The following is a 72,089-nucleotide window of genomic DNA, read 5'->3' on the forward strand; positions in this document are numbered from 1 at the left end:
AACATTAAAAATAGTTGAGTCATTATTCTTACAAACTTTCCCCTCAACACACAACTTAAGTGTTGTGTGCGAAGAAAATTTGTCATAGCCATGGCCACATCGTCGCAGGCTTTACTCTACTTCTTAGCCCTGACCATGTTGCCATCGAACCACAATCACGGTGTCGTGGCCTCTACTGCATGATTGTGGCTATGGCCTCCTTTGCGCCTCTATCATTTTAGCCATAGACACTACTCCATGGCCTCCACTGCCTCATCCATGATCACGGTATCATGGCCATGGCCGTAGTTGCCTCGACATCTCCGAGTATCAGTTTACTCATAGTAACAATGTGGTTCATTCTTAGATTCACTAAATATGAGTCATTTAGATAATCAGTGTCACTCTACTGAGATGTGACACTAGTCAGCCTATTATGCGCTGACACTTGGTTAAAGCACATCATAACCGTGGCTTGACCAAGACAAGAGGTAGTCCATGACTCCACTAATTCTTAAGAAACATAAAAATGTGTCACATGAAGGGATTCTTCATGGGGTGTTAATCTGGTGGTTTATAGAAATATGCGACGTAGCAACATCCCATGTGAGAAAGTGACAAGTAATGGTGACCGTTAAGAGTAGTCGAAGAGGTGACGAAGTGTTGGTACAGAAGTTTCCAGAGAATTCCCTAACAAGTGAGCGTGACTTTACCATTGCCTCAACGATCTCTATCTCTTCACGACCTCCAATACTTACGAGGAAAACAGTGTGTCCATAACAACTACAAATAGACTCCTTCATCTATTTAGAAATCATAACAGAACAATCTCATCATTCTGAAACTCTTATTTTCCGTAGTTCTACAACCTTACACACACAATGCATCACTATTGATTTTCTCAACTTTCTCTGCTTCCCTCCTCTAAGATCAACCCATCTTCTCTCTTTATGATCGAAGCAGGATGTGAACGGTCGTTGTCTTGGTTTAGGATCGTCCTATATGATTTTGATTTTCGAACCTAAAGAAAGTACCTCGACGGTGCATTGTTTTACATATAATAAATTTTTAGGTAACATTTGTTGATTCATGGACGGAATTCGAAATTATAACCACATGTAGTTATGTAACAAACCCTTCGAATGTCACGCATCCATTCAAGCTAAAACACCTTCAAAATCGAAAGGGCAAAGAAAAGGGTTGGGAGTGACAAAAAGAGGAAGTGAAAGTGATATACCCAGAATATGGAAACTGGGTTTTTGTATCGGTCAAAGTTGACCTTGACCATACGGAAAGTCAACTTCCTTATTTTACTGTTTGAAAGGAACTCAATTTACATCTATTTAGGCCAAGCGAAACTTGGACGTTGCAGTGGTTGCAATGTACCTCTCGTTTTGCTTGGATATAATCAAGTTATAGCCAAACAAAATATCCAATCATAGTGCTTGGCCTAAGGGAAATTCTACGATGATAAACAGAATTAGAATTTAACCAAGCCATGTGGATGGACAATCCCTTTTTTGACCATGCTAAAAGGCGTTGAGCGACGACTGTTAGACACGTTACATAAATTTGTCAGGCGACACAAGATCTGTCGCTCAGCTACACAACATATGTCGCCAGCAACAGATGTTGGTCACGCGACCAAACTTCTGTTGCCGACAGCTCTTTTTTGAATTTCCTATAATTTCAATTCATTTCAACATTTCATCACCTTTCCACTTTCTACTACCTTAAAATCTTCTTCGCGATTTTTTCAATTTCTTCTAGTTTACAAAAATAAGGAGAATACGTAAATGAGATTTTTTTTCAATTTCTTCTAGTTTACGAAAATAAGGAGAATATGTAAATGACAAAGAATAAAGTAAATCAAAAGGGTGAAGAATTGGTGCTTCCTGCTCCAGTACAAAATTGAAAAACAAGATCGTGTTTATAAAAGCCTCACGCTAGGGAGGCAAAAAAAAAATCTCTAATCCAAGAAAGAGAGATATCTTTCGATTTGAAAATTTAATGTCTCTTTAGTCTAACTAGTTTGAACTTCAAGGTTCAAACATCTGTTTCTGGGGAAAAAACAAGGAAAAACTAGTTTCAACTTCAAGGAAAAAAATCCTGACATTTTTAGGGGTCACTGAAAAGAATTTAGGGGCCAACAATAAAACAAAAAAGGTCACTCAAACGAAAAATGTAGCCAGCCCTTATCTCACATAATTCGTAATGGCGGAATTACCCTTACACATTCGGACGATAAAGTAACATTTTTATCTTCCGAATTCATTCGGTAGAAAATAAAATGTCTAAAACCTCTGATTATTGTCGGTGCAGTATTAGAATGTTTTTTATCTCTCTTTTTTTTTCATTTTTTTTTTCATTTTTGAGTTATAAGAGTGATAGAGAAAAAGGTGAGGGAAAAAAGGGAAAAACCATTTTTTTTCATTACAAAGATGGATGGATACGAAGAAGAAAGTGAGAATCATGGGGAAGAACATAATGTTGAAGGTTCACGTCCGTTTAGAGAAGACGATTTGGGGTATATGTTGAACGATCCAAACTTTTGTGGAGAGGAAACCCTAGACGACGCTTTCATGGAAGATAACGGAGAAGCTCAAATACCCAACGATGCATCTAACTCACAGGTACTGTGTTAAGAAACTCAAATACCCACTTTGTATGCGTTTGTATGCGTTTCGAAACAAAAAAAGAACGATTTTTGCATGCATTGAATGCCATGAACTACCCAGATTCGGGAGATAATGTCTATAAATATCTACCGAATATAGCTTCCTGTGTAAAATGTATGTACATTCGGTGGTTTTGTAGAGTACATTTACTTCCGAATGTTAGAAAACCCCCAAATTGGTTTTCCAAAATTGAGGGCCATTCGGTAGTTATGTAGAGTATATTTACTTCTGAATGGCCCCGAAAACGAATTCCTCCAAAATTACAAAACTCAGTATTTTCTTCTTTCACATTCGGTAGTATTGCATATTAAAATATCTACCGTATATATCCTTGGCCCCAAAATAGAATTTCCTCATCTTTGACAATCGGAGGTATGTTAATTATGTTAATTTCCGTATCTTTGTATTCAGAACAAATTTATATAATTTGGCTTCCGATTATGTTGTATTTTTTACTCAATAAACTGTGTAAATTCATTCGCATAAATCGGTTGTTTAATGGAAACAAATATCATCCGAATGTTGTGCATTCGGGCATTAAGGTTAGTCAACATCGTCTGATTATTGTAAAATAAGTTGTTGCTTTCATTTGCAGGCCGTTGTAGATATTGTTGATGATTTCTATTTGAGGCCTGATACTTCCCTATACTACGTAAACGATTTGGTATACTCATTACTACTCTTTTTTCTTTTTTTTCCTTTTTTGTATTTTAAATCCTTATGTTTATTAGATATTGTTTTGCTTTATTCAAGTTTAGACATTTGGAAGTAAGAAGGAGACAAAGGAATGGCTTTTCAAGAAGGCAAAAGATAACATGTGCGTGGTAGTTCAAAACAATCATGTGAGTGACACTCGATTTAAAATGATTTGTGAGCGGGGCGGGACGCGAAAGAGTCATGAGGGAAAGAATAGTAAGTACGTGTGGAAGACGAATAGGAAATACCGAAGCAATGCAAAGAAGATAGGATGCCCATTTAAGATTGTCTTCTATAAGCCCGATGGTAGTGAAGGGAAAGAGTATAAAAAGTATAAAGTTGATAATGGTTGTGTTGCGGCTGTAACAATAAAAAACACTCAAAGAAGATGTGAAGATGTTAGAATTAAAATTTATGGAAGGTAAATAAACACTCAAATGGACAGCAAACAGAAGACAGAGTCACGTGTTCAACACGATGTCCTTAAAACAATAGTTGACCGGTACGCCTCAAGAATGAGTGATGCTTATACCCTGTGGTCAAATTGTATCCAGGATAAAACTGCCTGATACAAGTATTGTTAGCACTACAATACTTTCCCACTCATACGAACTTAACAGCAAAGCACGGAAGAAAAGAAAAGACCACACAGAGGGAGAGAGACGAAAAGAAGAGGATAGTAGCTCTTCGGGACATAAAGAGAAATGAAGAAGAAGAGTTCTTTTTATAGGTGAAAAGAGGAGGTGAAATCAATGCACATTAATGTGAGAAATAATTCTGCATGTGAAATAATGCTGTCAAGATGTCGACATAATTCTGTCATCAATCAGTCAAAAAACGGTAAGAAATGTCGACATCCATGCAGATAAATTCGTTAGAAAATTTGTTTTCATTAAGATAATAAATTCGCCCAGGTCACACGCCCCCCACATTTAAGAAATAATTTATTTTGATTTTCAAAACGTTTTAGGAAATAATTCAAATTAATTATGTCCAAAAATGATAAGTCTTGGTTGACCAGTCAGTGACGGAGGCCCGAGCTCGAGCCATACGCCCAGGCCTTAGTGGCGACAAAAATATTTCTCCACACCCGTTCCACCCACATTGTTTTACTAACTATCCATAATGGAATAGCTATATAGTGGACTAACTATCTAATTATACCCAATATGGGACTTTCATTCACTCATATGAAAATGAGTAAGTGCCCTTAGAGACCCAAGGTCCTAAGTTCCATTCCCACCAAGACTATAAAACAAAACAATAAACTCATTTTCTCCAACAATCCCCCACATGAATGAAATACCGACAAAATCAGAAAACGGAAAGCGAGAAATACCACTTAGGCAAGAGGTGTCCATGAGGTCTTGAACCTTTCCTTAGTGAGAAATTGCCGGAACTACTTGATGGACAGTGAACGCGATGTCTTGAACTGCCATCGTTTGGTGTAGTCCGCGATAATAACCACGCGTGATATCTCCCTAGGTACTGTCAAGTTCGTGCCGTTGTGTCCTTTTTGGCCCTGGACAAATCCCGTTTCTCAGAATGCTCTAGAGAATCAGCTCTATTCTCATAGGAAGCGACCCACTTCCACATTCAGATAGGTGAGTTCCATCAAGAGTGTTTACTGCTACACCCCACTTCAATCTTAAATTGAAACTATAGAACTCATTAAGACTTAGTTTAAAGGCATCCTTCTCATGCAGTCACACTATCACGTCTACACCATAGGGAAGGGGCAGAGAATGAAATTCTCTGATAGTGTTTACCTTGAACCACCACAAATTAGTTTCTCATTCAAAACCTTGATCTTGGGATCTCCAGTCATCATGGTTGAGTATCCTTCATGGCAAGTTTATTTAATGAGCCTAAGCCCTATCCTGTTAGATGCATTATTAACTATCTTCTTGGAAAAACCTTTCGTCAAAGGGTCCGCGATATTCTCCTTGGACTTGACCCAATCAATGGAAATAACGCCTTTTGAGATTAGTTGTTTTAGGGTATCGTGTCTTCTTTTTATATGTATAGAATTCCCATTATAGTAGCTGTTTTTAGCTTTAGCTATGGCATATTGATTATCACAATGCATAGATATAGCTGGCACGGGCCTATGCCAGAGAGGAATGTCTTCTAAAAAGCATCTTAGCCATGCGGCTTCCTCTCCTGCTTTATCTAACGCAATCTCAGATTCCATAGTGGATCGAGCTATGCAGGTCTGTTTGGAACTCTTCCAAGAAACAGCCCCACCTGCTAGAGTGAAAACATATCCACTCGTAGACTTGGACTCCTCTGAATCTGATATCCAGTTTGCATCACAAAATCCCTCAAGGACGGCAGGATACCTTTTATAATTCAAACAAAAGGTCAAAGTTATTTCAAATACCTCAACACTCTAAAAAGTGCATCCCAATGTTCCTGCCCTGGATTACAAGTATACCTACTTAACCTACTCACAGCATAAGCAATGCCTAGCCTAGTACAGTTCATCAAATACATCATACTCCTATAACTCGAGAGTATTCAAGTTGTGATACTCCATTACCCCTATTCTTTTTGAGTTTACAACAAGGATCATACGGAGTATAAGCAGGTTTACAATCAAAATGATTGAATTTTCTAAGCACAGATTCAACATAATGAGATTGACTAAGACTATAACCGTTGGAATTTCTTCTAATTTTCATCCCTAAGATTACATCTGCGGGGCCTAAGTCTTTCAAGTCAAAGTTCTCATTCAGCATGCTCTTAGTGGAATTAATTACATCCATGTTTGTACCAAGTATAAGCATATCGTCAACATACAAGCATACAATCACACAGGCATCATTCACAAGTTTAGTACAGACACACTTATCAGATTCATTGATTTTAAAACCATTAGAAAACATTACATGATCAAAATTTTCATGCCATTTTTTAGGTGCTTGTTTCAATCCATACAAAGATTTTTCAGTTTACAAACTTTGTTTTCACAACCTTTCACTACAAAGCCCTCAGGTTGTTCCATGTAAATTTCTTCATCTAATTCACCATGTAGAAAAGCTGTTTTTACATCCATTTGATGTATCTCTAGGTTATGAACCACAGCTATAGCAATTAACATCCTAATGGAAGTAATTCTCGTAACGGGTGAGTAAGTATCAAAGAAATCTACACCTTCCTTTTGTTTGTAGCCTTTAACGACTAACCTAGCCTTGTATTTTTGAATAGTTCCATCTATGTTACGCTTCCTCCTGAAGATCCATTTACATCCTATGTCCTTACACCCTGGAGGTAAATCTACTATCTCACATGTATCATTCTCTTTGATGGATTCCATTTCACTAATACTGGACTCTTTCCACCATGGAGCTTCCGGGGAAGTCATGGCTTCTCTATAAGTATGAGGATCAGACTCTGCTAGTGTTACAAAGTCAGGTCCAAAGCAGGTTTTGGTTCTAGCCCTTTTACTTCCCCTAGGATCAGTTTCTACTTCATCTTCCTCTATAGATAAAGTCTGACTAGTTGAAGGGACATCTAGGGGATCAACACCTCTCTTGCGAGAGTCAGTTTTTAAAGGAAAAACATTTTCAAAAAACACAGCATCCCTAGACTCCATAATAGTATTCACACCAATTTCAGAAATATCAGAACTCACAACCATGAACCTATATGAAGGTGTATGCTCAGGATACCCTATGAAGACACAATCAACAGTTTTAGGTCCTATCTTGGTTGCTTTAGGTTTAGGGATCTGAACCTTAGCCAAACACCCCCACAGTTTGAAGTGTGCTAAAGAAGGTTGTCTACCTTTCCACAATTCATATGGAGTTTTATCTGATCCTTTAAAAGGTACTCTGTTCAGGATGTAGCAGGCTGAGAGGACAGCTTCCCCCCACAAGTTCGAAGGTAATCCTGAACTAATTAACATGGCATTCATCATCTCCTTAAGGGTACGGTTCTTACGTTCAGCTACACCATTTGACTGAGGTGAATAAGGAGGGGTAACCTCGTGTATTATGCCATGTTCTACACAGAAATCTCATATAGGAGATATGTACTCACCGCCACGGTCAGACCTAATGGTTTTAATGGTAGTATTCAATTGGTTTTCAACTTCTAATTTATACCTCTTAAAGGCTTCTAAGGCATCATCCTTACCTCTAAGCAAATAAATATGACAGTACCTAGTACAGTCGTCTATAAAGGTAACAAACCATTTCTTACCACATCTACTTTGAACCGATTTCATGTCAACTAGGTCTGAGTGAATTAATTCTAAGGGTTTAGAATTTCTGTGAACATTTTTGCTAAAAGGTTTTCTAGCATACTTTGATTCTACGTATATTTCACATTTGTGTTCCTTTTCCAAATTAAATTTGGGTATGCAGCCTGCATCAGCTAGTTTAAGCATTGACTTATAATTAACATGTCCAAGTCTACCATGCCAAATATTCAAAGACTCACAAACATAAGCAGAAGGATCATTCTTATTCATAAAAGCAGAGTTTACATTAATCTTATACAGACCCTCAGTCTTATAACCCTGCCCCACATAATCCTTACCCTTAGTTACAACACATTTCCAAGATTCTATTACAATTTTAAAGCCCTTATCATCTAAAACAGCACAAGAAACAAGATTTTTGCAGATGTCCGGAACATGAAGAACTTCATTCAATGTGAGAGTCTTTCCAGAAGTGAGTTTGAGCCCAACTTTGCCTTCTCCTACAACCGCAGCTGCAGATGAGTTACCCATATAGAGTTTTTCTCCTTCCCCTACCTTATTATAGGAGGTGAACATATCTCTGTTTCCACAGACATTTTTGGTAGCACCAGAGTCTACCCACCAGTCTCTCACATTTGTTACCAAATTGACTTCAGACACCGTGCCAGAAAATTCATCTTTGTTGTTTTCAACCAAATTAGCATTATTTTTCTTTTTAAGGTCCTTACGGTTTCTACAGTGAACCGCCATATGGCCAGGATTACCACAAGCATAACAATCACCCTTAACTTTATTAATGCTAGATTTGGGTTTCTGAAACATACCTTTCTTGCCGGGAGGTTTCTTGGAGTTGTTTCGGTTCTTATCAGCATTGGAACCTTTGTGTTCAGTCACATGAGCTTTGTTAGACATGTCCTTTGCAGAAGAAACATTTTTGTCCTTGGCGCACAACAATTCTTCTAATTGAATCTTCTTACATAAATCAACCATAGTAAACTCAGCAGTTTCATGTCTCAGTTTCTTCTTGTAGTCGGACCAGGAAGAAGGCAATTTCTCGATGACAGTAGACACTTGAAAAGTTTCATCAATCACCATACCTTCCGCAATAATTTCATTCATAATTTGTTGGAGTTCAAGGAATTGATCAACCACAGATTTGTCATTCACCATTTTATACTCATAAAGCCTAGCTACCAAGAATTTCTTACTTCCAGCAGTTTCAGCTTGGTATTTTGCCTCCAAAGCAGCCCATAAATCAAAAGCATTAAAGTTCTCTTTTGCAATGTAGAAGTCATACAGAGCATCTTCCAAACAGTTCAGAATATGATTTTTGGCCATATAGTTCTGCCTAACCCAATCCTCCAACTCAAGTTCACGTCCCATATCCTTCAAACCCTCATCATAAGGAACCAAAACATAATGATCTAGCTCATGATAACTCAGAAAAACTAACATCTTCGATTGCCATCTTTTGAAATCTTTCCCAGAAAATTTTGCTGGCCTTTCAACATCGTTCTTACCCATTGTTACAGACAGAAATAAACTATTGTGTTAAGATTGTTGCGGTTGTAACAATAAAAAACGCTCAAAGAAGATGTGAAGATGTTAGAATTAAAATTTCTGGAAGGTAAATAAACACTCAAATGGACAGCAAACAGAAGACAGAGTCACGTGTTCAACACGCTGTCCTTAACACAATAGTTGACTGGTACGCCTCAAGAATGAGTGATGCTTATACCCTGTGGTCAAGTTGTATCCAGGATAAAACTGCCTGATACAAGTATTGTTAGCACTACAATACTTTCCCACTGATACGAACTTAACAACAAAGCACGGAAGAAAAGAAAAGACCACACAGAGGGAGAGAGACGAAAAGAAGAGGATAGTAGCTCTTCTGGACACAAAGAGAAATGAAGAAGAAGAGTTCTTTTTATAGGCGAACAGAGGAGGTGAAATCAATGCATATTAATGTGCGAAATCATTCTGCATGCGAAATAATGCTGTCAAGATGTCGACATAATTCTGTCATCAATCAGTCAAAAAACGGTAAGAAATGTCGACATTCATGCAAATAAATTCGTTAGAAAATTTGTTTTCATTAAGAGAATAAATTCGCCCAGGTCACACGCCCCTCATATTTAAGAAATAATTTATTTTGATTTTCAAAACGTTTTAGGAAATAATTCAAATTAATTATGTCCAAAAATGATAAGTCTTGGTTGACCAGTCAGTGACGGAGGCCCGAGCCCGAGCCATACGCCCAGGCCTTAGTGGCGACAAAAATATTTCGCCCCACCCGTTCCACCCACATTGTTTTACTAACTATCCATAATGGAATAACTATATATTGGAATAACTATCTAGTTATACCCAATGTGGGACTTTCATTCACTCATATGAAAATGAGTAAGTGCCCTTAGAGACCCAAGGTCCTAAGTTCCATTCCCACCAAGACTATAAAACAAAACAATAAACTCATTTTCTCCAACAGGTTGTCACAACCATGATGATCTGGACACTCTAATTGGACATGTAATGGTTGCCAAGTTAAAACCACATCAAATGGAGACGGTGAGGTCTATGCGGATTCAAAAAGCGAGTGCGATATCAAGTAAAATAAAGGAGGACGACCCCGACAACTTGTCTTCTTTGTCTACAATTAAATCGTCCCTAGATACGATCAAAAGGACGGAATGGGATGGTAGAATGGTCATGCAACAATCAGAGTGGTTAGAGGAGTTACACGACTACACCTTGAGAAGGGAAGAAAAGGATGGTAAAGTGGTTTGTATTTTCTTGGCACATCCCGAAATGATCCAATTGGCTCAATGCTTTCATCAAATTTTGTTGATAGATGCTACTTATAACACAGACAAGTATAACATGCCGTTGTTGAACATTGCTTGCCACACTTCCGACAAAAACACGTTTACGGTTGCATGGGGTTTAATGGATCATGAAAACAATGTGAGTTTCATTTGTATGTTGGAGACGTTGAGGTCAATTTATAACGGATATAATTATCCACGGGTTAGTGTAACGGATAACGATCAAGCCCTAATGCATGCAATAGCGGTAGTGTTTCCGTGTAATATCCCGATATTCGGCAGTGGTTGGTCGAATAGAATATAAGTAATGATTTGTCTTTTCCTAACACCGAGGCCTGATGAGGACACGTGATTGAGTTGTGGGAAAAACTTCTCAGTTAAGCGTGCTCGGACGGGAGTAGTCACGAGATGGGTGACCTCTCGGGAAGCTGTTGCTGGATATCCGCAGTAGTGTCGTTAAAAATCTCACACTGCTGGATAACCGCAGTGGGTAAGTGGGAACAATATCAGTGTTAGTTGGGATACAACTAGGGTTCGTTCGCTTGTGCTCGGGTGGGGAGTATGCTAAGTGGGGACATTATCGGTGGAGGGAAGGGTCATTACAAATGGTATCAGAGCCGACGACGGGTCACCTGTCGAGGGTGGGAAGGTACGCTGGACGGGATTGTTGATCCAGATGCTTGTCTCATGAGGGGCATGGGAACGTCGGAGATCTGGGCTTGGATATATTCCGGAGTCGAAGACGACTCCAATTTAAGGTGGTGGTATTGTAATACCCAGATATTCGATAGTGTTTGGTCGAATGGAATATAAGTAATGGTTTGTCCTTTCCTATCACCGAGACCTGATGGGTTCACTTGACTGAGTTGTGGGAAAAAACTTCTCAGTTAAGCGTGCTCGGCCAGGAGTAGTCACAGGATGGGTGACCTCTCGGGAAGCTGCTGCTGGATAACCGCAGTAGTGCCGTTAAAAATCCCGCACTGCTGGATAACCGCAGTGGGTAAGTGGGAACAATATCAGTGTTAGTTGGGATACAACTAGGGATGGTTTGCTTGTGCTAGGATGGGAGAGTATGCTAGACCGTTGATCTAGATACTTCTCTCACAAGAGACAAGGAACGTCTACATTATACCTAGGCCTTTTCAGCACAATTGGCTCCAGAGTTGGCAGAAAACTCTGCAGTTAAGCGTGCTCGGGCGGAAGCAATCTAGGGATGGGTGACCATACGGAAGTTGTTGCTGGATGACCACAGCGATACTCGTTGAAAAACCCCGCACTGCCGGATAACCCTAGTGGCTAAGTGGGGACAATATCGGTGGAGGGACGGGTCATTACATTCCGGAAGCCCAAAACTTAGAATGTACGTGGCACATTCAATGCAACCTCAAACTCAATTGCCATCGTTATTTCCAAGCTAAGAAGCCAAGGAAGGGTACCAAGAGGTCGAAGAAAGAGGATGAGCGCATTAGTAAATTAACCGTGGAAGAGCGAGAGGAAGAGAAAAGGTTATTTGAAGAAAAATGGAAGGAGGATGGAATGATTTGGAAAATATTCATGAAAGCATGGGATAAGATCGTTTGGTCGAAAACGGAGGAAATTTATGACTATAACTTGAAGAAATTTGAGGATGAATAAGTTTCCGCCGCAGAAGTAGTCTTTGATTTAAGTTCACGGATAACAAAGAGATGGGATACCGACGATACCAAGGCATATATCCAGGAGTATCTTCATCACCTGTAGTGACAACTCTTAGACCAGGATTGATAATGTAATTGGTCCTCTTATCCCAGTGCTCTGGTACGGATGGTGGACCTGAGTAAACTATCGTCAAAGTGTCACCACTAGAAGAGCATTCTTCCAACTCCAATCGGAATTCATCATCCTTGGAAGCTTCCATTGGTATTTGTTGGACATAACTGTTTTGTCGCATCACCCTTGATGGGTTGTACATCACATACCCTGTGGGGTGCCACAACGGTCCAAAATAAAGGGACAAGTCCGACCGACCGTTTATATGTCCATTAACCCGGTCTTCCTTGCATGGATCAAAGCATACATCTGAGGCCTTGATTTGGTCCAAAACCTCCCTCATGCGAACTAACTGCGCCTCTTTTGACCTAGAACGATTGTTTAAAAATCCACTTTGTTCCCCTAGGAGCACCGTTGCGCCACTGAGAGTTCTCGCTGGCCAACTTTAGGATAGCGAAGTGGTCATAGATCCATGTCTGTGTACATAAAAAGCCAAGTATTAGGAAAGTGAATCTAACAATGTTGGAAATAATCGGACGAAAAAGTATACAAACTGCTTCTGAATACTCACATTTGAAGGAAAATGCAACTAATAATACTAATGAATATGCACTATTCGTAGGAATATCATATGTAATGTCTACCGAATATGCATCAATTGTTGTTCAGGAAACTATATTTTGAACACCATATAATCGGAAATAAATTTAAATACTACTGTTCTGAATATAACAAATTCGAAGATAAAATAAAACATTTATCTACCGAATAAGCAACATTTGGACACAGGGGAGTCTGATTTTTTCACCCTTCGTATTCGGAAGAAAATTGTAAACACTTACTTCTGAATAGTAAATATTCGGGAGAAAAGTAAAAACTAAAACTACCGAATGTACAACATTTAGACACAGAAGAGTCTGAGTTGTACACCCTGAATAACCGAACGACAAATTAAAATATGTATTCCCGAATACATCACATTCGTAAGAATAAAAGAAACTTTGCTTCGGAATAGTAACATTCGGAAGACAAAAACTTGTGATTTCTACCGAATATGAATTATTTGTATTTCAAAAAAATCTAAGTTGTTAATCGCATTTCCTACCAAATAAGCATAATTATTAATAGAGTAGTAAAGATGATAAGAACCTAAAATAGAGCCACGTTTCCTCCAACTTGGCTGGTTGCTCGCCTAGACGCCTTTCTCAACTCATCCATCAAGTATGCATGGCATGCCGTGTCCCAAGAGTAGTCACCGACTTCATGGAGAGGATCAAGAAGCTGTAAAAGGTTGGCATCGATCCGGTTTCCAGTAATATTGGGAAAAATGACATATCCCAATACACAAAGGAGATAGGCGGTGGCCGCATGATTAACCTCCTCATCAGTTAACGTTCCCTTCTTTTCTTTATCCAAGGTGCCTCAGTACATAGCCATCAATTTGGAAATGTTGATCTGTCTTGTTTTGTAAGATGCATGCCTCATGAACTCAGTTGTTGATGTCTCATCATCCCAACCTAAACACTTTTTGGTTAGACTATAAAGTTGCGTCCAGCTTAACTGCTTTGTGTAGTTTAACTTTACAAATGTGCCTTGGACAGGGAGGTTAAGAATCTGCACATTATCATCCGGGGAAATTTCCCCAAAAGGCATGTGGAACGTGTCGGTCTCAGGATACAATCTCTCCACAAACGCATATATAGCCACACGGTCATGTTCCAACAATGAGTTATCGACAACAGTAGACAACCCCGAGTTGGCTATAATGGTCTGAAACCTTTCACATTCACCGGATAAAGGCCATTCCAACTTTTTTTTTTGTTGGGGCGGTGTGTTTGAGCAGAACAACAGCATCTTGACGATACTATTAAACACACGACAAATGTTTAGAGTAAATATTACGATGCAACACATGGACAATACGTTAAGAAAGGGGATACGGTTATTATTATTACCTCGGTTTCGTATATATCTCTAGCCCAGGAGTCTTTGTATCCAAATAACAATTTTCCTCCATCCTCCGGTAGCCCAAGGATTACGCCTTGTGGAATATCCTTCACCTTCACGTGCTCAGGGACAAGATGTGATGATTTCTTAGCAATATCCTTCTTTTCACCTTCTCCACCTTTTTTTCCTTTCTTGGTACCACTTGTTTCTCCTCCTTCTTGGGTGCTACTTGGTTGTCCTCCTTCTTGTAGTCTTGGAGCTGAAACAATTTCATCAGGTGGTTGTGGAGCACTTGATTCTTGAGTGTCTTGTGGATTACTTGCTTCTTGAGTGCCTTGTGGAGCACTTGTATTTTGACCTTGTAATGTGACATGTGGAGCACTTGTTTCTTGACCTTCTTGAGTGCCTTGTGTTGCACTTGGTTCCACAACTTGTTGAGTGTCTTGATGAGCTCTTGGTTCTACACCTTCATCTCGAGCACTTGCACTTCCCTTAGCACTCCTTTCTCTCCTACCACTAGCCGACACTTTCTTACTTCCTTTTACACGAGCCCCTAGGTCAGGTTTGTTAGCTCGACTTTTCCTAAACAACAAATAAAGAACATTAGTTTTACAAACTACACAATCGGAAGCTAAAGTAAAACTACAATATTCGAATGTAAACATTCGGAAGTCAAAACCAAATTATTGTCTCCGAATACAAATCATTCGAACGATAAGACATAATATTATTTACCGAATATGCATCAAGTGAAGTTCAGGAAACTCTTAAGTTTATAGCCTATATAATCGGGAGTAAATAAGTATATTTTCAACTGAATACACTATGGCCCCAAAATGTTTTCAGTGTGAAGAGTTTGTATTCGAAAGTATATCACATACGATAAACTTCCGAATATACACCGGCCCCAAAATGGGATTTTTCCAAAATCAACATTTATGACTATTTATCAAAGGATACATTCGGTAGTAAGCTAATCTACGAATACTAGGCCTCTACATCAATACATTTGGGTGTAAATAAATAAACATAATTTCCGAATGTAACAATCTAAAGTTACAGGAAGAAATGATTCATTACAATCGGGAGTAAACCTATAAAACTATATCCCGAATACTCTCGATGTTCTTCAGAATTGAAGAACACAAACTCATTCAGAAGTTAACATAACATGCATAACTCCCGAATCTGGTTAAAATCAGAAAAACCTATATTTTTTAAGCGATTCGTCGAATTGAAGCGAAATAAACCCAAAAATTGATAGAAGCTTACCTAATTGGAGCCATCTGAAGTTGCCGGAGTGTTTGACTTTCAGATTCTCCATCACCAACTACTCCAGGCGCTGCAACTCCTTCGCCGTCGTCGTCTTCATGGTGTTCTTCGAGTTCTTCACGACCAATCTCTTTGTTTCGATCTTTTTTGCCTTTTTTGGGTTTGTTAGTTAAAACCATCGTTATATAGAAGAATCGACGATGGTTTTTTCGGCGATTCACGACGACGATGAATCCAAACGAAGAACGAGGAAGAAAATTTTTTTCTTCCCACAATCGGAAGTGAAGAAGAGGAAGAGGTGCGGATGAATGTAATGAGTGAAAATGAAATTTTGATTTTGGATTTTAGTTTTTATTACTGCAGCGACATTTTGGTAACTTCGGACTTCTACAGGATATCCCTTAACTAGTGCCCTTGGATGGGTATAACCTGATGGCCCCTAAATCCTTTTCAGTGGCACCTAAAAATGCCAGGAAAAAAAATGATCTTCATCAATTTTATTGAGCCATAAAGAATTACTTGGTTAACTTGAGGCACCCTTTTTTAGACTCACAATCCCCTCTTATATCCATATACCCGTCGCCCCTTACCCCTAATTATGGGATACTAGTAAAACCGTTACCACGGTGGAAGGGCCGACCGAAGAAGAATCTGAAGATTGGGTTTGTCTACGACTATTTTCACATTTCGTTTCAGGAAAAATGATCATTTCTCCCCGTTTCGGAAAAAGTGATACTTTCATCCCGTTTCAGAAAAAGTGATACTTTCATCCCGTTTCAGAAAAAGTGATACTTTTGCCTTGTCTTTGAAAAAGTGGTACTTTTGCTCCGTTTCAGAAAAAATGATGCTCTCGCTCTGATCCACAAAAGTATCAATTTTTCTGGAACAGAGCGAAAGTATCACTTTTCCCAAAACGGAGCGAAAGTATCACTTTTCCGTAAATGGGGCGAAAGTATCACTTTTACCGAAAACGGGGCGAAGGGATCACTTTTCCTGAAACAAAATGTGAAAGTATTACTTTATTCTGAAACGGAAAATTAGTCGATCCATAAACCAAAATATGGTTGTATGGTGTGTTATGCATTCTTTGTGGTGGTTTGCATAATGACTATGCATTCAATTTTCGAGAATTGTGCCTAAAATAAAAGTATCATTTTTCTTGAAACAGAGGGAGTACGTCGTTTTATTAGTTGCAACGGAAGATTAGTTGATGCATAAACTAAAATATGGCTACATAAAATATTATGTATCCTTTATGGTGGTTTGCATAATGAATATATAAATTTAATTTTCTAAAATTGTGCCTAAAATGATAAATACCTCCGATTTTTTTCGTAAAAACTCAAAATTTGATATTGTTGTTTGTACTCATTACATAGTTTTTTTTTATTACCTTTCTAACGAGATAAAATTTGTAAAATTCCAAGGCACGGATTTATACATATGTTATATTAAAGTTTGCTTTCTAATTATAGCCCTAAAAAATATGATATATAAGGAGTTACAGCAATTGGACTAAAAGGAAGGGATAATTGTGTCAAGTGAAAAAGACCAACCATGGACACTAAATCCAATCTTTTTGTGTCAATTGATGACTTAGGATTTACAAAAAAGTGACCATATAAAGGTCCTCGCTCGGTCGGCCCAACAACTCTAAAGCACAAAGGCCTAGAGTCTCAAGCATTTGTTTAGGAACGGTTTTTTGGGGACCATGGTTATTTTGGGGGGACCATGTTTTTATTTTGGGTAAAGACATTAGAAGTAAATCTAGGTCACCCCTTATCTAGATATTTATATTAATACCTAAATTACCCTTTTGATTAATTTTTAGTAATGATTAGTTAGTGTTAATAATAGTTAGCGTAGTGATTAGTAAAATGATTAAGTTAAAGATAATTAATGAGATTAAAAAATCAGATGGCTCTTTTTTAAAAAAGAAGCAGAATTATTGAGAGAGTAAAGTTGGAGAAGATGAAGAAGGAAAACATGAAAAACAAAGGATTTTACCAACCACAACCGAATGAAGAGTATTTGGGTACCCAGGTATATTTCAAACTTAGATAATGTTGGTTGAATTGCTCCAAATTTTCAAAAAACTGTAAATTTTTAGGGTAGATTTGGGTTGGTTCGGTTACCTTATGTGAAGAACAGGTTACCGATCATCTGAAAGTGTAGTTCGGTTACCTTTTCCATATACGCAGGTTACCGAACTCGTTCTTTAATGGAGGTTTTTAATTGTTCGGTTACCTTTTCCATACACGCAGGTTACCGAACTTTGTTTATAGGACTTACAGAGTAATGTTCGGTTGGTTCGCAAACTCTAACCCAACAACATATCTAACCGAACTCCACATGTATGCAATTAGTGAAGAGTTCGGTTTGTCAAGATTTTTTGCAAACAAACCGAACATAGTGGAACAAGTTCGGTTAAATTGAAACTCAACAGAGTAGGAAAAAAAATAACACAGTTCGGTTACATTGGAAAAAAAAAAATTTCTTTTTGGAATATAAGTAGAGTTCGGTTACTAGATAGTTTTAGAAATTTTTGCGAACCAACCGAACAAGGTAGGTAAAGTTCGGCTATATCATAACTCAACATAGTGGAAAAATAACACAGTTCGGTTACATTTTTTTTTTGTATTATGGGTAGAGTTCGGTTACTAACTAGTTTTAGAATTTTTTGCGAACCAACTGAAATCGGAGTTCGGTTAAGAAAAATTAAATTCGTGATAACCGAAGTGTTCTTCGTGTTCTTGGTTTCAGAATGTTCGGTTACAAAACTAGTTTTTTTAAAATTATTCCTAACCGAACATGCCACTTTAACATCCATTTAAACCATATTTTGATGATTTTTACTCAATTTTCCTATCCAAAAACGAATTAAAAAGATTGATGGGTTTTTCAATCGAACGAAGAACGTCAAGGAAAGAGAGAAGAAGAAGAGAATAAACTTTTTTTCAAAACTAAAAATTTTCGATTATTCTTTTGATTTTGATTTGATTTTGGTTAATAAATTCATTTAGATTAGATGTATATGATTAGATTTATATAGTTATTAAGTTAATTTTAATTTAAATTAACGTAAAGGGTAAATGAGTATTTATCTAACTTTGAGACACCCCTTATAAGTATAGGGAGGTTGGCCTAATAAGACCATGGTCCCCAAAAAAAAATCATGGTCCCTAAAAAATCGTTCTTGTTTAGGCTTTTCGCCGTTTTCAAAGAGGACTCCAGTTATGATGGAATTTCGGGATTCAAGTAAACTGAGGCAAAACTTCAAACACTTGATCATCTTCATTCCCATTAAAATCACACGTTGTACTATTTTGACACAAAACAAATTTAACGGTGAATCTTACAGGGACACACACTGATTATTTATTTTTATTTTTCTTCTTTTAGTTCTTCTATAGAGCACAACAAGGTATAACGAAATTCTACTTGGTGTACACAAGATACTTCAGAGAGATAACTTTCTCCACCACCATACTGAACATACCCATCTACCACCAGTCTCCACCACACCATTCCAGAGGTCTCTTTTACTTGGAAGGGACACTGCATCACAAAATCACAGGCTCAATAGTTGACAAAAAAAAGTGAAGTTCAGGAAAACTGCAGGTTTTAGTAAAGAAAGTGTCTTGTTTCTTCTTTTCAAAAAAAAAAAAAAGTGTCTTGTTTCTGGAATATTACCCTTTTTTGCCATCTCTCTCTTGCTCCATATGCCAAAAAAGGCTACCATCGTAAGCAGCTCGAACAGTTTCCTTATGAAGTAACCCATTCTCGTCCTTGCCGAGTACGTAGAGAATTTTCCATTCTGAATAGGCTGCTACCCTGCAACCATATAAAACTATTTTTTTTGTTAATGCCATATGATGTAATCGAGAAGCGTAATAAACTAAGACAGATGGTTTAAAAAAATTACCATCCTCCATAGTCTTTAGGAACTCGGTTGGCTTTCAGAAGTTCCGATAACTCATCTTCTGTTAAAGCATTTGTATTAGTTTTTGAATGCTTCTGAAAAAGCTCTTCAAATCTCGACGCGACAAACCTACAAAGAAAGGAAGAAAAATTTGAATGATGGGAAAAGCAAAGTCAAGCAAGGTGTACCACACTATTGTGAAAAAAGATTAACGTCATAAGTTTTTAGATCTCGAGAATAATGATGACCAAAACAGTGGGACCAATTGAGTAAATAATATTCCAATTCTTAGCTCAAATCTAATTCCAGGACTCTAAAGGTAAGAACAAAACCTGGAAATTGAGTTCAGGCTCCAGATGGCCCTGATATTTCAGCTACTAAATTTCGTGTAATAGAAATCAGCGTACCGAAAAGAAAAGAAACATGTTTGTTTTACGGCAATAGAAATGGTAAGGAAACATGTTTGTGCTGGCCATCATTCCAAGCAATAGAAATCAGCATACCGAAACTGTAACTCAGTCAAATTTACGGCATTTACCTTCCCTCGGTGTCATATACTCCAGAGTCGCTGGTATGTTTACTTTTGGCAATGTTTTGTACCACAATTGGGAAAAGGGGATTAGGAAATTTACCCTGCAATATTAAGAATCAACCAATAAGATTAACAATGGACAGATTGAACTTATCAATGCATTCATAAGAAACTTAACAAGCTTATCATTCCAAAGGCATTCCATCTGAAGTGCATAATTAGCACTAGACAAAAAAAAATATAGAAATTTGGTAGCTTATGCATCCTATGCATCCTAAAAGCCTCTTCTGTCAACCCAGTAACCCACCACTAAATGGGCCTTGACCAAGTGATCTATGAGGGGAGAAAACCTAATAGAATGACAAAGTTGCAAATATCAATAATTTCAAACAGACTAGTAGTCGCTCTGTTCTGATCACCAATCAAATGGTTAAATGCATGATCCGAGATAAATCTGATAATCTGAAATAAGCGTGTATATTTATCTTCAGCTGATAATCATACATAAGGTACAAGGCAAAAGAGACACATTCTTGTACTCATTCAGTATCAATTTTTCCAATGAAAGAAGACAACTATGCTTGTTGGTGTGTGAATATACAATCAACAATAAATTCTTCACATGGAAACGGCACGACAATACAAATGTCTATTGAGCAAATGTCTTAATTCCGTGTTGATTGGTAGTACTTGTGCATCTAAATCTCACTATTATGAAACTGACTTTCCTCAACAAGTATAAATGGGAGTAACCCATCCAGACAATCCATTTACCTAGTGTGCCAATATGACAAAAGACCAATATTCTCTGCGCTGGCTCATTTGAAGCCACTAATTTCTTTCCATTTTATCCTCGAAATAAAGTCCACAGAATTCCTCAGTGTGAATAGAATCGATCTCAAATTACAGGAGTTTTCTGATATTTTATCTCTAAAGTTTACATCTAGAATAATACTCTACTTTCAAAAGGAATTCGAAACCAAAAAACTTTCTCAAAGAAACAACAGAAGAAGTTTAACTACTTAGAGTGCTTCTCAAGCATAAATCTCATACCACAAGCACAAACACTGGTCTAATCATTATTTAAGGATATAAACAAATATTAAGCTCGGCAATATAATATTGTGACGACCCTAACAACATTTGTCTTACGTAAAACATGAATCGAGTGATAGGCCTTCAGAGATGCTAATAAACTTTCATGTCTAGTACACTGTTGTTCTCAGCATGTCATAAACTGCATATCATTCTAGTCATAAAAATCATTTTCTTTTTATCAGGCATAAGGTTGCCTTGAAGGGGATAGTAAAGAGTTTAACCCTCTATTCACAGTCTAGTAAAACTACAACAACATTTAATCTAGTTAAGGTGCGCTAAACCCGTAACTTAGACAAGCTTCAATTTATTTTATTTTTGATCCAGAACTTAGATGAGCTTCGGTACACTCTAACTATGAGGGATTTCTGAATTAGTTTCGTCTCTACAGATTTCACACAAAGGCCTGCTAAATCAATGGCAAAATCAAGGTTTTAGAATTACAAACTTATACAGTCCAACAATTTATACTACAAACAAGATAAACTGTATGAATGTATTAAAACTCTTATCAAGCATGCACAAACCAAAAATGAGAATAGGAAGCAAAAAATTCTAAAAAGAAAACAAAAAAACTGATTGATTTTTAAGGTTGAAAGAACTTGCCGGACGAGTTTTTCCACTGAGACCCATATTGATGAAAATAGATGCAAGAGTTGATAAGCCTAAACCACATCCAATTGCACGAAACCCTAATAATCCATCATCGAAAACAATCATTTCAGTATTACATTACCTGATTACAATCAAATAATTAAAAAAATTATCAAACAAAATGTAAAATAAATAAAAAATAAACCTTGAAATGTTTCCCATGGATAAATGACACCATCTTTGTTCCTATCGAAAAACGCTACATGCTTCTGAAGAACACTCTGGTTATTATCGTTCATAATGGATTCTTCTTTACTCTGGCCATTAGAAGCAATTGCAGAAGAGACAGCCATTGAAGCAATTAATGAGAAAAACAACAAAGAAATTAATATTTTTCTGCTAGTCTGAGTAAACATTTTATACCCAGAAAAAAAGTTACACCCAGAAAGAATATGTTGTTTGCTTTCTTTCTTGAGTGTAGCTTATTCCAACCAATCTTGTGTTTACACAAATGATTTACTGTAGGGTATTACTTATAATCTCTGAGATCCTGAGTTAATTCTTTGAGGTTTTTCTGGAACAGATAACAACAGAATATGAGGAGGCCACGTTAATTGTGGCTTTACGCAACTAATGCTTATGCTGTCCGTCAACAATTGGCATATTTTACCACCGCTTTTAAGAAGACAATCTTGCCCCACGTATACATATGTATCGCATACTTGCCAACAAAGAAGCATCACTTTTCCTTTTGTAGGAGTTGCGACATGCAAATTTAGAGATCGGGTTTCATTCAGGTATCTAACTTGATGCATTGCGTTAGTTTAGGATCGCTCTAACAACAATTATTGCTCCAGAATCGTGTGCTCTTGCCAACAATTATTGCTTTGCATTGATTTGATCTAATAGCGTGTGCTCTCCATACCATTTTTGATTTTGAATATATCTTAACAATAATTACTGCTCCATAGTCGTGTGCTCTTGCCTTCTGGAATATTTTTGTGTTGCCAAATTGCTCCATAGGCGTGTGCTCTTGCCGAATTTATGTCAGATGACAGTATCCTATGCTAAACCCGGGGCACCCTTAGAAATGCATGGCCGGAGCTTTGTAAAGCAGGTATAATACTACTTTCTGCAAAAATGCACTTTTTTCATTTTAGCATCACGTAGCAAACTCACAAGCTCCAGAGTTGTCTTCTCTACCTCTGTAGTTTACCTCCACTCTGATAATTCTTTTGACAATGACAAGTCCTCTATCGGTTTTAAATGCACTCAATTACTTATTTCATGAATGCAAGTTAAAGTGAGATGATTACACAAAACTTACCTGTTACAAAAGGAAAAAAGAAAGAAAAGAAAATAGACAAAAAAAGAAAAGAAAATAGACAACCGCGCGAAACAGAATAGGTTGAAGCGGTCTACTTTCAAACTTTTTCTTTATAACAATTCAGTTTGAAGTTGCAGGAAATGAGATTTGGATTTATGAGTACAAAGCATCATCTAATTAACGAAAAGCGTGTGTTGGATTACCAACAAAGAGTATAAAATAAGGCAACAATTCTAGAGTTATACAATCCCTTGTGAAGCCAGGAATGGACCAAGGTCAGGCAGTTGATACAGACACGTAAAAGAAACTGAAAATAGACTAGGAAGACTTTTGCTTTAGCAGTTGTTTTACATAATTAATACAGGATTTATTATAACCTTCGGGGGTAAATGATATAAATATATTTGCAACTATACATATTACAGGTTCTTAATTACTTACTCTTTCGTCTAAAACTACTCAGAGAATGGAACACCTCAACACTAGGCCTTTTTGATCCGCCCTTCCTTCTTCATTCCCTGCACAGACGAGATACACAGCATTATAGATATCTCCCAATCTTCAATACATAGAATGAGTTTCCATTAGAACTACAGTAGTATGAGTTGATCTCCAAAAATAAAATAAAATAAAGTAATAATAAAGGTTACAGACCCTGGGTTAGAGATTGCTCATTATTTTGACTAACCAGACCACTGGGTTATTGCAAGAAAGGATATTAACGGTCTCTTGGAGCTTATAGACAAACTTCTAACAAATTAATGTACACTTTACCTTCAAGAGGTTGTGAAAGCTTACGGTTCTGAGGAGACGCCATTTCTTTCTTCAACTGGGTCAGTACATTTTCCATGGTGCACTCTCTCTGCCAATCCGACAGCATGGGGAACAACCTAGGCTCCACCTGGTGTGGAGAAATTGTAATAAATTAATGAGTAAGTAACAAACAACCTCAGGCAAAGACTTAAGATTTCAAAGGTTGAAAAAATGAGATATGTATTTGCCCAGATTACATACCATTCCAGTTTCTTGGTTCACACAGTTCATGTTTATCCTCGATTGAAACCTAACGGTTGGTGGATTATCTGGATAGTCTTTGTCACAGAATAATTTCAACTGGTAGATACGCCCCTCGTGAACAGTCTGGAAAAAGGCACCAGAAGCAAGTAAGATAAATAGTTTATAAGGTTTAAATATGCGAAGATCCACGAGACACGAAAGAAATAATTTTCGAAGGACTGCAGTACATTCTGTGAGTAGATATCATGTGCGCTGTCTTGTATACTTAGGAAGTCTGACATGAGACGGTAGAACATAGAATAACTGTTCCCAACTATTTGCAAGAGTGGGAGTAAAATGTCAAAAGAGAATGTACAAGTTATTATTGCTACTTGTGACTTACTGACTTATTATATGCCACAAGTGATAAAATAAGAAAAATATTTTATCAGGGTTAAATATGTGAAGATCCATGAGACATGAAAGAAACAATCCTCAAAGGACTGCAGTACATTCTGCTAGTAGATATCGTGTGCGCTGTCCTGTATACTTAGGAAGTCTGACATGAGACAGTAGTATATAAAATAACTGCTCGTAACTATTTGTGAGAGTGGGACTAAAATGTCAAAAGAGAATGCACAGGTTATTATGGCTACTTGTGACTTACTGAATTAGTATATGCCACTAAGTACTACCAGTTAAAATAACTTGACATCATAAAGAGAATGTTGAAATTAGTTTTGAACACATTGTTTAATCATTTCTCTGAATTGAAAATGTAGAAGTTTGCTAGAAGGAGTCTTCACAACAATTTTCAATATTTGGCACTAAATATATATTTTTAATTAGGCACGTAATAAAGCCACACTACACACAATATGCTGCAAAACTGGATGTTAACATTCTGCCATTAGACTGCTCGTAGGTGCCGGTGTAATAGCTACAAAGATGTACTTTAAGGTGGTTTTTTCTGCCTAAATTCAGCAAAAGAATATTCCCCTCTTATAGAAAAAATAAAATGTAAGAAAAGCCTACACCGGGAGGACCAATGATGGTCCCAGTCCACGAACGCATGAGTACATCATCAGCATCATCCATTCCATAGCTGACGGTTCCATCTCCAATTCCTTTCTCTCCTCTCTCTAGTTCCTCCAACAACCTAAAGTTTCTAGGCACTGAAACATGACCACCGGAAGAGTAAAGTTAGTCCGAACCCGTCTTTGAAGGACATCAAAATGCAGATAAAGGGAACTGATTTAACAAGTGGTATAGATACATCGTTTCACAATGCATGAAAAACACTTAATAAAGTTTAGCATCCTTGTGAAATAAACTATCGAGTGAATAGAAACTTTAGTTTATCAGCCTTCTTTTTGAACCAACAAGCAATAGATGTTTGCTTTGTTAGAAGTCCTATGATGCTATCAGTTTGACACAACTAAAATTGATACAATAGGCAACTACAGCTTCAAGTTAAGGTGTTGCTTAATTTTTTTAGTTGAAAGTCTTGCGCACAGATACCATATGCACATCCATCATTACTACTAGCACAACGGACAATATGCCATAGGAGGGTTGAACAAAGAATGATGCACCTCAGTATACAAAAGAAAAAGTTTATAAGGTGAAATACTGAAATCCTTAACAGCTTTTCCATATAATTGCATTTTTATAGCTAAGTTCACCCATTCCTTGCATTTACCATATTTAGCAGCGCGGGTCATAAGAAACCAGTCCACTACAGATGAGTACCTTACCCAGTTCTGAAAATAGTACTCAACCTTAACTACTAAGCCAGAATTCATATGTTTCTTCAAAATAAACTGCCAAACCCTTGGACGTCCCGAAGAATGACATGGAACAATGTTTCATCATGCACGTTATTTCTAGCCAGTTATCGAATCACTCCCACTATCCACGTAATACAGTTCCTTAATCCTTGTATACGAAACAAGTGAGCGAACAAACTGTGACACCACAAAGAGAGCGCAAGTTCCACAACATCGAGCTAACACACAACACCTCTATCATTCTAATTGCATGTCACATTATTGTACACAGAAAAATCAAGCTAAGTTCTTGATAACAATCATATGCAACCCGATTCTATTTTCGACACACATCACTTCACTTACCTAGAAAAGTTAGTAAACCTAAGAAATTGAAGCAAGGTTCAGTAAACCCAAGATAGTAATCAATATTAACAAACAAAACATCCCCAAAGAAACAAAATTTTAACCTCTCATTTCAAGATGAATTAAATCCCCCAAACCCTAAAAAATTACAAAATTCCCTAAAAATGATAACAAAATAGCAAAATTCGAGCATGCGATAAACAAAATAAACATTTAGTAGTAGATCAAATAAATGACTAAAATAGATGGAACAATATAAGAGATTTCATCTGATCTTAACAACTGATACTGATCATGAACTGTAAACACTTACCAACAACCTTAGCAGCTTCAGAGCCCATGTTTTTAGTAATTAATGTACAGAGTTACACCAACTTTAAGGTTTCTTTGTCCGGACAAAATGAAGAAATGGAGAATTTCAAAGGGGGGAGAAGGAGCGTTGAGGAGCAGTTGAGAAGTGCTGAAGTGGGGAGGATGGATTAAGAAGTACTGAGAGAAGAAGAGAAGAATGCCTTTGATAAAAGCAGTGTGTATAAGAAGTACTAGCTTTTTCCACTTTATGTGTAACTTCAACATCAAACTTTGATGTGTCAAGTATTAAGATGATGCCACGTATATGCTAAGTGAGTGTTAAAGTTGCTTCTTTCCATTATCTTTCGGTCAATTTTTCTTTTTTTACATTCTTTGTCATTACCGGGAATTTTTGTTCCGGTGTAAAGAGATGAATGTCGCTTGACAGTTGGCTCTGATTGATTTTATTAATCTTGATTTGATAATTTCTGTTACATAGTATTAAAAAGAATTACAGGTACTTAAATCTTTACAAATCGCCTCAATCGGTAATTTTTTTACTGGAACTACCACCTGTTACTATACACACATACATTACACAAATACATACTCCACAGATACTGTGTACGGTTACAATGATTCTCTTACACCCCCTGCAAGTGTAATGTCTATGGAGGAGCATAGACACTAAGCTTGAATATGTGAATAACAAATTTTGAAGTAGACAACCTCTTGGTAGAAATATCATCAATCTTATCCTGAGTAGATAAAAATCTGACATGCTACAACTTGGCAACAACTAATTCCCTGATTGAATGGAAAGCAATTTCTATGTGATTTTCATTATGTTATGAAAAATGGGATCGGCAATCAGGTAGGTGGTCCCCATATCGTCACACCATAACCCTGGAGCTCTATGTGAGTGAAACTAAAGTTCAAACAAAAGTGATTGAATCCATACCACCTCAGATGTGGCATTAGCCAGAGAACGATACTCAGCCTATGTGCATCTTGAGACAGTCTTCTGTTTTCTAGAGCACCAAGAGATTAAGTTAGGACCCAGAAAAACGGACATACCACCAGTCAAATCTCCAGCCCGATCTGCATCTGAAAATGCTTGAATTTGCAGAGGACTAGTATGTTTAAATTGAAGACTATAACCTAAAGTACCTTGCAAATACCGTAGTATTCTCTTGACTGCAGTCCAATGAATCTTTGTAGTAGCTTGCATATGTTGAAATGCTTTATTGACAGCAAAAGCAACATCAGGCCTGATGATGGTTGCATACAGAAGAGCACCAACAACACTTCTGTACAAAATAGGATCTTCAAATGGTGTAGATACATCCCCATTGTTACTTGTGTCAATAGGAGTTGAACATGGCTTAGCAAATGTCATATTAGTTTTGTGCAGCAAGTTTGAAATGTATTGCTTGATAGACAAATTTATTTGTCTATTTTAATCTCAATTTATTTGTAGGTTTTTTTCGGCAATACACATTTTTGGAAAAAATCGGCTCGAAAAATTGTTAAAGTCATCCGGAGAAATTGCTAAAGGTACCACTGAGTTAGATAAGGGCACCCCAGTGTTAACAACACCCAACTTATGGATAGGTTCACCCCTGTATTCTTCACCAGCTGAAATATTTTCGGCGGTGAAAATGCAGTTTTCATGCGTGGTTTTTAGGAGAGAAATTGAAGAGATTTACTCGGAGATTTTCTCTGGCTTGGGTTGACATTGAGTTGTTATGTTTTTTCGAATCAGAAAAAAAAACAGGAAGATTCCTTATTTATCTCGATAAAAACAGGGAAGTTAGTTATTGGCATTTTGTAGTATATATAGAAGTTCCATGATAAATAGGAGAATGTATTCTTCTCCGATTAATAAACTATCCTGAGATACGGACTCCGTCTAATCAAGGAAGCTTTAACAACTCATAAGAAACGTACGTAGCAGAGACGAAAATAAAATAAGAAGTTTGATAATTTGGTGGGAGTAAAAGGGATATATTCTCGAGATTTTTAGGGTATATGGATAGTAAGAGGAAGGGTAGAATTCAGAGTGAGGGATATCAGGAGTTGGGGAGCCAAACAGGTAGCTCAGAATCGAAGAAACAGAAGCTACAGAAAGTTTTCTACTGCTACAGGAAAGGGAAGAACACGAAGAACATTGTACTTACAGAATCAGTTGCAGAAATAAACAACATATAAGACAGACGTTCCTGCAACAGTCTTATTTCTTATGCTTCCTTCGTAACAGTCAGTCTGCAACACTTATAAGCATTGCAATTGAGTTGTTTTATTTTTATTTTCATATATTTTATTGTAAACACTTTTGAGCCATGAACAATTATTTTGAGTGTGTTTTCGACATGAGGAGCTAAACTCCAACACTGGGATGACGGAGGAAGCCATATTTCATGCTTGTGGTAATTATATTTAATTTTTTTATGACTTTTGCACTTATTTTAATTAATTTGTGATTTCCACTAATTAGTTGCGATCTTGTTTGATAATGTATGCTTAGACATAAGAGATTTTGATGCATCATGCTTATAATTTTAAATTAATATTTTTGAAAATCTACTTTTGGCAAAGAATCAGAGTCCATATTTTTATTATTATTGTCTACAGTAAATATATGAATCGCATGCATGAGTTATATGGTGGAATCTTGAGTCCCAGTCTCTCGTAACATTGTTATCACCTTTTAACATATTTTCTAACTTAATTAGAATTTAAGTCTAGAATCGAATCTTTAGAAGTCCGAGTGAACGATAGTTTATTTTACCACTTCTATAACCACATCATTGCTCTTGAGAAAGAAGGATACCTGCAGAATTCTAGATGCTTGAATACCCTAGAAAAATGAAGCTCCTCCCAAATCTTTGATTATAATTCTCTGTTTAACTCAGTTCGAAGTTGATCAATGGCTAAAGTTGAACTTCCAGTTACTAGAATGGCATCCACATAGATTAAAACATATAGTGCAGTAGAAGTAGTAACTTTGAAGAAAAGAGAAGCATCAGTTTTAGAGGACTGAAAACCACATTGCAGTAAGAACTGACTGAGTCTAGCAAATCAGGCCCTTGGAGCCTATTTCAGGCCATAAAATGACTTTTGCAATTTGCAGACATGACTGGGTAGTAATTTGTCTACGTGACCAGGTAGTTGAACCATAAACACTTCCTATGACAAATTGTCATGTAAGAAAGCATTTTTAAAATTAAATTGCCTGATTTTCTAACCTTTATAGAGTGAAATTGAAATGATCATTCTGATTGTTGTGGGTTTGACAACCAGACTGAATGTATCTTGATAATCAATACCTTCAACCTGGTTATACCCCTTAGAAACCAATATGGCCTTGTATCTCTCAATAGTTCCATATGTAACCAATAACATTTTCACCTGAAACTGCAAGAACCAACTTCCAAGTGTTGTTCTGCAATAAATAGTTGCTCTCCACTTTGGATCTTTACAAGCTTCAGAATAACATGTTGGAACAGTAATATCTTCAAGAACAGTCTGAACCTTGGAAGCATAAACTTTGGGAGAAGTATTGAAAGGTAAAATTTTCATAGCATGTATGATTGCATTTATAGACTGGAAGAGCTGAGCATATATAAAATCTGTCTCATCAAACTTCATATCTATGGAAATGATTATCTTGTTTTTTAAAGGGTTAAAGCATATGTATCCTTTGTGCATGTGACTATACCCAAAAAATATCCATTTCACAGACCTTGATTCTAATCTATGAGTATTAAAAGGTCTAACACAAGGATAACAAGCACAACCAAAAGTGTGCAGAAACTTGTAATCAGGCTTTAGTTGCAACAGAGTCTCTAAAGGAGAAAGTTGATGTAATGTTGGTGTTGGTAGCCTGTTGATAAGAAAATTTGCAGTTTCAAATGCATATAACCAATGAGATAATGGTAAGGAAGCATGAGAAAGTAAAGATAAACCAGTTTCCACTAAATGTCCATGCTTTCCTCTCAAATGTTCTATTTTGAGCATGAGCGTGAGGACAGGATACCATGTGACCAATTCCACAACTGTCTAAATATGTAGATACGTTCTTATATTCACCTCCACAGTCAGACTACACAAACTTAATTTTCCTACTACTGATTTTCAACATGACAAACGTGTCAAGAACTTTTGATTTATATGTTATAGGACAGATCTATATAAATCTGATATATGTCAATAAATGACACATAATACTTGAATCTATTGATAGAACAAAGTGGGGAAACCCATACATTTGAGTGAGTCAAGTCCAAAGGGCCATACACATTATTAGAACTGGATGGAAAAGGTAATGCATGACTTTTGGCTAGTTGACATGCAGAACAAAGTGTAGAAGACAAGTGAGAGTCAATGACGTCATTCACTAAAGATAAAACATGCTTCGAAGTGTTATAAGTATGATGACCTAACTTATTATGCCATGAAGTAGAAGAGAAGCAGTGGAAAAAAGACCCTACTTCAATTCTGCAGTTATGAACTCCATATGACATCTTTAACAGGGCCAGTTAGCAGAACCTTGTGAGTAGCCATGTCTTTCACATAAAAAATCCCATGATGAAATTCAAAGAATCAGTTATTCTCCTTAGTAAAATTGATGCACATAAATAAGATTCTTAGTAATTTATGGTACATGTAGAACATTTGAGAGAGTAAATTTGCAATTATCATGTTGAATAACAGAAGAACCAACATGAATAATGTGCAAACCTGAGCCATTCCAACTCGAACATGATCATTCCCCTGATATTCAGAATAAAGATTCACATTGGATAAGTTAGAAGTAATGTGTGTGTGTTGATCATGAGTCAGGTACCCAACCAGAACTAATTGAAGCAGAATTATCATTATAAACAACAAAGGCTTCGGGTTCCGGACACCAAAATTCATCATAATCATCTCCATAATACTCATAAGTAGTGTTGTGAGCTTGTCCATTGAATTTTCGTTAGAAGCATATATGTATCTGCATTCAGAAGCGGAATGACATGGTTTCCTACAAATTTGATATTCAATATAACAGTTATACTTGATAGGATGTGGTGGTGGGAAAAGTTGTTAGATCCACCAGATTTGTTATTCCATCCTCCATAGTCAAATATGGCACCATGGAAACCACTTCTAAAGCCTCCACCAGATCTATTGCCACAAAATCCAGGAGATCTATTGAATGTGCCTTTTTGAGAAAACGAGTTCCATTGAGGTGATGAAGGATAATGTGGTGCATTTGAAAATTGTTGATAATAAGCTTGAGTATTATAAATCAAATGAAAAAGATGGAGCAGTAGAATGTGATTGTTGAGTAGAGATGTATACTGAAGCGGGGGTGAGATCTACTTTAGATTCATAAGTAACTCGTGCTTCTTCAGATAATAATAGTCCTAACAACTCAAAAGAGGTGATCAAGTTATCATTCTTCAATTTTTGTGTTTTGATCGAAGTTTTGAAAGCATTGAATTCACTTGGTAATCCTTGTAGAATGTAGAAGACTAATCATCAGAAATTGCTCTATCAATTTGCATTAATTGGTGAGAGATAGATCTAGTTTTGTTAAAGTATGTCAACATAGAATCATTAGTCTTGTTCAAATGAATTAATCAGTCTTTAGTTGCATCAAACGAGATTTTGTAGTAGTATTGTAGTTGTGCTCTAGACGAATCCAAATTTCTTGAGAGAATGTATTATCAATTACATGTGAGTGAGTTTCTTCAGTACATGCAGAGAATAGCCAAGACAGAATTGTTTGATCACGATTTACCCAATAGTTATAAATTGGATTTAGAACAAATTCATTGTATGGATCTAAATATACAAATGATGTATCTTCAAAAATTCTATACCAGTAGGAGATGTTTTTCTGTAAAACTTGACAGGACATTGAAATGATCCATCAACGAAACGAAGAGATTATAACTGCGTAGAATAGGTACGATTTTTGATTTCCATAGAGAGTAATTTGTGAGTATTAATTTTGATGGTAAGATGAATGTGTTTGTCGATTTCTTCCATCGTTGATATTTAAAGAAGGATCAATTTTGAATTAGGTATATGATACCATGTAAATAACCCATAGTCCAGTGGTTAATCATGGTCTCACTAATCAAAATGATTCGTTATCTGTTTGGGAAAAGAAACTTGTCGCTTCGAGGTTGTCAAAATGTTGTGTTGTTCGAAAATGTACTAAGATGATGAATTCTTGTTTCCGATCACCATTCTCTCCCTGTATCCATATATGTTTAACTGGCATTTCTATTTTATTTTATTTTTGAAGCGATTTATAATTTCGATTTATAAAGAAAATGGCATTTCTATGCTGAGAAGTTTCAAAGAAATTTTCCAAAAACATTACCTGTTAGAGCATTGCTCGGTCGAACTCACAAGTGTTGTTATCTCAAGATTGTTGTCAAATTTAGTTGTCAAAGCTATATCTTGATTTCTTGTCTACAACTAGTTAAGTCTCGGAGTAGGATTGAAATGTAGTTGAGAAACAGAAGATCACGTCAGTCATCATTGTGTTCTACCATTTGAAGGCGAAGATCAACCGAAGCTTTTGTAGAACTTCGTCAACAAAAGGTAAGTAAAGACTGAACCACCTATATCTCAAGTTATGTTCACTTTTTTATAATCTGAGACGATGTCGCATAACTAATTAGACTAGCATGCATAGACAAGAATTTCGAGTCAAGTTTATCTTGATAATTTCTCTAAATATAATGACTAAGCTTAATGAACATTTGTTCATGCTTGATGAATTTCGGTAAAGGAAAATTTATTGTTCGGAATCAAAATCATGATTCAAGTTTTATCATTCGAAAATAACCTGGAATAGTGATATGTGCCATTGATGTTATTCGGGAATGTTTCGAATCGATTTATAGAAATATATAACTAATATAGATTCGGGTACAAGACAGTGGTATCAGTCTTACAAACTGGGAACACTGTTATATGTATGGACCCGTATTACACGTACTCGTACACGTAGCCGAGTAGCTATATATATATATATCGACTTACAAATTTGTGATACGCATATTCTTATGCACATCATATGAAAAATCTGTTTAACTCATGAACCGGATTGGTATGCATACTCATATGCAAACCATTCTTGAACTGTGGTTACAGAACCGGGGTGAGTATCCAAACCGATACGCGAACTAAAACAGTTCTGTGTTCCAGGACACCGTAGCGTTTCCAAACCGGTAGGCAAATCGATTTAGTTTTGTGAACTCTGGAACCGACGACAGTCTTAAGGTTTCCAAACCGGTACACAAACCTAAAAAATTCTGTGAACTCCGGAACTTAGAGTTGGTTTCAGAACATATTTTATTATGCTGGTAAATGATGTAATTTGGAAATTATGTGGAATAGAGGAAAGAATATTCTCCTAAGATTTGGTTCTAACGAGTTTTGACAGCGTTTGAAAAGTTTTGAACACTTCAGCCACATAGAGAAGATAAGGAAAGAAGAAAAATACGAGACTTTGGGAGAAAGAAAAAAAAATTCTAAGTGATAATCGGCATGCGGCATATATATAAGAAGGTTCGAGTCCCAGAATGGGGTATAGAGAGATTGGGGGAAGTTTTGAGCTCAGAGGTTGCAGCAAAAACTAAATAACTCGAAGAACATTTGACTCCCAAGGTCTGTCGTAGAAACTGTGGTTTATTCAACAACACAGAAAACCGTCGTTTATGTTACAGTCTTATTGTCTGTTTCTTGTGTCGTAGTCGATCTGTAAAGCCAGTACAACGTTGCAATCTCGCTCTTTTATTTTTTTTCTTCTTATATTTTCATCTTCTAAACACTTTTTGAGATATGAATTATTATTCCGAGAGTGCTTTGAGCATGATGAGATAAATCCTATCATTGGGACAACGGAGGAAGTCATATTTCACAATTGAATGTAACTATATTTGATTCTTTTGACTTTTTGCACGATTTTTAATTGATTTGTGATTTTCATCAATTCGTTGTGATTTTGTGTGATGGTGTATGCTTAGACTTAGTGCTTTTGATGTATCACGCTTATAATTATAATTAATATTTTAGAAATCTACTTTTGGCAAAGAAATAGAGTCAAAATAAAGAGTGATAATTACTAAGAATCATTATATGAACCAATTGAATTTGATTAATGGTGGAATCCTGAGTTCCAGTTTCTCCCAATATTGTTATCATCTTTACATACTTTCTGGTTTAAATTAGAATTAAGTCTAAGATCGACTCACAAGTCTGAGTGAAGGATACTTCTTTTTACCATATTACATCACATCAACTATAAATCAGAATATAGTTTTAATCAACTAAATATGACACCAAGCTTGATATATCAAACTTGTGAGTTTGACCGAGCGACACTTTAACAATTCTCGAGGGAAAAATTGCCTAGCCATACTTTGTTTTTCTTCCAAGAACCCCTTGATTGTTGTCAATTAAATAAAGTAAAGACGAAGAAAAAATCGGGAAAGAAAGAGAAGAATCATACAAGCATGCGGAGAACACAAAGATCAAATCCTTTATTTATATATGCTATAAAGACTTGTTACTGTGTACATAATAATCAAACTCGTTCAACCTATACTCATATTGTGCAGCTTGTACCCCTAAATAAGGATTAGTTCAATTGATACCCTAAGAAGTAATTGGAACATAATAGCCTCTCTTCTTGGGTATGTAGTATATACATCCCAAAAAAATGGTATCATAGCTGACGATGAAACTCTTTGACTACCAGCATACGAAAAAGATGGGGGGAATTAATGATGGAGGTTAGGAGGGAAGACAAGCATCACCAAGTAGAATCCTATATAAATCTGGCCAATCCATCCCTCCTAAATTTTGTGGGTACATAAAATATTTGGCTTGTAAAACTTATTAAACCATTTAAGGCAATAAATGTCATTGCGAGGCACCTTAATCAAATCTCCAGCTTATTCATAGAGTCAATCATTTATAAATTTATAGCGTGTTTGGATACAGAAGCATAAGCAAGAAGTGCTTCTGGACTTCTCAGAAGTACTTCTCAGAAGCTAAAAAGTGGATAAGTTAGTTTGACAACTACTTGACTTATAAGTTAAAAAGTCAAGAAACAAGTTTGGCAAATCACAAGGATAGAAGTAAAAAAATGTTCATTATTATATAATGATTATATTATAAGCTCATGGAAATTTAAAACAAAATACATCAAACATCCAAATTTAACGATAACAAGGGAAAATGATTGTGTTGTGTCCTTTGTGAAAATCTTGTGGTAAAACGACCTCTTTCTCGCAGGCCTTGCTGCCCTTGTGCCGTTCAATGGCACTGTTCGAAAGGCTCTTCTCCAATTCATTAGAATTAGCTGATGTGATCGGCCAACCAAATTCCATGCACCTTTGAAAAGGATGATGACCCCAGTTGATCATTTGGACGCTATGGATTGCATTACATACGTGCAACAATCATGACTTTCAAAGTACCTATAGCTTGATTTCTCAGAGAAACAATATACTCAATAAGAAATAACAAACTATTGAGTTGTGAATGTGCAATGTCATACAAAGAAGCTAAGGTCATGGTATAAAGAAAGGAAAATATAAGGACGTAATCAATACGGACACAACAAACCTCGTTGAATTTAGTACGAGATGTGACCACCCGATTCAGATGCAGTGCCGCGCTCCTCGGAAACTGACCAACTGTTCCTCTAGGATTTCATTTGGATAAATTCATTAATTGTTGGAGCTTACCAATAGAATAGTTGTTGAGCTTGCCTCTTGCAACCACCGTACCTAACACGCAATATACAAGCTCGCACCATAAGAGAAACATCCCTTGATTAATTACAGAGAACAACAAGGAATACAAAGTATATATGCCTCTTAGGAAGAACAATAATCAATGATTCTCATTGCTTCAAAAGGCTTACACAAGCAACAATTATAAACAGATTAATAAGCACCAGTACATACATAAAGCATCCAGATTAGCATTATAATTACCCTTCATCCCACAAAGTATGCCAGAATTAACAGCATCAGTACTATGAAATTTGACCTTGCTGTTTTTTTTGGGCAAATTAAGAAAGTGACCAGCTTCCGGACCTATATTTAATAAACCGGCCATTTTTATGGGTCTTTTATAAAATAGCCTTTATGTTAGTTTTCACTCCCGGACCCACCAAATTAGTCAAAGGCATTGATTACGTCTATCAGTCCCATTAAAATTACTATCATAACCTTACTCAAACAAATACACGATTAGGTATTCATCTCTTCACATTTCTTTCGGTTTCTCGTTGTCTCTCAAATTTTTTCATTATTTCCATCGAAACTAAGGTTAGAGATTGAAGTGATTTCGAAGAGATTTTATGAAGGTTTTGGGTGGCTAATCGTAAGGGTTTTCTTAAACAAATTCAAGTTCGCAACAAGAATGGATGAGATCAAGGCTTGCAGCAAATGGGCGATTTGCATTTGACCACCAACAAAACCTTTTTATCTCAACTGTTGTTGGTATGGTATTAATTAAACCAAATGTTAATTTGGAGATGTTTCTAAATTAAGGATTAGGGTTCTTGAGAATATATGGAAGATGAAATGTTAATTTGGGGTTTTTTTCTGTTCTTGGGAAATGGCGCAAGTACGAAAATACTCCAGTTTTGAGTTTTTTACAGTGATTCAATGGAGAATAACACTTGAGATTTTTTTGGTTTGATTTTGTTTCATCTTGTTAATTTCACATAATTAATGTTCTTCATGGTGGTTTTGTATTGATAAATCTATTCAATTTCAGTACGAGTTAATTTGTGTATTTGGTCGATTAGGGTTCTTGATAATGGTTTTTATTGGATTCAATTTGGGGAAGAATGATTTTTATTGGATTCAATTTGGGGAAGAACACGTTACAGTTTGGTGAGGAAGAGGATCAACTGGTCATGGGTTAACTAGGTAGTGACTCAGTCTCTTGGTATGCTTTTGACTAGGTCGAGTTAGATCATGAGAGGAGTAAAACGTCTTTTACCAAGGAGGCTAACTGACACGTACACATTTAACTGTCGTTACCCGTTTTTTGAAAAAAACGGGATGGAAAATGTCAATCTCGGTCACTTTACATAAACATTTAAAAAAACGGTCATTTTCTGAATTATATTATAAAAACATGGACACTTTATTAAAAAGCCCTTTTTTTTTCCTTCTTTTTAATGAACTTTGTTAACATCCACAAATTGAGGTATGTAGTTTTGTCCAGTGAAACAACAACAATAACCAAGATGAAACTTTCCAACAAGCAACGTGGCGAGTATGCTTTGATTTGAGGAAACAATTTATAGTTTGATAGATGTATGGTAGGATTTCTTAATTTAATTGAAGGGTTTCAAATTTGTGCAGTAATCTAAAATCAATTGGTATTCATGTGCAGACAATTAAATCCATTATAGATCTGATTTTGAATCATTAGTATGACACCCTAGATTAAATTACACAAGAGTATTACATAAGAAAAAAATAGAAAAAAAAAACAGTAAAGAGAAGAGAAAAATCAAGATTCACATACCTTATAATCGACTATAACCCATCAATCGCAAGCCATCAGTGATCTTGGGGTGCAATAATTAGTATGATATGTGAAATTGTGAAAGCTCAGGAGCTGGATGGTACGGATGACGACGATGAGAAAAGAGAAAACCACCACGACACCAATGAGATTTCTGAAGTTGCATCATACAGTAATTAAAAGAATGATCGGTTTTCGCCACCCCTAAGAAAAACAAGCAGAGCAGAGAGTATGATGCAACTTCAGAAATCGAGATTTTTTGCTCCATTTAGAAGCTGCTTCTTTGCTTCTATAAGTTGATTAAAAATGAACCATTCATTCTAACTTTCGACTTATCGACTTTCGGAAGTCAATAAGTTACTTATGTTTTCCTATCCAAACAGGCTATTAGCCAGTCCTTGTGAAACATCTCTCTGCTTGAAAAGGGTTTGATGGCTTTTACTTTTCTGCCTTGTAGCTGAAGAAGGTTTCTTTCGCCGAAGCACCAAACACCTTTTCTATGAATAAGACAGTATGACACAAACCATTCTAGGCTTATCTATAACATACTCTGAGTTTCCTCACTTTGGTACTCTTGAATTGATTGATACGGCATGAGAACAATGTTATCATTGTTATATGTAGTTGTTGAATCCTTTGAACAATAAAAATATTTTAACCATCATCACTTTATCTTGACAACCAATTTTCAGAACGATACTTATGTATGAGCGTATAAATATCGGCAATATTATGAAGATAAGGTTCACAAACACGGAAGTAAGTATTACCACCGATACTGAAAATGATAACATAGTTGTTCTAGTACATTTACCATTTCAAATATTAAATTGATAATAAATAAATGATGGAAATGAATTGTCATTCTTACCTCCAACACTTCCTATACCTCCTTCACTTCCCATAAACTATTCAGGCTTGTTTTGGAGTCCGAACATCCACCCAGGGTTATGCAAAGCTCGACTAAAATTGCAGACCCTGGTCATATGTTAGTGCTAGTTCTAAATATTAAAACGGTTCTAAAAAAACAAATGATGTCACTGAGCTAGCATTTAGAAATAGACGTTGACCTGCTCAAGCTCATCATAATGGTCATGGAACACGTCCTCTATGTTTGCTTCCTTTTTCTCTTCCATTTTCTAAAAATAACGATTTAAAAACTCTTCAATCTTGATACTCTCATTCCACAAGCTTTTATTTTTCTATAATATGGGCATCCTTCTTTTTCACTTAAGTATAATTTAAGTCATTCTTGCTATTTTCCTTTCCGCCTCCCATTTTGATTGGTTACAAATAATTCTCGTCACATGTACATATCTAAAGTTTGCATATTCTATATTTCGCATATACCTAAAAATGAATTGTTTGTACTGAAAATAACTTTCGGCACAAAAAACGATTGATTTGATGATGAAAAAGTAAAATAGGGTTGAAAAATAATTAAAAAAATAATAAAGGATATAATAATTTAATGTGGTTCGCGAGTTATGCCTACATCCACCGATGAATCCTCATATGGGAGAAGTTTTATTGATTTAAGATTTATATTGGTTTTTTTCCGGGTAAGAAAGCATAGATTAAGTTTTTCATCCTCAAAAATATATATCGCCTTAAGGTAAGGCTGTCAATGGCACTTATCGTAATGGATAGTGGCTCAGCCGCTTCCGTTAAAATTCAATTTTGATTCTGTTACATTGCAGTTATCGGATATCAGATAAATATCCGATAATTTCGTTTATCAAACTCATTTTCCACAACTCATACGACCATCTTCTACATAACCTTTTTTTTATTGCAATCAGCACCACCATTAATCATCCTTGCCATTAATTAACCACAACACGCAACAACAGAACCATGATCTGATTCCAACACAAACCCATTAAATTTCTTTCTTGCCTTCTTATTAGTCATTTATCACCAGTTTTTCAGAAATCAAAACCTTTTATTTTCTTGGCTCAATTTGTTGTTGTAAAAATCAAATTGGATACAAACCCAGCTCTAATTTCTTATCAACCTCGTCATATATTCATCAATCTATGAAACCCCTATGAACATCAACGAACAGTAGCTTCTTCTTCTTCTCTCATCCAAAATCAACATCATAAATTAAAACTTTGTGTTTCAGATCCAAAATCTCCACCAAATCATATCTCTATACCTAATTCATATATCTAAAATAATATTCATCACAATCTCTCTACCAAATCGATTCGATTCTGAAACCTTAGTTTTCCAATACCTACACTACTGATTGAGATTAGGCTAAAGAAGAGATGACGAGATTCTGAGACGATTCAGAAGAGATACATGAAAATGAAGAAGATTCAGAAGAATAATGAGTGAGAGCTTCGATAAGAATGAATGATAAATAAGAAATGGAATGGGCTCGAGTGTTTCTCTGATATGTGAAGGGGGTATATGGATTTTGGTACCTGTAGACCACACGTTTTCGGATATTAGGCTAATGGAAACTGCCTAAATCGGTACTGTTACGTTAACACAAAAAGTTCCTATAATATATCCGGTTCCGATATCCGATAACCGTTATGTCAGAAGTTAACCTAACGGAATTCGGATATTCGGAAACAACTATCAAATATCGGATATCCATTGACAACCCTACCTTAGGGTCTAGATCTCATGTATTTATATAGTTTATGTTAGACTCTAATTCTGAGATAACTCCATATGCAAGTAGATCGGGAAGTAAGATGTCTGGAACCTTCTTTTGGGTGTCAGCGTAAATGAAAACGGGCTTGCGAGCTTGACTAGCGTGCTTTGCGGCTGTTTTTATAGAGGGCACAAACATCACCCCCTCTTAACCTCCAACTTTTTGTGGGGTTAACAATTTCGTTTTGCTTTTACATTGAATGCCAATGACATAATTCACCCTCAAGCATGAGTTATTATCACATAAACATTACAAAGACGCTCCCAACTGCGAAAACCTGCAATGAACGTTCTCACGTGCTAGGCAAGACTTTTTTTTCCTAGTAGTAGAAATGTGATTCTCGAGAGCTAGTCGATACTTGGGTGGATATAATGTCCATGCGGTTGTGGTAAGGCTTATGCTTGCATCATAGCAAGTCTTTACTGCTCGCTGCTTGGGCATGAGGGAATGTTGCTTGTGTTAAGTACGAGTCTTTGATCCAACATCAGGTGTTTAGGATCATGGTTGAGATGAGACTTTGTGATTGTATAGATGCAAGTCTTTATACCAGCGTGCAAGGCGAGATTTTATGTTTGCGATAACAGCAAGATGAAAATGCGGGGGGTCTAACAACCACATCCAACAATTTATTTGGCAATCTGAGAGGACTTACTCCAATACACTTTATAGAGAATCAACTGGACAATCAGACTCAATCTAGAATAAAGTATATCAAAGAGTTTAATATCTCTAACTCTTAATTCAATCCGCAATCAGCAAATAGAAATCTGCGAGCCCGATTGAATATAAGAGGAATTACTTAAACGGTACCAAAGACCAATTTTCAAGTGTCAATCAATGTAAATCAACAACCAAAGGTTGGATATTCTAATTGATTGATCTTAACGCACAACCTTTGATATTTCAATTATATAACAAAATATAATGCGGAAAAGAAATAACAAAGACACCATAATTTTGTTAACGAGGAAACCGCAAATGCAGAAAAATACCAGAACCTAGTCCAGATTGAACACCACATTGTATTAAGCCGCTACAGACACTAGCCTACTACCAATTAACTTCGGACTGGACTGTAGTTGAACCCTAATCAATCTCACACTGATTCAAGGTACAATTGCGCTCCTTACGTCTCTGATCCCAGCAGGATACTACGCACTTGATTCCCTTAACTGATCTCACCCACAACTAAGAGTTGCTAAGACCCAAAGTCGAAGACTTGATAAACAAATCTGTCTCACACAGAAAAGTGTATAGGATTGAATAAATTTGAATCCCACAGAAATACCCAAGAGTTTTTGTTTCGTCTTTTGATAAATCAAGGTGAACAGGAACCAATTGATAAACCAGACTTATATTCCTGAAGAACAACCTAGTATTATCAATCACCTCACAATAAACTTAATCGACTAGCGAAACAAGTTATTGTGGAATCACAAACGATGAGACGAAGGTGTTTGTGATTACTTTTCTATCTTTCATATTGGAGATATAAATCTCAATCCAATTTTACAATTGCACTCAATCACGATAGAAACAGGAAGATCAGATCGGGCAACTACAAAGAGAATAGTTGGGTCTGGCTTCACAATCCCAATGAAGTCTTCAAGTCGTTAACCTACAGGGTCTCGAGAAGAAACCTAAGGTTAAAGGAGAATCGACTCTAGTTATGCAACTAGTAGCACACAGGAGGTGTGGGGATTAGGTTTCCCAGTTACTAGAGTTCTCCTTTATATAGTTTTCAAATCAGGGTTTGCAATCCAAGTTACCTTAGTAAAAAAGCATTCAATATACACCGTTAGATGAAAAACCTGATTCAACCAATCTAATATCTTTCAAATGTTAGATCGGACTTAGCTTGTTACACACAAATGAAATGTACCCTCATTTAGGTTTATGTAACCGTACCCAAACGTGTACACCATGTTGGTTCACAAATAGTTAACCGAGGTTAGTGGTAGGCTTCTAAAAGGTCCTACAAATTATAACCGCAAGTGCACGGTGTCGATGTGTAGAACAATGCAAATACGGGTCGATCCACAGAGACAAGGTGTGTGTGAGTTGAAGTTTCCTAGATAGTTATGAGCTAGTGACAGTGAAGCAAATGGACAAAGGCAATGAGCCTAAGGCAGTGAAGTAAAGAGCCAAAGAAACAAAGTAAAACAGTTGCAGTGAGGCAGTGAGGGAAAGAAACAGTGACTTTAGGCTTAATCACTAAGGCTTTTGATTCCACTTCTAACCTATGCTAAGTCAATTTTCAATGCTAACTCATGTTCTTGCCCCTTGTTTAGATATTAGTGAGATTCTAGCCTCGGCTAACTATCTAGATAGCAGTGGAGGTTCGAGCCTGCTGCTTATCAAAGAGGTGGTTTTAAGAGAAGGATTTAGGGTCACTAAGTTAAGTCTAGTCCTTGTAGTAATTGGGGCTCTCACACTGCAACTACCCGCAGATAAGCCACTTAGATGATTAAACCTTCCTAAAGGATAATCTAATTACAGCTAAAATGTTCTTCCATAGCACTAACTGTCTGATTAGAGCACAACTAGTCTAAGGTTTGAACAATAAACATTAATCATGAGCTGCAGCACCATCAATCACAGGGTTATCCTATCTACAATGTATGCTTGACATACAATGTGAGAGCAATGTGATGAAATGCTTAAATTATAACTGTCCTACACAGTTTCAGAACACAAGAACATTGTCTACACATTAACCAACTAGCATGAGCATGGAAGCTTCATCTCAACCTTAGCAAGTGATAAATTAAAACATGATGAATATGTGAAAATAAAACTGAATTTGAAAGTGAAGCAAAAACAGAACATGAACAATTGAGTAACTGGCTAGTCCAGTCCTCTTGGTGGTGCACTGGCTAGTCCAGGCATCCTTACAACACACCCCCACATCCCATATTTATACCCAAATTAATCAATTAGGGTTTACAGAGAAAATCCCCAAATCAAACAGTTGAAATTAGGGTTTTTACAAAAAGCAAAATTGACATACCTAACTCTCTGAAATCACTCAATCTTCTTCGACCCATGCCTTTATTCCTTCTCCTGCGTCTACCCATGCTCTAATTACAACTCTATTTCAACCTATTCTACCAATTTCACATCTAGGGTTCATGAGATTGGTGAGGCGTGAAATTGGTGGAATAGAAGTCTATAGAGTTGGTGAAAGTGGTAGTGATGATGGGTTTTAGGGTTGGTGTGTTATGATGAAGGATGGTGGTGGTTGAGAGGCTGCAGACGGAGTTGGTAGTATTGGAAGCGACAGCATGGGAGGGAATGGGTGAAGAAGATGGAAGAAGAAAGTTTGGATCGATAGTTTTAGGGTTAAGGCATGTTTGGCTAATGGGTATAGAATGGGGTATTAGGGTGTTGAGCGGTTTCATCAAGTCTCGATGATTCGCAAAGCTGAGCCGTGGGATGGGGAAATGATAGATTGATCTAACGGCTACAAGTGAAGAGACTGGTATCGACCGTCGGATTTCTGATACAACTAAACTGACGGCTCAAGATGGAGTTAGGTGCTGTAGTGTTAGACAGGAGCTTCAGACTTTGATGTACTGGCGATGCTGCGACCGTAGGATGCTGAGATGATCCAATATGACGGCTAGAAAGGGAAACGGGTATGGATATATGAAATGGATTTGGGTGAGGGTTTTGGGCCTTGGGTATGCCAAGCCCATATCTTTTTTAAGAACAATTCTTCCTCTTCGAGCCCACTTCTAGCCTTTTGGTCTTGTGCACAACATTCTTCGCGGCTTCCTTGTGTAATTCCTCCCGGCTTTTCACCGCTTTTCTGCTCTTTTCCGCTCCGCAACTCATCTAGTCTTTATTTATCACCTAAAAATGCAAAATTAATTAATAAAAATATTTATTCTTGAAAACAAGGAAAATACAGAATATGGGATAAAATGTAGAATTAACGCACAAAAGATGAGTTAAATGCCAAGAAAAATATATATAAATATGCACTTTTTAGCACTCATCAGTTAGCCATATGATAACTCTCGTATCAACCTTATTAATCTTAACCATAACTAGTTCAAATGTCTCAAATGAAACTAGTTAAAGAGTTTTTCAATTGCTATATTATCATGGATTTATACAAGAACACAATTGAAGCAAAATCGGTTTGATTCACTCGAATCGATACATGAACATTATATCCACGGTTTGCAAAGTTTGCATTCCTTATTGATCAATGTTTTAGGTTCATGTACAACCGATTTTAGAAAGTAACCTACTTAAGTATGCGTACGGGTATGCGTACTTAAATAACCGGATTTGAGTTTGTTTTAGTTTTCAAACTCAGCAGAAATTCACGGACGTGAACTTTCCGCCAGTATGCATATGGGTACGCGCAGTTTAGGTAACCGGATGAGTTTGGTTTTGGTTTTCAAACTCAGCAGAAATTCACGGACATGAACTTCCGCCAGTATGCGTACGGGTACGCATACTTACCCAGTCTCCTACAACCTTTGTATATACACACAAGTATGCATACTTTAGGCTCCCGGTTTTGGACTTATACACTAGTATGCGAACACACTATGTTTATATCCAAAAATGGTTACAAGATTCCAAACTCTTTATTTCAATCATTGAAACATTCTTCTATAATGACAATAGCTGTTTTCACACACTATTAGCATCAAAGCAATTTTCAAGATATTGAATAATCATTATCGAAACATTCCAAGTCTTACACCAAATGATTGTATCACACAAACCATTTAAGATGTTACTCGGTAATTTTCTTATGATATAAGATGAACATGGTCGAAGCGAAAGCTTACCAACACATATTTCGAGAAATATGTAAGCGAGATATACTCAACTCGAAATCTCAAATGTGTATAGAGAAAATTATATTGTAACACGACTTATGTCTCAATATAAGAGATAGAGTAGAAATAGACTTTCTAAGTGATAGATGAGTTTAAGTTTCCACATACCTTTTTTCGATGAAGTTCCACAAGCTCTCCTTAATAGTTATTCGTCTTCAAGTGATAAGCGTCGTGAAGTCTAAGCTCAAATACACAAACTATATCCTAGTCCGAGACATCTATAAATAGGCTAGAAATCAAGACTTATAGTTTTGATCACTAACATTGACAAACATGATTGAGATAGAAACGCATGCGAGTTCGACCGAGCAGTGCTCTAACACAAGACATAAGTACTCATGTTCAAGATAAGGCTTTAGGTGCTTGCGATGTCATGCAAGGATAACTTGATGGGTCTAAGCAATACTCATCCACAATGTCAATGGATCATGTTTCCGACGAACCTAAGAGGAAACAACTCCAACGAACATTTGAAATTGATCATCCATGAAACACTTTAAGTGAACTTTGCTACCCATGAACTTGGAACTCAATTATATTTCTTCTCCAAGTACAATTTTTTTTTCAAACACATGATTTTTTGCCTCCATGTTGTAGGAAATTCAAAGATGAATCCGACGAGCCAAGAATCAACTCAAATCATACGAGAAGCTTGACGAAATAACATTTTCACTAATCGAGCATCGTGGCAATGATGTGGCAGCGATGATAGTGCACATGTTTTCTGATGTGGCACATGTTTTCTGATGTGGCAACTATTAAAACAATTTTGTTAGATATTAATGTTGACGCCACAAATAACTAGACGCTAGCATGATAGATAAATCGAAGCTAACGTGGTAGATGATTGGAAGCTGACGTTGCAGATCACTGGAAAAACGATGTGGCAGCAGGGGGACTGCTACATCAGTGATAATGGGGTAGACCGGTTTGTTATGGGTTGGACCATTGTGGTATGGGTTGGATCGAGCCGTATGCCTTGAACCTGCTGCTGGACTGGTTTGACCAATTTGGATTGGTGAAATGGCACTGGCAGATAATAAAAACCTAGTTAAACCGGTTCAGTGAACCGGAAACTGGATGTGAGGCTTGACGAATCGTGTGGATCAGATTTAATATATATGAGTCATATAACATATTCTATTGTTTGGTTGAACATGAAATTTTGGCAACGCTTTCTGCAATATTTATATCTGCTACCATTTCGGTAAACTTCGTCACTCATTATGCTACTCTTTCCGCTACGCTTTCTACTATTGTTTTAGGACGCTTTCTGCTACTGTTTCGTGATGCTTTCTTATGAACCCTAAAAAAATATTCTTAATTTGCATGGAATCTCGTGCATGATATCTAATTTTTTTGTCATAATTTTCTTACTGAAAAATACGGTTGTTTTAGACGAATCCCATTATTTGACGCCAATGTTTGCAAAAGAAAAACTTTTGGCACTAAACACAATTGACTTGATGACGATAGAGTAAAATAGGATTAGAAAAACGTATTAAAAAATAAGAATTTAACGTGGTTCAGCGATTATGCTTACATCCACTGACGAATCCCCATAGGGAGTGTAGTTTTATTGATATAAAAATTACAATGATTTTTCTCCGAGTTAGAAAGCATATAATAAGTTTTTCAGCCTCTAAAAATCTATCTCCTTAGGGCTTAGATCTCATGTATTTTATTTAGTTTATGTTAGACCATAATTTTGAGATAACTTCATATGCAAGCAGCTTGGGAAGCAAGATGCATGGAAACTTCTGGAACCTTCTTTTGGTATCAGCGGAAGTAAATACGGGCTTGCAAGGCTTGACTAGGGGGATTTGCGGCTGTTTTATAGAGGGTAAAAACATGAATCCAAATGAAACTAAAAACTAAATCTAGAAATTGATAGAGAAGAAACAAACTTATCAAAATCCTTGAAACAGAAAAACATATTTATAGTTATCCACCAACAATCGAGTAAAACTTGAAAATTTTGAGTCATATGGTTGCTAGGTTTCATGAAATAAAAAGGCCATCAAGAATATAGTCGGGCTCTATATATAACAAGAAAGGGAGGACTCGTACACCTGACGGAACTCAGATCACCCCACCTCTTAATTTGACTGAATTAATTTGTTATGGATCGTTATACATGCATAGGGCATACACCAATACTGATTACTTGTCTAATTTTCTTCAAACTCATGTTATTTCTTATAACCACTCGTTTGGGGGTGACGCTTGATGCTTTTTATTCTCTGTTTTTTCCTGCTTTTAGATGATTCTTTTTGGAAAAAAATATTGTATAACATGAAATTATGAGAGAAATTCGTAGAGAAAATATGGAGAAGGTGGAGAAATAAATCCAAAGAAGGTGTGATTAAAATAAGAGAAATAAGGGAATTTTATTGGGATAGAGAACCGACCATGGGTGATGGAGATTAGAATACTAGCAAAAGAAACTATGTCAAGCGGCATGGTCTATATCACCAGCGACATAGTCTATATTGCCAGTAAGGCATTATCTTGGGCTAAAAGAATGAAGCACTCACGTATTCAAATTGAAGCAGATGCTAAATTAGTTATCGACTCCGTTAATGGGAATGTTTTACTCATACAATGGGAGAATAGGAACTTAATAAAAGATATTAAGCATCTAATCTCTAGTTGTTCTTTTTGCGAATTTATTTATGTAAGTCGAGATGACAATCAGGTTGCTGATGCCATTTCTAAGAATGTTAGGCAAACATCATTACCTATTGAAAACTTTGGAAACTTTAATCCAGATATTTGTGGTCTTTTGAAAAAGGACCCTAACTTCAGCTGATACTTAATAAATCTTCATTTATCAAAAAAAAAATCTATATATATCGCTAGCAATAGAATCTTAGTCGCTAGTGATATAGACTATATCGGTCGACGAAACTTCAGCCACTTCCATAATGGTGCACCGGTGGCATGGAAATTCCAAAATTTTGGAGATTACCATAAGAGTCGGCCTAATGCACCTATGTAACTCTATGAGAATGGCGAAACAAATGATAATTCAAGGAGGAGTTTTAATTGCTTAAAAACTCATCTTCCCTTAAAAATACTATCATTCTTGTTTTATTCTTTTTAAGTTCTAACTAGAAATTATTAGACTTTTTTTTTCTTTTTCCTTCTTATTCTTTTCTTTCCATAATACATCAACACTAATTCAAAGACGTGTCAAAAAGATATTTATCATCTTCTTTTTTCCTCTTTAGCCATTGAGATTAATTTTTTTTTTAATCTTTCTCACATAAATAGGATTTTAAGAATAGAGTTTTCCAAATTTTTTGTTTGGAAAATTACTAAACCTTTGAGTCAAAGCATATATTCGTAAAACTCGATCAAGTCAGAGGATTTTCTCACAAAAATATCATCTCAATGATATTGGAGATCTCATCTCACTCCACAGTCAAGACCGAGAAAATTTATGAGATCTAGGTTGTCTTAGCCAAGATCGGCGATATTACCCCTAATGACCACTGTGTCTAAGCTATTAAGAACATGTGAAGAATACTAAAAATAACAAAACCAGAAAACTCATGACTTAATTAAAACATTATCAGGCATACACACACATGTGTATAATTGCCTCGTTAAAATTTTGACACATAAACCTCCGCGGGACAAAGCCTTGGCAGGGGAATAAGAATCTAATGCGATAAGTCCAGTGAATGCGCCTCTGGTGGTGACGCTCGGCTTAATTAGAACTTCAATCAAATCTTGGATTGAAAATCTTTGAGTCGAAATTTTTCAATTTTGATGTACAAATTCCCGAATACCTGAAATTGGAATACTTTCATAAAGAAATTTACTAGTTAATAAAGTTTTTTTTTTCTTTTTGTATGATACATGCGGTATTGATAATATTGTCTCTGAATAATAATCTTGATTGATTTGCATTATATATTCAACATGTCAAGAACTTGTGCCATGTAATGCCCGCTACTCTAGATGATTTGTGGAAGTAGTTTTGATCATACCTTATGCAGATCAGAAAAATATCCAAATTTCTAGAAGATATTCATATTGATTTGGTATATTAGATTGACCATGTCAAGATGAGCTTCCCCGAAATAACTGAACATATACTACCTCCGTTTCTGAAAGAGAGATACTTTCACTTTTTAATTTTAGCCTAAAAATAGGCCAAATTGATAAAGTGAAAGTATCACTTTTTCAGAAACAGAGGGAGTATCATTTTTTGGATCCTGGATAGTCCACCTCTAGCTCTGTCGTTGTTCAGAGCAAATGTTGTCGGGGTGTTGGTAAGTTAATTGTTAAAATAATTTGGATATTAAAAATAAAATTAAAGAAAATTATACTGACATGATCAATATTTATATCTCAAAACTTTAAGAAAATCGATTCTCTAAAAAAAATACAATTATAATGCACCTTATTTATAATGATTTAGTAACGGCTAAGATGATTCTCTCTTTTCTCTCTCTTCTCAAAAATTAGAGAAAAACCCATCAACTTCTTCTTCTTTTTTGCTCAGATTTAGTCCTTTAGGGGCTAGATCTGAGCAAGGATTTCTTGTTTTTTAGTTATTTTTATTGTTTTCAATAATTTCTTCGTTATTAGAGCGATTTTTATCTTCGTTATTTGGGCGATTATATCTACTCTTTTATAGTGTTTTTTCCTAACGATTTGTTCGTGTTTGGTTTTCTTGATAAAAGGACATCGACGATTCAGCAAGGGCAAAGATCAATTTCTTCTTCATCAGAAAAATAGATCTTGGGTTCGGGTTAGTTGCACATGAAGAATTTTGGGCATATCACTCCTCTGTCATAGGAGCATCTCTTTTCCAAGTAGAAAAAAATCTATCAAAATGGTCGAATTATAATTTCGTATACCATTCCTTCTCCAATCTCATAGTACAAGATTTGGGTGCTATCGTGATAGATCGCTCTTTCTCTTCGCGATTTATTTACGTTTTTGTATATTTCTTTGTATTTGTTTCATGTTATGATCTACTTGTTTCTCTTTAAAACCATCATGTAAACATTTCTTGTGGAATGAAATACTTGTGGTTTGATGATAAAAAAAAAAGTAACAGCTAAGATGCATATAAAACTATTTTCCAGCACCAGGAAATGATTTTTCAAATTTCCATTTGACCATTTTAATATGGGTTTTTCTTTTACTCGCACACTATTTGAACGTTTTTATCTAGCAAGCGTCACAATCAGTCATTATACACATAAATGGTTGTGATGGTATTTGTTAAAACACTTGATAAGTAAAATACTTGTCTAAATTAAGTGAACAAATTATATCGTTCATATTTCCAATGATTAGATGATGTTGTTAGATCAAATTTACATTAAATAAATGGACTAAATATCGTTAATACTTTCCAACGATCAGGTGATGCGGTTAGATCAAAAATGCATGATTGGGAGGTCAAAAAATACTACTAGATAAAAAAAACGTGCATTCTTACTACTAGATCAAAAACTTGTGTTTTTATTATTTTCGCGGTCGCAATTGCGCAGCTGGATATATGGGTTTTCTAAATCAACATACTTCATGTCCTAATTTTAGACATTGAATTAGAAATTCATGGTTCGTTTTCATAAGCAGGGAGAAAATTCATATCATACCTTATTCATTAAGCTAATATGGTACTCCGGTAGGTTTTTTATCAGATTTATGGCTTTGTTGTAGTAGAATTTGAGTATGAACATCACAGATTTATGAAGAAAGTGTGAGGAATTCATATCATACCTTATTCATTAGTCTAGGAAGCCCGAAAGTTCAACGTCCAAGTCTCTTTCACAGGACTTTCTGAGGAAAAAGTTAAAAAGAATAAAGAAATGGACAAGGTTAATTAATTTCAAAATGTTTGTAGCTAACTGAGCGCTGACGTACTCGAGGGCATGTGCTTTAAGTATTCTAGATGAGATTCCCAAACTAAAATATCATAATTAATTTGATTATTAAAGTCATAGTATAAGAGAATCATATCATATCTTGGTTTATTTATTCATTCATTGACCATTTCTGATTCGTCTAGGATCATTTAATTAACTTCATCCACCCTTGAGTTGTTAAAGCTATTGAGTAGGAAAACGAAATGAACAAGAGATTTAAGATGACAACTTGTGCTCCTGCTGCTGTGTTCGAGGAGATATATGATCGGTCGAAGGAAGTCAAGGATTTTGATGATTCAAAACTTGGAGTCAAAGGTCTAATTGACTCAGGTATCACTTCATACCTCGATTTTTCTTACATCCACCTGAATCTTTCCCTTCTATCACCGTCCCAAGCCGACTCATCTCTAGTCATGAAATTCCTGTTGGAAAATGATTAACAAAATTTATTGTTTTCTTTTGTGAATGAAACTTTTTAGTCCCATATTGTGGAGTTTCCAATTTTTATTAGTTTTAAGAAACTATATAAACTTATTAGTCCCACATTGTGGAGTTTCCACTTCTTAAATTGTTTTATTCCATTATATAAAGAAATTCACTACTTTTGTAAAATCTATGGGAAATGGGTTGCTCTATATTTTAGAGGGACCCCTAAGGGAAAATATTTTATAGCGTTTCTTAAGAGTTCGCGATTTTCCTTAACGGTTTTTTCGGAGTTGCGTAGTAGGGTGTTTTATCCTGGAGATATCCGTCCTGTGAGGGCTATAGCATCACTCTTGAGTGTAGCCGGGCGCTAATGTCTTAAGGGCAACGTGTTGAACACGTGACTCACTCTGTTTTTCCAAAGTTTTACCTTGTTGCTGTTGTGGAGATATGAGAAGCTCGTTCGTTTCGTCAATCGATCGATCAATTCCATTATAGAGGAGCTAAGTATCAATAACTTTTGTTTATTTGATTTTTTCTTTATTTTGATTATTGCACCCAACAATCTTATGACATTATAATTTGTAATAATCGAAAATGGTTGGTTGGTTTGTGAATCAAGGATGTTAATTGTGGAGTGAAAAACAAAAACAATTTTTTGGTCATCTGTAGAGTTTCGAGATTATCTCATAACCTAGAAGGAATTTCGATGAACCCTTTTGACACAACGTAGTATACATCCTGATAGTTACCCACGTAAAATTTCAGAATTTTTGGAGTCGTAAAAGTATTTTTTTGATATTTTACAAAACAGACAAATGTTCCTGAAAAATTCTGACGGACAAACTTTTGTTGTTAACTAAAGTATTTTTTATGGGGTAATCATGAGTTTTTTGATATGGTGGTTCAAACGAAGTTTGTAAATCTAGATATTATCTTCAAAACTCATATTTTATCTTCCGTTTCGGAACTAAGGTTTGTGAGGTGTGGTGTATTAGGTGATTGGGAAATTACCGTGTCCGTGGTCAGAGTATAAACGAAGACTGTGACATGAAATTGAAAAGGAACATGGCTACCAGGTGCATGTGGATGAACACAAGTCTTCCAAAGCTGACAAAGGCGGGAATATCAAACACAACTCTAACCGTAGTCTTCATAAGAAAGGTATGTTTCGTAAAACTGAATCCGGCGTTACTTTAATTAAGGGTGATTGTTATGTTTGTAAAATTCCGTGCCATACGGTAGTAAAGTGTAGACAACATAAAACCTTAATAAGTAGAAAGTTAATGCTAATTTAGTTGAAACAAATTAGAACGAGTTCATTGACATGATGTCGGAATTTATTTTAACAACCAATGTGAGAGATCAGAAGGTGGACTCTGGAGCCACCAAGAATGTTTGTTGAAACAGAGACCTGTTCACCTCCTATCAGAGGATAGGGGATGTCGAGAAACTCTTTTTGAGTAACTCATATGCAATAGAGGTTGCATAAAAGGAAAAGGTCGAGCAGAAGCTCATATCTGTAATACTCTCACATTGAATGAAGTTTTCATGTTCCAAGCATATGCAAGAATCTTGTATCTTGTTCTATTGTAGATGGAAAAAGATTTAAGATCTTAAATTTTTCTGGAAAACTTGTTGTAACAAGGCAGTTATTTTTTAAGCAAAAGTTATAGGACTTTGGGTCTATATAAGCTTAACGGAAAAAACTGATGATGTGAACATAGTTGATTCTTGTGCTTTCTTTATGTGATTGATTGTTTTATGTGGTAAGCTTGTAACCGTAAACTTATAAGTCAATGCTTAAATGGATAGCATAGGCTGCGTACCCAAATTTAGTTTGGACTTTGAACACAAAAGTGAAATCTGTGAAGAATCAAATTTTCTTTAAAACCTTTTAGCACAAATGTTCAGAGTAATTCTAAGCCTTTAGAATTAATTCAGTTAGGTCTAGATGACATGAGTTCAACCTAAAATCACTGTGGTAAAAGATGGTTTATAACTTCCATAGATGATTGTACGAGGTACTGTCTTGTATACTTGCTTAGGGATAAGGATGATGCCTTAGAAGCCTTAAAATGTATAAACTTGAAGTTCAAAACCAATTAAAAGCCTTGAACATAACAATTGTATTCTTAAGAAGATGATAATTGTCATATTGATTAGTTCAGGATTACCTGCGGCCTTGTGGGGGGAGGCAGTCATGTTAACTAGTATATCCTGAATAGAGTACCCTTAAGGATCAGATAAAACTCCATATGATTTATGGATAGGTAGATGACCTTCTTATGAATGCGTCGAAGTGTGAGGGTGTTTGACTAAGTTTTCCATTCGTCTTCCTAAAAGAACTAGATAGAAACCAAAAATGTTGATTATGTGTTCATATAGGGCATGCTGAGTTTACTTCTACATATAGATTTTTGGTTGGGTGTTCTGATTTTTCAGACTTTGGTGTGATTTTTCTGACTTTATTGTGAATATTATTACATAATCTAGGGATGCTGAGTTCTTTGAACATGTTTATTCTTAAACCTGTACCTCATTAGAGATGTGTTGTTGATCCCCTAGATTTATTTTCAACTAGTCAAATTTACCTTCAAAGGAAGATGGAATAGAGTTGATCCTAGGAGAAGTAAAAGGATTAGAACCGAGACTTTTTATGGACCTGACTTCATAATATGCCTAGCTTAGTATGAGTTCCAGACTCGTAAATAAGCCATAACATTTACGGAAACCCCATTCTGGTAAGAAGCTTCATTTAGTGAAATGGACTCAGTCCGTCGGAACCTGACTTGGGAGGTTTATAGTTTACCTCCAGAAAGTAAGACCATGAGATGTATATGAGTCTTTAAGAGGAAACATTAGGTATATGGAACTGTAGAAAAATATTAGGCTAAGTTGGTAGCTAAAGGCTATAAACTAAAAGAAGGTGTATATTTCCTTGATTCTTATTCACATGTAACGATATTTACTTACGTTGAGATGCTAATTGTTATTGCTGTCATAAACAAATTAGAGATACATCAGATGGATGTTAAGACCGCTTTTCTAAAATCGTGAATTAGATAAAGAAATTTACATAGACCAATCTGAGGACTTTGTAGTGAAAGGTTATGATGACAAAGTTTGTAAGTTGAACAAAATTTTGTATGGTTTATAAAATAAGCACGTAAACAGTGACATGGAAAATTTGATCATGTGATAATGTATAGTGGATTTAAGTTAATGAATCTTACAAGTATATTTACAAGTAACTTGTTAAGGATGCCTGTGTGATTGTATGCTTGTATGTTGATGATATGCTTATACTTGATACAAACTTAGATGTGATTAATTCCACTAAAAAAAAAACATGTGCTGAATGAGAACGTTGACTTGAAAGACTTAGGCCCTGTTGTAATCTTAGGGATGAGGATTAGAAGATAATCTAGCATTTATAGTCTTAGTCGTTCTCATTATGTTGAATTTTGTGCTTAAGAGATACAATCAGTGTGATTGTAAGCCTGCTTGTACTCCGTACGACTATTCTTGTAGACTCAAGAAAATTAAGGATAGTGGAGTATCTTAACTTGAATACTCAAGAGTTATAGGATGTCTGATGAATTTAATGAACTGTAAGTGTCCAGACATTGCCTATAGTGTGAGTAAGTTAAGTAGATATACTTGTTGTCCAGAGAAAGAGCATTGGGATGCACTTAGTAGAGTATTACGGTACCTAAAATACTCTATTACCTTTTGTTTGGTTTATGAAAGGTATCTTGCTGTCCTTGAGAGACTTTGTGATGCAAACTGGATAGTTGACTCAGAGGAGTCCTAAGTCTACGAGTGGATATGTTTTCACTCTAGCAGGAAGGTTTGTTTTGGAAGATTTCCAAACATACATATATTGCTCAATTCATTATGGAATCTGAGAGTATTGCGATAGATTAAGCACGAGAGGGGGATGAGTGCCTAAGATGCTTTTTAGAAGACATTCCTCTCTGGCATAGACCTGTGCCAGCTATATCTATATACTATGTTAGCCAAGCTATAATAGCTAAAGCTAAAAATAACTAATCTCAATTGGCGTTATTTCCATTGATTGGATAAAGTCCAAGGAGAATATCGCGCAACCTTTGACGAAAGGTTCATCCAAAGAGATTGTTAGAAACACATCGAAGGGGATGGGGCTTAAGCTCATAAATTAAACTTGCCATGAAGGATACTCAAACTTGTTGACTGGAGATCCCAAGATCAAGGTTTCGAATGAGACAACTAATTTGTGGTGGATAAAGGTATACACTATCAGAGAATTTTATTCTCTGTCCCTTCCCTATGGTGTAGACGTGATAGTGTGACTGCATGTGAAGGATGACTTTTAAGAAGTCTTAATGAGTTCTATAGTTTCAATTTAAGATTGAAGTGGGGTGTAGCAGTAACACTCTTTATGGAAACTCACTTATCTGAATGAGGAAGTGGGCCGCTTCCTATGAGAATATGAGCTTTGATTCTCTAGAGCATTCTGAGAAACAGGATATGTCCAGGGCCAAATTGGACAAAACGGCACGAGCTTGGCAGCAATCTTGGAGATATCACCCGTGGTTGTATCGCGAATTACATCAAATGCTAGCAGTTCAAGACATAGTTCACCGTCTCTAGCAAGTAATTCCGGTAATATCTCACTAAGCAAAGGTTCAAGACCTCATGGACACCTCTGCCTAAAATGGTATTTCCTGCGCTTTTTATGTGATTTTCGTTTTGATGGTTTTGGTATTACTGGAGCTTAGGACCTAAAGGTCACTAAGGGTTCACTAGTTCATGCTTTTTCACTTTGGTGAAAGATACCTATAGTCTCACCATGTGAGAACTAAAGATGAAATCTCTCAATACTATTATGATTTATGCAATCCATAATATGACCCTGGGGTCAACACACTTTTGTGTGAGGGAGAGGACGTAGAAATGACTAGTATGATTTCAACACTTGCACGATCAGTCTGTTTGGATCGTGAGGTTGGGATGTTGATTTACCAAGATCTATCTGTGTTTTCATGTTTTATTGAGTTTTCATTCATGTGGGGGATTGTTGGAAAACGATTAATAAAAAAATAAATTTTTGAAGTTTTAATAAAAAATTAAAATTTATTGTTTTCTTTTGTGAATGAAACTTTTTAGTCCCACATTGTGGAGTTTCCAATTTTTAGTAGTTTTAAGAAATTATATAAACTTATTAGTCCCACATTGTGGAGTTTCCACTTCTTAAATTGTTTTATTCCATTATATAAAGAAATTCACTACTTTTGTAAAATCTATGGGAAATGGGTTGCTCTATATTTTAGAGGGACCCCTAAGGGAAAATATTTTATAGCGTTTCTTAAGAGTTCGCGATTTTCCTTAACGGTTTTTTCGGAGTTGCGTAGTAGGGTGTTTTATCCTGGAGATATCCGTCCTGTGAGGGCTATAACATCACTCTTGAGTGTAGCCGGGCGCTAATGTCTTAAGGGCAACGTGTTGAACACGTGACTCACTCTGTTTTTCCAAAGTTTTACCTTGTTGTTGTTGTGGAGATATGAGAAGCTCGTTCGTTTCGTCAATCGATCGATCAATTCCATTATAAAGGAGCTAAGTATCAATAACTTTTGTTTATTTGATTTTTTCTTTATTTTGATTATTGCACCCAACAATTCCAATCGTCGACCTTTCTCGTATCAATACCGATCAACGGTCTCTCATCGTTGATCAAATCAATGAAGCTTCATGTACATGGGGTTTCTTTCAAGTAATCAACGAGGACGTTCCTTTGGACGTTCTTAACCGTGCTCTTTTGTCCATCAAAGCTTTTAACGAGCAGTCAAATGAAGTTAATCATAGTACTATTGTAGACAAAGCGACCTAGGTATGACTTTTGCATCAAATTTTTATCTCTTTCAATCAAAGGCAGCTAGTTGGAGAGACACGTTACAGATGGGAACGGATCGCACTGATTCTGACAAGGTACCGGAGTTCTTAAGGAGCGAGTTGTTTGAGTTGGACCAACACATCAAACAACTTGGAGAAACTTTAATGGAAATATTGTGCGAAGGGCTAGGAGTGGAAATAAATAGGTTGAAAAATATGGCGTGTTCGGAAAGAAGGCATTTGGCAGGACATTATTATCCATATTTTCCAGAACCAAACCGAACCGTAGGAACTAAGTTCCATACTGATCCATCAGTGTTTACTATTTTATTGCAGGATCATATAGGAGGGTTGCAAGTGAAACATGGTGAAGATTGGGTTGATGTTAAACCCTTGGATGGAGCTCTTGTTATCAACATAGGAGATATTCTTCAGGTTTGTTTACTGTGGATGTTTGAATTACATGTTTTCTACATAAATAACTTACAATATTGCATTGTTTGGTTTATAATTTAATCAGATAGAAATAGAATCAGATAAAAAAATGCGACCAAAAATGTATTTTTAAGCTTAATCTCCCACCCCTTTAACGAGGGCAAGCCCGAAATGAAGGCTCATCCAATTTTGAAATACAACCGTTAAATCTTATAGGACCCAAATTCAGCGGTTGATGTTCACAGATTCCAAAAAAAATTCCGTGTGGACATGTACCTGGGATTTTTATGTTTGGTCTTCAACAGTGGGACAAAGTAAATACGATTAAATATAGGGTCATATCTTCGTAAATATGATTTATTTTTATATTTATAAATCTTACGATGGAAACTTAAAAACTTCATATCTTTAAAATTATGTCGGATTTTTGTAAACTTTTTATGACCAGAAAGCTCTTTAGATTCTCTATGCAAAGAGCATAAACATGACGTGCCAAGCAAGAATATATTTTAAGAAAAATAGGTTGTGATTTTTGGCAAGAATATATCATAATATATGACGTGCAAAGCACGTGCACTCAACTTGTTTTATTAATGTCTATAAAATTTCTTTCCTTGCTTCCTCTAAGAGATTCATTATAAAAATGATTCTTATTCCAATATTTTGTGAAATTAATATCTACATGTGCATTTAAATTCAACCTTGGACAATGTTTTTATTTTTATAGATAATGTCTAATGACAAGTACTTGAGCGTGGAACATCGAGTTGTGGCAAATTCTTTTCGAAAGCCAAGAATTTCGATAGCTATTTTTTTCAACCCAGGCAACATGGAAATCAAGTATGGACCTCTGCCAGAGCTAATAACTCCTCCATTAAAATTAGCTATCTACAAGCAGTTTACAATGGAAGACTTTATGATGAAATTTAGATCAAAAGGATTGGATGGAAAGTCATCTTTAGTAGATTACTTTTTGTTGTAAATTGTAATCAATTACGAAAAGTAATTTGATGAAGCGAAAATAGGGTTATTTTGTTTTTGATACTCAAGTTTTGTCCAACTTTTGAGTTTGGTCTAACATTTGTCCAGCTTGGTATTTGGTACTTGGAAAAGACGTTGACCCTCGTTGACTCGGTTAGATGCTGACTTCCGTTTAATAATTATTAAAAATTTAAATGAAATCTAATTATTAATAAAAGTTACTATTATACCCAATTCACTTTACCAAACAAATCTCTAAAGACCTAAATTATTTATACTTCATCTTCTTACGCCTCCATAAAAATCAAAACTGATAACCCCATGAACCATCTTTATATCCTGATTCTGAAATCGAGGGATGATGAGCGACGAAATCCAAATGAGTTTTATGAAATTGGATCGAGAAATAGAAGATTCGGATGAACTGAAGTCTGTAGAGGGGGTAGATCTGTGCAGAACATATTGAATCTAAAAGTTGCTGAGATGGGAATTAGTTGGAGATGAAGTTGTTACTGATGAAATTGACAGATGGAATTGGTTAGGGTTTTGTTGCTAATGAGAAATCAGTGTAAAAACTGAAGCTGTTGTAAGTCGATGTCGTGGATTTGTGATGGGATTTAAGCACTGGAACGTTGAGGAGAAGAATTAGGGTTCGAAACTACAAGAGCTTGGTTCTGTTGGCAGTAGAGATCGATGATACGGAAGAATAATGATACAGTTACAGAGAAGAAGGAGAATTGAAGATGGGTTTTCCTCAGATTTGAATTCTAAGTGTTCGTAGGGGTTTTTATTGTTGATGTTCATCTGGTAGAAGGAATGGGTTTGCTGGAGTGGCTGACGCAGGTTGATTGAGATTTGGTCTTGGTCGAGATGCAATTGACATTTGTTGATATGAAATTTGGTATCAATTTTGGGGATTTATAGCAGTGGATTAAAATTAGTGTTTACATCAATGGAAGATGAATTTGGCGGTTTTGAGAATGGATTCTGATATGAATTTGGGGGTTTTGTGAATGGATTCTTATTTGACAACAAGTAAGTGGATATTCTCTTTCAGTTTTAAGGTTTTCGATGTATGAATGATCTTATGGTTGAATGACAGAAGAATTGATGTTCGTTTAGTTTGAAAACGGGTGGGATAATTCTGAATTTGGTGAAATTGATTCAAAAAATCAATTTGGAGAAGGTTGCCCTGGATTATATTCTCAGAGACTTGAGTTGTTGTCAATGGTGGTTGGATCTGTAACAGTTGAAGACTGACTTCATGTGTAGTATTTCATGGGGTTTATGCCTAATTGATGTGTGGGGTTTGTTTAAAAAATGGGTATTAACCGAGTCACAGAGATTTCGTTTCGTGAAATGCTAGTAGCAGAACAGAAATGATGAAATTTGGAAGGTTGAGAAGATGGTGAAGAGAAGTTAAGTTCTGTAATCGGAGATAGAGAAAATGGTGAAGGGAAGTTATATAATTGTGTAAATATTTGTGAAGTTAAGGGTGTAATAGTAACTTTGACTAGTAATTAGATTTTGTTTAATGTTTTTTATAATTACTAAACAGAAGTCAATATTTAACGTGGTTAACCCAGGTCAACGTCTTTTCCAAGTACCAAACACCAAGACGGACAAATGTTAGACCAAACTCAAAAGTTGGACAAAACTTGAGTACCAAAAAAAAAATAACCCGCGAAAATATCGCAATAAAATTATTACATATGTTTAATTAAATCTGTATGATTGTAATCAACGACTAGTAAGTGATCAAAGAAGAGGTTGTTGATGAAGTTATTTTTCTTAACTTAAATACTGATCGTGGAAATATCTTTTGTTTGTAAGCAGAGTTCTTTGATGGCTTAAGATTCAAGGCTCCCTTTTCCGAATCTAGATAAAATTACATTATCTTCTTCTTTCGATGCTAAAATCTAAAGGACTAGATGTGAGCAAAGGTGAAAATACGGGGTACCAAATACACCACTAACTTTTTTGTTTGGCAGTGTATGAACAAAACCTAATACAGTTGCAAGTATCTCTACCTCTTCTCAATCAGTATGTAAATAGACAAGGAGTCCGTGAACCTGATTGTTAAGAAAAGTGCTTGAACGATCTCATCAATATCCAAGATCAATCTAGTCGTATCCAAATAATCCAATCCCAAGTAGTAAAACTTGTTATCTATCTTTCAAGATACGAATTCTACAAGAAACGAGTCTCGTAATCGATCACAGTTAGATGGACATATCTACTAAGATTGAATTTTTACTACCTCCTTAAATCCAATTATAAAGGAAAAGGAAAAACACAAGACACCAGAAGTTTTGTTAACGAGGAAACCGCAACTGCAGAAAAATCCCGGGACTTCAACCATATTTGAAGACCAGACTGTATTAAGCTATTATAGATACTAGACCTACTATCATACTTCAAACTTGAATGTAGTTGAGACCGAATCCACTCTCCAAGCGTTCAGTTACAGTTGAGCTCGTTACGTCTCTTGCACCTCGCGAGCTCTACGCAAATGATTCCCTTAGCTGACGTGCTTTACATCCAAAGAGTTTCTTCAACCTAAGTGAAGACTTTTGATACCAATCTTCCTCTAAAAGATAAGCCTATTTGATTTCAATTTAGATCAAAGATCAAGGCTTGGAAATATGTTTTCAATAGACAAAGCTAGCAAACCTCATAATCCAGAACACTTACACTCACTTAGATGAGAAGCCTGGATCCTTTACCACCTCTCAAGAACAATCTTCAAAGAATCACTTAAGATCAATTTTCAGATATCTATCTAGAGGAATCACAAAGTCTGAGACAAAGAGAACTTTGCGATTTCTATTTATCTTGTCTGAAAGAGATTACGAGAACCTCGATAACAGAAAAGCAAGATCAGGATACACGAACTATCAAGGTAAAGATAATCGCACCTAGCTTCACAAATCCCAAAGTAAAGTCTTCTATTCGTAGACCTAATTATGTTTCTCAAAGGAAACCTAAGTCAATAGAGGACGACTCTTGCAATCAATTAGGACACAAAGTGTCGGGGATTGAATTTCCCAGTTGAAAAAGCATCTCTATTTGATTGCTCATTTGTTAGAAATGTTTGGGGAGTTATTGACACTGATTAGGAAAATTTTGTTGTTAACATTAATTTGTATGATATGATTCTTTCTGTATCTCAGGACAATAATGCAGGTACTCTCAAAACCAAACCGTTTGAGTGGTTTGGGTTTATAATATGATAACTTTCATAAGCAAGATATCTTTAAATCTTTGAAAATATTGATCTACATATAAACCAAGTGGTTTTTATGCTAAATTCATATTATGATGATTGAAATAGACATCGGGCTACTACGATTCATAACAATATCAATAACGAAAACAAAATAGTTAGAACCATGGATTAGACCTGCAAATCCTCATATCAAGTTAAACTTTAAAGTATCATTCAAATTAGATAATAAAGATGTTGGAGTGTGACTATTCTATGTTCCTCTGCAGGTGGTATGACTGAAGTTCGGTGCTGTCACCTCAAAGTAATACATCTGGAGCAAGCATAGGGCTCTGAAGGCTATCTTATGGGATAAAAGAAGGGGAAGTTGAAATCTTCATATCGAAGGAGAATCTTTTAAATGTTTCAGCAGTTAAAGATGGATCAGAGTCAATAAAATGGACTGCAAGTAACATAGTAGTAAATTGTCTAGGTATGGTATCTAACTGTGATAGTTAGACTTGCACTTTGTTCATATAAATGCAAACGATGTTGCAGACTCTCTGGCCAAATATGACATTAGCCTACATAATGATCATAAACTATCTCTTGTCCAATTTTGTGGACATTCCTTTAAGGAGTGTCCACAAAACAAAGCGATCCTATTGGCCCTTCTATTCCAACCGTTAACTAATTAATAATTATTTATTTATATTTTATTTAAATCTTAAAAAAAGTAACAAGATATATATATAATATCTAATATTATCTACAATATAGAATTCCTAAAAATGAAACTCTCAATTTGGTAATAACTCCGCAAACGAATAAGTTGCTTACAATGATCATCTTTCGGGGTTTCAACTCCATACGACACCTTGATATTCGGGAATATGACTCGAAGATGAACCAAAAAGATGACCTTATTGTACTATGTTTGTTGTGGCAATTGATAATCTCACTGATGATCAATTTCTTTTTTTTTTTGTAATCATACTAACAGTTGATTATCTAACTAATGATTCAAAAAAAAAATCTTACTAAACAATAATAATCTTAGTGATGATAAAAGAAAAATTATAATCATACTAACAATAAATATTTCTAAATAAATTTATTAAGGGTAAATTAGTTCCTAAATAAAAATTCATAATCATACTAACAATTAATTATCTAACTGATGATTCAGAAAAAGAAAAAAAAAAGATAATCTTACTAAACAATAATAATCTTGTTGGTGATCAAATTTTTTTTTACTAAATTTTGCAGTACTAACTAAATTATTTAATTCGTTTGTCAAGATCCAATGACAATTAGTTCATTAGGAAACAAATCATTAATAATTATTCGTTTGTCGAGATCAACCCACATTACTTACCTATTTGTTGTTTTGTAATCCCTATAAATTAGGTCAGGATATACTAGATGACCGCACGCGGTGGGAGGCCGACGAACAGGGCGAGTTATTATCTTAACTCTAGTATGACCTAATTAATCATAGCTTTTTTGGAGCAGTTGCGGGATGATATTTTTTTAAATTGAGTTGTAGTAAAAAAGTTCGTTGAGGCTTGTGAAAGCAAAATATTATAGACTTAATAAAACTTAAAATAAAGAAAACTTAACACAAAATTGATTTCAAGATTTGAGAAATAACCAAGACACTGATTCCACTATTATGCATGAATAAATTATGATAAATAATCCAAAACTCTAATTATCTTTTAAGTCCATTCTTTCTTAATTCACACATAATCAGGCAAACTCTCAAAAATTAATTGTATCCCCTAAGCATAGATTATTTAAACAAAGCATAACCTATCTAATTGAATCACAACTAATGACGAAAATTATGCAAACAATTTAAAACTCTGTAAAAGCAGTGATTGAGTGAATTATAAATTATAAATTAGAAACAATAAAATAGTTACCAATTATTCATGCGAAAATAGATTCCTCGTTGCCTTGGTTATGGGATAATTAACTCATTATCATGTTGGAAACACGCTCAAGATTCATTTTTATTGCTCGAAGGAGGTGTACAAATGATGAAATGGAGAAAACTATTAAAAACCGGATTTGCAACAGTTATACGTGTTGCAAACCGAGCTGTTACAAAGAACGAAAAAAGCTTTATGTCGTTGTCACTGTAGCAAATAAGTCTGCTGCAGATGTACGACCCTCAGTTGTGAGTCGTTATCACTATTGATAAACGACTGTCCTGGTCGGTCCGTTCTTCGTGTTCTTCAGAAATGCAGTAGCAGAAAATGGCAGCTCTGCAACTTTGGTGTTTAAGCTCTGTGGTGTTCTAAAACCTCAGAAACTCTCCCTCCTCCATCTCTGCTATCCCAGAAACTATTTATAACCCAACAGCCTCAAAAAATCACGCAATAACTTCATCGAATTCTCCATTACTCGACATTGATGAAAAATATTCTCGGGAATATTTTCTTCCACTTTTAGCTCTTCCACGCGTATACAGCTACTGAATATTCCTCATTTAACTTCTCCACGCCGTAATCCCGTGAATATCTCATCCAGCGTACGTGTTTCTCTGACTTTTTCTTGCGGGTTATCTAGTCAATTTCAACCAACGAAATCAACCATATCCTGCCTGTTAACCTTAATAGAGTCCCCCCCATCAATATGAGCCATTGAGTCTCTGTACAATGCCTTCCAAATTCGAACGAAAATTCTTCAGATGAGAACCATGCTTTCCCGCCTTTTTTCAGAATTCAAAAGATGAAGATGGGTGCCCCTTATCCCTCTGTGGGGTGCGAATAGAAAATGGGTGATGTGGACAAAAATGGGTGTTGTGGACAAATGGGCTACACATAGCCATGGGTGACACATAGCAAAACTGGGGGTCCGTATAGCAAATGTCCTCCGGGGGGTGCTCCGAGCAACTTTTCGAGCCGAATTTTCCAACAATATTTATTTCCAAAAAAATACCTACAAACACACAAAACACCATAGTAAGGACGAAACAAGTACTAACAATACGAAACATTGAGGACAATTTAGACACATAAATGCGTCTATCAAATACCCCCAAACTTATTATTTTGCTAGTCCTCGAGCAAAACTAATAAAAAATAAAACCGAGTTAATCTCGGGAGGGTTTACCAGAGGTGTACCCACAAAACCATGACTTCTAATTAGTCACAAGTATCTAAAGAGCTATGAGGACATACATATTCTCAACCTATATCCAAGTAACTAGAATGCCAGAGAAATTAAAGGTGCCAGCTCTAAAGCTGATTAAAGAAAAAGGGAGACACATCCGCAACACTGCTAGATAAAGACATATCCGCTACACAGCTAGATAAACATTGTAAGATGTGGTGGGCCCGGAGGTGTGTGAAAATTAAGCGCAATAAAAACGGGCCTACAGTAATACCGCAAGTGCACGGTCGTCAGTTGTAGCTCGTGCAAGTACGGATCGATCCACAGAGACTGGGAGTGTTTTGGAGTTTTCTAGCTATTTTTGGCTCCTAAACTGTTGTTGGTTAACTATGAAGCCTTTTGGGCTTTTGGATTAGGGTACCTTTGGATTATAGGCTTGTTTGACAATGAAGTGAACTGAGCTTGGGCTCAGTTGGTCTTGAAGTGCACTAGGCTTGGCCTTTGAAGTGCACTGGCTTTGAGTGTCAATGGGCTTCTAGATTAACCCAAGACTGAATGAACTGAACTGAGTTGGGCCTTAGGTTTCTAAGCAGATACAGTGGGCTTTTGTAATGACTGGACTTGTAGCCCAGAATTGAACTGGACCTGGAGCAGCAGTGGTGGCTTCAGCAGCAGCAGAAGCAGTGCACAGCAGCAGCAACAGCAACAGCAAGTAGTAGCAGCTGGGGAGAACTGGCAGCAAGGCCAGGGAAGGAAAAGGGCAGAAAAGCCAAAAAAAACCTAGTGCAGTGAGAGCTAAACAAGGCAGCAGAGCACTAGGCCAAGGTAAAACATGGATATTTACAATGGCAAAAGCAAACAACAAACAACAATGATGATGGTGAAGGTGACAATGGCATATACATGGAAGCAACACAGGGAAAAAGGATGCGAATTTACAATGGCATGGCAGTGATAAATCAAAGACAATGGCCAAGGGCCAAAGGCAAAGGAAAACAGGGCACAAAACAGTTATAAAAACAGCTATAAAAACAGTGATAAGAAGCCACAAAAACAGATAGATAACAAAGAAGAACAGGAAAGATGCTAGGCAGTGGCTGTTTTTGGTTAAATCCTTGTCCCTAATGGAGCTAAGTGGAGGTTCTAGCCTGCCTATGTTCCAGGGCATACATAAATGGAAGGAAGGAGAAGAAGCTTGTCCAACTGTTTACTCCTAGCATTGACTGTCTTTTAACAACACAATCAATCACAAGCAACAGTGGACACTAAATTCCTCCATTTCAATCAGCTCAATTTACATGAATTCTAACCTAAACTTCCACCACTAACAGTGAACAAACTTAACATAAACATGAACAGGAGCTTGATATAAATTGTAACAATCACACACTCAAATTAAATACATGTTGGAGTTCTGAACAGCTAAAATTAACAATGCATTTGGATTGAGAATCATGGAATTGAAAAGATTGATAACCCTCAAAGCTACAGTTCATGGAAATAACAAACTAAACTATTCTACTGATGCTCTGGTTAATCCAGGCATAAGTTTTGCAACACACAACACCCAGCTCTATTTATAGCTTACAGACAATCCCCAAATTCCCCAAAAATTAGGGTTTTCCAAATCACACAAATTCCCAAATTAAACAGTAATTGGGTTTAATTACCTACCCTATTTCACCCACTCTATCTTCTCTACTCTTCTCAACAATAATCAGGGTTTTTATGATTTTCCCCAAATTGACTGTGAACTAGGGTTTAGGATTTTTTCCTCCTAACTGTGATGAGACAATTCCATCTTCGACCCATACTTCTTCTGCTTCCCTTGCGTAATTCCCATGCTTCAATTTCATCTCTAGGTCACCTACTTCATCAACCTCTCACGCTTAGGGTTTCAGGGAAGAAACGTGAGAGATTGAGGGAATAGGGGCTAGATAGTTAGGGGGTGATGATGGGTTGGTAGTTTAGGGATGATGTGAGACAGGTAGAGGTGGTGGCGCGGCAGTTGCAGGGAGTGGTGGTGGTTCTGCAACTGTCGGGGTAGGGGAGAAAGAGGGAGAAGAAGAAAGAGAAGAGAACAGAAGAATGGTCGATGTTTTTAGGTTAATAGGTATAGGTTGCTAGTGTGTGAGGCGGGGTATCAAAGTTCTATATTGGAGAATCTGAGTCACTGGATGCGAAGCTGTAGGTGAATCGGATGGCTACCCCTGAAGAGGCTGGTAGCGACCGTCGGATGTCTTGATACAACGAAGTTAACGACGAAGATCGAGGTTAGGTGCTGTAGTGTTTAGCGGAAGTATCGATATTTGATGCACATGCATAGGAGCGACCGTAGGATTCAAATGCAATCTAATCTGAAGGCTTGGAAATTAAGCACTATGGTGTTTGACAAGAACCTCGGATTTTGATGCACTCTACTGAAGCGACCATTGGATTTCGATGATCCAATCCGACGGCTGAATATGAAGGCGGGTATGGATATTGGAAATGGGTTTGGGTGAGGGTTTTGGGCCTTGGGTATGCCAAGCCCATATCTTCTTTAAGAACAATTCTTCCTCTTCAAGCCCACTTCTAGCCTTTTGGTCTTGTGCACAACATTCTTCGCGGCTTCCTTGTGTAATTCCTCCCGGCTTTTCACTACTTTTCTGCTCTTTTCGCTCCGCTATTCATCCAAACTTTATTTATTACCTAAAAATGCAAAATTAATTAATAAAAATATTTTCTTGAAAACAATGAAAATACAGAATATGGGATAAAATGTAGAATTAATGCACAAAAGATGAGTTAAATGCCAAGAAAATATATAGAAATATGCACTTTTTAGCACTCATCAAATACCCCCAAACCTGAATTTTACTTGTCCTCAAGTAAAACAAAACTAAGGAAATCCTACCTATACCACTGTCGCTGGTCTCTCGAATGCATTTAGCATATGCACTAAGCCTTTTAAACCACTAAGTGTCCCTAGTGGACGAGTGAAGTCTCGTGAAGGTTTGCTTAGAACGTACCTACAAAGTTCTAGGGCAAAATATAAGCTCAGATTCCATCAAATGTGACATGTGCAAGTCAGTTTAAGCTCACAGCAAAATAGAGATATCAATTTAGCTATCAAAGGCACAATCCTAGCACTGATAACAAATAAAGACATGTGATAAGAGTGTAAAGTGTATCTACACATGTTTCTAGAATGACCTGAAGTTATGACTACTAACCACCAAGAGATAGTTTTTAGGCTAAGAACCGAATTCTAAGCCAAGCTAGCTGTCCGGCTTTACGAGAATTGTGAATGTTCACCCAATGAGTTGGTGATATTTCAGTTTACCCGCGTTATACATCGATGGCTGCACCCTCCTTGCTTATTACAGACTATTTACAAAAAAGATGACTCTTTACATGACTCTTATTTACATTGATTACTCTCTTTTATTTTTGGAACAAGAGAGAACTATTGTCTTTAACATGACAAAACATGGAATAAATAAATACTTGATGATTTTTTTTTTTTTTTTTTTTTTTTTTTTTTTTTTATCTTTATTTTATTATTTATTATTTATTTTTTATTTATTTTTTTTTCAAGAAAAAACTTTGATCTTTACAACATAGTGACACTTTTGATACATGAACAAAAAGAAAAAACATAATTACATGACTCTTAGCAAGAGGTGGCCCTTATCGAATGCATCCGGTCAAATTCTATGGTTGCTTTTCTTAACGTATCCTCCAACTTCTATCCCAGCTAACCAAAGAACAAGCTAGTCAAGTCTCATTCAGTATTCTAAAGTGATTGGCAATCTAACTTCCTATCAAACACCTTGAAGATCGAGGCTATACATGTATTGGTAGATCGTGCGTGTGCAAGTTTCTTATCACTATGTGAAGTGCTAGAATCAGGGTGCCTAAATATCTAGACTAAGACTCCTAAAAATTACATATTTGCACAAGAGTCAACATTTCAAGGTAAATGAGCTCCATTTTTATGTTTTTTTTTCATTTTATCATTTTTTTTTTTTTTTTTTTTTTTGGAATTTTTTTTTTTTTTTAAATTTTTTCAAAAAGCGGGAGTTCTGTTTTCAATTATGACATATTATCAAAGTATCTACTTTTCACCCCCAAACCTAAACTAAACATTGTCCTCAATGTTTCAAAATATGAACAAAATTATAATACAACATATGAAGAGGATCATGTTGAGTAGAGAAAAAGGAAAGAGAATACCCGATTTCGGCGAAAGCAAGATTAGAACTCCGTTATTCAAGGAAAAAAAAATCCAACATATTTCAGCCGAGATCATATTGGATTAGCAAAATATATACAAAAGGAACAAAAGGGTTTTAAGAAATTTTATCTACTGGATTATATACAAAAAATTCACCATACACTAACAATCTAAAGAGTTGAGGATCAACCCAAAAGACAAAATGTAGAGGTTTCAACAGCTTCACACAAATATAACAGGAAATAAACGCAAGTGAAACTGTGAAACAAAATGAGCTACCCCCAAACCTGGATTTTTCAACAGATAAAATTTTGGATACAAAATCTCGCAGTTTTTGGGGTTCATCATGCACAAGGTCTAATTCGAAATGAACTTTGCTAGGGACGGGTACACATGCTAATTCCAACTGTGGTTCCTCAAAGATATTATACTTAGATGCAAAATGGTCCAAGAGGACTTGGGAAGCACACAGTTCCAAACCTAGATTAGGCATTCTCAGAAAAATTGGTTTTACAATATTGGTACAAACCAAATCTAGGTTGGGTGGAAGGCCATCAGATTGTGACTCATGTAGAAGAATAGGCACGTCATTATCAATCAAATCAAAATCTCCTAAATCATCTACACATGTCACATCATGCTCACAATCATCAATCAAATTAGCAAGTTCACAATCAGAATCATCAACATCATCAACAGATTTGTCCTCATGCATCGGCAATTCAATGGAAACATCATATGGAATACTAGAAGAGATATCATTCATTAAGGTCTGGGCAGAGAAGCCTAATGTATTTGAACCCAAAGGTTCCATAACATCATCAGTATAGACATGTTCTTCTAATATAACATCATAATTATTATCATCCTCAACAAAACAAGAGTGTCCTTCCCTAAAAACTATAGTGTTTCTATTCCACTCATTTACCTCTAGATTAGGTTCATGTTCAATATGACTATCATGAGTAGGGTTAAAAACACTATTTTGATAATTAATTTCATTAGGGATAACAATGCTGCTATGATCATTCAATGTATGCATTTCTAAACTAGCAGTGTTTTGTTTGAGGAGATTGATGTTTTCCATTATAGATTGCATACAAGGGCTCATGTGAAATTGTTCGTCCTCCCCTTGTGGTGATTGATACATGGGTGCATGGTCGTTAGGGTCTATAAATGGTTGATCGCAACCTTGAAAAGGTTGATTATGGTCCCAATAACCACCATCATAATAATCTGTAGGTTCTACAAACCTTGGAATTTCTCCAGTCCGCCTAAATTCATGGAAAACATAGCAATTCGCAATAGTGTGGTCTAAGCCATCACATGCGGGACAAGGATAGATTTCAGGTTTCCAAGGAAAGTTAGATGTGACAGATTCCTCATGTGCTTGCTTTTCTAAAGCTGCGACTCGAGCTTCTAATTGATCCATAAGTGATGATTGTGTGAGTGAGGCTCTAGCAGAATGTTCATTTTCACGTTGCGATGAATGATGCATGTATGAATAGTCATTAGGGTTCATGTATTGCGGCTCGGGACTTTGAAAATGTCCATAATAATTCCTATGACTATTGACATCATGGTCCGTGGAAGGTTCATAACGTGAAGTTTGTCCATATGCAAGTTCTCTAAGGGATTTGTTGTACTCCCCAACTGTAGAAAAAGATCTATTCATGATTGGCTCAAAAGCTAAGTAAAGAATGTACAAAGCTCAGAATTTGGTTTTTTAAAGGGTTTGGATTTTTGGGAAAAATTTGGTTTTGGTGGGATAAAAGAAAAAAGAAAAAAAAAATTTGGTTGTTAATGTGGGAGCAAAATAAAATTTGGTTTTAAAATTTGGGAGCAAGTAAAAATTTTGGTTTTTGAATGGGAGAGAAAATATTTATTTATTTATTTATTTTATTTTAAAAGAAAATAAAATTTGGTTTTTGAATGGGAGCAAGCCCACTGTTGGTTTTGTGTTTGCTTTGGCTCAGCTGGTTTGAAAACGTTTGGTGAAACTGAGTCCAAAATCTCGGCCTAGAATTTGGGTACTCGGCCCACTAACGAGTTAACCTAGCGTGATCGGTTACAAGCTCAGCTGGGTTTAAAAACCCAGAATACAAAATACCAGTCCAAATTAAACAAGCTCACAAAAATTAAATACAAGCCCACAAATTAAACAAACAAGCCCACAAAAATTAATTACAAACCCAACAGAAAATAAAAAGCCCAAAAATTGGCTTTAATATTACAAGCCCACAATTAAAAATTGGAAGCCCACAATTCGGGTTCTCTGAATGAGTTTACCTTTTTAGCACAGCCCAGCTGCTCTGATATTGTTGCAAAAACCCAGTTGGGCTTTGGTTCTTTTCCTTGGTGGCGTCCCAGCAGAGGAAAAACTGGTTCAGAACAGCAGGTCCAACAACAAATGAAGTGAAGCAGATGCATATGCAAATGCTATGCAGTGAAATGCAAAAATAGCTAATAAAACTACTAGAGAAACAAACCCGAGTCCCCGGCAACGGCGCCAAAAACTTGGTGGGCCCGGGAAAGCGTATAAAATTGAAGCGAAATGAAACGGGCCTACAGTAATACCGC

At 36.1% G+C, this 72,089-nt stretch overlaps 3 protein-coding genes and 1 pseudogene across 3 annotated transcripts; 1 reads left to right on the top strand and 3 right to left on the bottom strand.

The window, feature by feature from the left end:
- Nucleotides 1-18,626: 18,626 nt before the first annotated feature.
- LOC113282278 (probable peroxygenase 4) lies at nt 18,627-22,134 on the bottom strand. The gene is made up of 6 exons (XM_026531267.1): nt 21,705-22,134; nt 21,512-21,597; nt 19,817-19,911; nt 19,282-19,407; nt 19,050-19,190; nt 18,627-18,914 (listed from the first exon to the last, which is right to left on the bottom strand). Exons 1-6 carry the CDS (start codon nt 21,913-21,915, stop codon nt 18,899-18,901), a joined length of 675 nt encoding a protein of 224 aa, XP_026387052.1. The 5' UTR covers nt 21,916-22,134; the 3' UTR covers nt 18,627-18,898.
- Nucleotides 22,135-23,003: 869 nt separating this feature from the next.
- LOC113282283 (ubiquitin-conjugating enzyme E2 variant 1B-like) lies at nt 23,004-26,463 on the bottom strand. The gene is made up of 5 exons (XM_026531268.1): nt 26,271-26,463; nt 24,858-24,997; nt 23,841-23,966; nt 23,601-23,727; nt 23,004-23,344 (listed from the first exon to the last, which is right to left on the bottom strand). The coding sequence occupies exons 1-5, from the start codon at nt 26,296-26,298 to the stop codon at nt 23,286-23,288; spliced, it is 480 nt and encodes a 159-aa protein (XP_026387053.1). The 5' UTR covers nt 26,299-26,463; the 3' UTR covers nt 23,004-23,285.
- Nucleotides 26,464-27,248: 785 nt separating this feature from the next.
- On the bottom strand, nt 27,249-27,647 carry LOC113279352 (uncharacterized mitochondrial protein AtMg00810-like). Its single transcript, XM_026528045.1, has one exon. The coding sequence runs from the start codon at nt 27,645-27,647 to the stop codon at nt 27,249-27,251; it is 399 nt and encodes a 132-aa protein (XP_026383830.1).
- A 23,798-nt stretch (nt 27,648-51,445) lies between these two features.
- Nucleotides 51,446-58,995, top strand: LOC113282282 (annotated as a pseudogene).
- The last annotated feature ends 13,094 nt before the right edge of the window (nt 58,996-72,089 follow it).

Source organism: Papaver somniferum, chromosome 5, assembly GCF_003573695.1.
Source record: "Papaver somniferum cultivar HN1 chromosome 5, ASM357369v1, whole genome shotgun sequence".
Lineage (NCBI taxonomy): Eukaryota > Viridiplantae > Streptophyta > Magnoliopsida > Ranunculales > Papaveraceae > Papaver > Papaver somniferum.

What these genes read in the sequence shown, in the direction of transcription:
- LOC113279352 (XM_026528045.1), bottom strand. Translation starts at nt 27,647, where the DNA reads ATGACATTTGCTAAGCCATGTTCAACTCCTATTGACACAAGTAACAAT.
- LOC113282283 (XM_026531268.1), bottom strand. Translation starts at nt 26,298, where the DNA reads ATGGGCTCTGAAGCTGCTAAGGTTGTTG. An exon ending in CCATCATTGGTCCTCCCGGT is followed by an intron (nt 23,967 to 24,857) that starts GTAGGCTTTTCT and finishes GCCTTTTTCCAG; the next exon opens with ACTGTTCACGAGGGGCGTAT. An exon ending in GCTTTCACAACCTCTTGAAG is followed by an intron (nt 23,345 to 23,600) that starts GTAAAGTGTACA and finishes TCGTCTGTGCAG; the next exon opens with GGAATGAAGAAGGAAGGGCG.
- LOC113282278 (XM_026531267.1), bottom strand. Translation starts at nt 21,915, where the DNA reads ATGTTTACTCAGACTAGCAGAAAAATATTAATTTCTTTGTTGTTTTTC. An exon ending in TCCATGGGAAACATTTCAAG is followed by an intron (nt 21,598 to 21,704) that starts GTTTATTTTTTA and finishes ATGGATTATTAG; the next exon opens with GGTTTCGTGCAATTGGATGT. An exon ending in GTATATGACACCGAGGGAAG is followed by an intron (nt 19,408 to 19,816) that starts GTAAATGCCGTA and finishes CTTTCTTTGTAG; the next exon opens with GTTTGTCGCGTCGAGATTTG.